Below are 72,089 nucleotides of genomic sequence, written 5' to 3' on the forward strand. Positions count from 1 at the left end.
TTCATTTTGGTTAGTAAGTGTCATTTTCTGTCTATGTGTGTGATTAAGCCTTAAATTTTTTTTTTAAATTTTTTTTTAAAGATTTTATTTATTTATTTGACAGAGAGAGATCACAAGTAGACAGAGAGGCAGGCAGAGAGAGAGGAGGAAGCAGGCTTGCCGCCGAGCAGAGAGTCCGATGCGGGACTCGATCCCAGGACTCCGAGATCATGACCTGAGCCGAAGGCAGCAGCCCAATCCACTGAGCCACGCAGGCGCCCCTAAGCCTTAATTTTTTAAGTGCTAAGGAGGAGGGAGTGAACATAAATAAATGAAATCTGTGTTGCTTTTATGTTCATTCACCAGTGTCTGTCCAAGTTCTTACAGACATTTTTTGGTTTGTTGTTGAAACTGCAAAACAATTTCAGCCCTGTGGATAGAGTAGTCTTTTCCAACAAAGTTATGCAAAAATGATTTTCCTAGTGAAACCTTTTCCTGTTGTGTATCTGCTTTATATATCTTCTTAAACTAAGTTCTTATGTCCCACATAGCTTTTTCTACTGTTTTGTAAATTTTTAGATAAAGTAAAACTTCAGTAACAGTTGCCAATTGGAAACTAAGAAGAAAAAGGACATTTGTATTTTTGCATGTTTATATATTTATAAATGAGTTAACTAGTAGAAGTTACTTATTGAGGCTATGACTGTACCTGGCCTAAAACCTGAACCAAGAAAAAGTTTGTTAGTTTCTTTTTCAGGTAGTTTTTTATTTGTACTTCCTTTCTTTTGTACTGCTAACTTGGCAAAGAGCTTGGTCATGTTATAGCTAATACACAGATTTCTCAAAAGAATCTGAAGAAGTTACATTTGCCATGCACATAAAAATAGCTGTTATTCTAAGGTCACAAAAAGTTCTTAGAATTTTTCTTGAATTCCTGCCAAACAGTCAACTAACGTAATCTGTTAGAAACTGTATATTTTTTTTTCTTAATCTCAAATTTGTATAGGAATGGATGAATCTTCATAGCTTCAGCAAAAAAAGCTCAAATAGTTCAGGAAGGGCCCTAAACTTGTTGAATCTTCTTTCAACACTTGAATAGTCTGATCTATTATCTCTGAGTATTACTCCATTCCCTTTTCTTCAGTATAGTTCTCCAAGTCTCTTGGTGCCTGCCCCAACCAAGCCTCTCCTCATCACTGAAAAATCTGTCATGAGGCCCAAGACATCTGCCAGGTTCTCTTCTTGGTCTTGGTCCCTAATGAATCACAGTTTTCTAATTTCCCAGGTTTTGCATCTTAAGAGAATATGCCATGTTCCAAAACATTTCAAAGAAATGGGCCTAGAAGAGAAGCTGCCCAAATTACTGAGTCACACAAAGTAGTAGCAAAAGAATTATAATAAATAGCAGAAGTTAAACTTTTCATCATGTTCGATGACAAGGGAGAAAGCACTAATAAAAGGATAAATGGTGTTTTTTATGTATTTTCTACAGAAGGATGGTTATTAACTTATAGTGATTGATCTATAAATGTTTTTTCCTTTTGACTGGCTGTAAAGATCTGTAAAGATTCTAGAAAAACAAACCCTGGTTAGTATATCTTTGCTTATGAGGTCTTAGATTATCATTTGAAAAAACCAGCCTTGACTATAGTTTGATTCACATCCCCTTTGAATGAAACCCTTGGAACTGCTGATACAACAAACATATTAGTAATGTGCTACTAGAGGAAAGCAATATGGCGTAAGAAAGATACAAATATCCCAACAGCTAATAATATTGTACTTGGTGGGAAAAAAAATAGCATCATCTAATTTAATTTTATTAAGATAGGGAAAGAGGTCAGACTGGACAATATTTTGAATCTGAGGTAAGAATATCAACTTAAAACAGTTTTAACAAGGAAAAAAATCTAAAAACCTAAAAAAATCTAAAGCTATATAAACTTAGAGAAGTATTTTTTGTTCAGTGAAACTTTTATCTAAGTATAATTATGAACATTTACTTAAACAATTTTTTTAAAGATTTTGTTTATTTGGCAGACAGAGATCACAATTAGGCAGAGAGACAGGCAGAGAGAGAGGAAGGGACGCAGGCTCCGTGCTGTGCAGAGAGCCCCATGTGGGGCTCAATCCCAGGACCCTGGGATCATGACCTGAGCTGAAGGCAGAGGCTTTAACCCACTGAGCCACCCAGGGGCCCCTACTTAAACAATTTTTAAACAGCATGGACTTTCTCAAATATACAGTCTATTTAAAATCATTATATGAAGAGGATATGATGCCATATTACATACTGTTCTGGCTTTCCATTATGACGCTAACTTACTTTTAAAATAAAACTAATTTATAAGCAATTGGTATTACTCAGTGTAAACTGTTGAATGAAGAAACATTCCACTAGGTACTACTTTGTAATATTTGCTTACACTGTACAAAGTATTGCCATGGACAGCTTGTGTATTTTATGTATATTTTCAAGGAAATTACATTAACAGGTATTATGATGTAAGGTATTAATATTTATCTTAGCTAATACATGCATACTGACTCCACATTCTTTCTGTGTAGTCATTTCAGGTAAACACTGATACAGAAAGAAAAATGTTCTTTGTCTAATCAAATACTGGAAGAAAATAAAACAATTGTGATAATTTATTGTTGTCTGTTAGATAGAGTGAGAGGGTAAGAGAGGTCTGCTTCATACAGCTTAATGTGACTTTGTTAAATGAACACTTTTAGACAAATGGAATCACTACTTGTCTTACTGCATCTACTTATCACTCTACTCAGGAACTCCCCAACACACTAGAGAAGAGGTTATGCCTTACACTGAAAAATAATGATCATTGTAGGTGTTTTTCCATCTCCATTATTTCTTTACAGAAGTGTTCCAAATACTGTCATTGTGTTCTTTGAATCATAACTCTAACAAAATATTATTTAAGGACCATAAGTCAGTGAGAGTATTTACCCCTGCATCCAAAAGTCATTTTCATTTAGTCTTAATACGATTACATTTAAGCATAACCTTACTTTCTACTATTTGCTATAAAATGGATACGTATTAGCCACTGATATACACATTTATATATAGATACATGCATATGTCCATAGTTTCACCCCAATTTTTGCTAGACATGAAAAACATTATTTTTTTTACTTCCTTCTACCTGAAATAACTAGTATTCTATTGCCTTTTTCCAGTTTAGTATGACCTGACACTTAAAAATTCTAAATATTTCTAGAAGTATAGCCTCTTCCTTTTATCCTTTCCCAAATTTTCTCTCCTAAGAGACTACATTTTTTAAAAAAAAGAAAAGTATACTTTTATTTTTAAATGAGGAAGGAAGGAAGAAAATAAAAATAAGCTTTTATGAGCACTGCATTTCACTGCCCTAAGTAAGGTCAGCAAATATCAATGAGAGCAGAGTGTTAACTACAAAAGCAATCAAGAGGCAGACCATAAAAACATTATACTTTAAAATAAAAATTAAAAATACATGTTTTAGGTAATCAAAATATTTTATGCATATATGCAGTTGTATTATATATTCAAAACTGTGACTTGAAAAGGTTGTCCTGATGAAACTCCCTGCCTCTTTCCTAAATATATTTGAAGTGAATGGAAATTTACCAATAATACAAAATTGGCACTTTTATTTTTTTTAGCCACATAAATAAAATCAACATAGCTGTCAAGATAAATATAATTATTTCAAATATTTAAATAGGAACTGTGGCTCTATCTGCCTTTCAGTAAACAATGACTAATTGTGCTGGCTCAAACTATACCTTCAAGATTGGAAGGCACAGATCCTGGAAAGATACTGAAGTTGGTTCCCACTCCCGTGGCCTTCACTGTACATTAATCAGAAGTGTTTGCTATGCAAATCTTGTCATAGGAAACAATTGTGGTTGTTCCTAAACTGACCTCATGTTTATTTATTACTTCAGCTTTTTACTCCCAAACTTGTCTGATCTTTTCAAACACACACAATTTTTATATTGCTTTTAAAAGATACACAATACAGTTATTTTTCATTATTTGCACCTAATATAAAACGGAGAAGCAATGTAACTCTTTCAATCTGCAATTAGTGAGTCTGAATAATATTCCAGTGACTGGAATATCTCTTTTCAAACTCTTTTCACCCCAGGGTCTCTGTTAGGATGAAGAGGCCCCTCTAATAGCTTAAGGCCGTGACACCTCGTTTGGTCCTACTCTGCAACATCAGCTGATAACTAATGGAGATTGTCACTACAGTACACTAAGCAGAGAAAAAAAAAAAGTATTTCTATAGCAGAGTTGTTGAAAGTAAAAGATACCAAAAAATTCAATGCTAACCATTTATTTACATATTTTTTTTCAACCTTACCTGCCCTCAGCAAGTACAACTCCCGTAGAGGGATTGTGTTCATCAAGAAAAACAGTCTGAAGGCATAAATCCACAGTCGATAATAGCAATAATGCTCTTTAACTGGCTGATATTACATTGCCATAGGAAGTCCCATTCTGTGACTTGTGGTTGAGCAAGAGTGGCATCCAGTGGCCAGATAATTGTTTCCATGATTAAAGTGTTATGGGCAGTTCAGGCAAACAATACTAAAGGCTTCAGATACATTTAGCTTAAACAAAGGAATTTACTAGGCAAAAACAAAGCAAATGCCTGTTTCCAGAGCAACCCTGGATCAAGTCTAGGTCATAAGACTTGGCTCTGATGACTAGTGAATACTGGCAATCTCTCCACCCCTTAATAATCTCAATTTAGGATACCTGTTAACTGTCTACTATATTGAATCCATTAACAATAACCTTGATATACTAGGAAATTTCCCCATGATGAACAAGACATCAATTCTACGAAAAATAGCCCACAAAATCAAAAGGTGTAAAACAAAGCTGGTAACATGTTCAACGTTCCTTTTGAACAAAAGTGTTCTTACTATCCCCTGTGTCAAATATGACCCCTCCTTGTGGCATACGACTGACATTTGGGATCGGGTTGATGTTGTGGTAGCATGACTATATCCTGGATTTTTGCCCCAGAACTTTCACTTACTGACAAACCCAAGGAATCCTCAGAAACCAATGACACCTACTTCCTGGGGTTTGTGAGGCTTCAAAGTGATCAATAAAAAGCTTCCAACCCAATCTTTGGCCCAGAGTAGATACCAAATAATGAAGAAGCAAGGACAACTTCTGTACCTAGCTTTCTGTGTTCAAATCCTGCCTCTGACCCTTACAAGGTGTGTGACCTGAGGTAAGTTGTTTCCAAAGCCTGGGCTTCAGTTTCCCCATCTATAAATGGGAAATAATAATACTGTCTGCCTCCTAGGATCATAATGACTTTTTTTTTTTAAGATTTTTTATTTATTTATTTGACAGAGATCACAAGTAGGCAGAGAGGCAGGCAGAGAGAGAGGAGGAAGCAGGCTTCCTGCTGAGCAGAGAGCCCAATGTGGGGCTCGATCCCAGGACCCTAGGATCATGACTGAGCTGAAGGCAGAGGCTTTAACCCACTGAGCCACCCAGGTGCCCCGATCATAATGACTTTTAAATGAAATAGCACATTCAAATGTTTAGAAGGGTGCCTGGCATACAGAAAACACTCATCACATATTACCCTTTATTCAAAGTCGTAGCCTTCACATGCAAAAGAAAGTTTACTATCATAACAGTAATAAATGCTCTGTATCCCCCCCATTCTGATTATACTTAGTTCTGAATGATTTCCCATCTGATATCTGTATAATTAATGACATACATTTTTTCAGTGGGCAAACCATGAGAAGTAATACAACCTGATCAAAGCAAATCAGTACCATCTAAGCCAAACCTTAAGAAGCAGGAGGATTCTGCCCGATTCAGGGAAGAGTAGGTGAGGCAAAAGCAACGGCAACAGCCTGAAAGGAGAGGTGGAAATATACAAAATGTATCTTAGTGAAAGAGAGAGAGATTCATAAATTGAAGAGGTAATTGGACCAATACTTATTTTATCAAAATGTTTTTCATACACAGCCTTGTTAAGTAAGACACACCTGACTACCACCTTCATTTTCCACTTTTGTTTTACCTTATTTGATATAGGATCACAGCTATTTAGAACTTCTAGGAACTTATGACATCATCGACACCACTCCTGTTTCTTTACTGCTACCTGGAGACACTTTTTTTTTTTGGAGGAGGTGTGGGGGAGAATAATAAAATGTCCTATGTTGAAGATATCACATGTAGATACACTGGGGAAGTTTCTTTGGAGTTTTAGCTTCTTACTTCCACCTGCATGAGGCCACAGGTGGTCTTAACTATTCTTGGCCATCTTCCTCCTTCCCTCTCTTCCAGCCTTACGACACCTTAACTCTCACTTCTCTCCATGACACTTCAATGAAAAAAGTATTGAGAAAAAAATAACTTTTAGAATAATTATTAAAAATTTTCCCATAGCATGCCAGGTTGTCATATAGTCAAGGTTATTATTTGATTCTAATCTACATAATTATTTTTCAGTAAAAATAACTCATTTTTTTTGAAAGACCAAAGTATACTATCAAAATCCAAACAAGACTGAGCAAGAGACATGTTTGGCTGTAATACAAGATGCTAACTGAGGAGATCATAGAGCTGGGAGAACACTCATTCGTAGAATAAAGTATAAGTTCTGACCATGTAGAGAATGGTCCAAGAGCAGCTGGAAATAGACCAGTGGACCAAGGCACAAGGTCAAAAATGCTGAGTCAATTCCAATAAGAATCCTTGGTACCATTGGATTCAGTCCAGAAAGCAGAAAGCAGCAATTAATCATCTAAGCTATTCCGTTTAGAAATCAAACAAGGAAGCAATCTTAGTTATTATGTTCAGTAGGAACAGACAGTAAGGTTTGGTAGAACCTAAATCAAGGAAGAAGGGCTTCCCATCAGGACCAAGAAGCCCTTTTCGCCCCTCAAGATATACCAGTCTGGAACAGTCCATGACTGGAAATGCCATTATTACATTCTTTGTGTTATTCACTTCTTTATTTCTTATCTATTCAGATGTGAATAGCCTATAGAAATGAAAACATAAAATCAGTAATTCCTTAGTATGAAGTTATTTCATCATATTTTTCAGTGTATCAATGAAGGGGAAGGACCAGTGACACATAAAAGTAGGTGAGAGTTGATGAACGTAGAAGAAAAGGGAATTAGAGAACACTTTAGGCAAACATAATTTTTTAATTCAAAAATTAGTCTTCAGAGCTATCAAACCAAGCACATAATCAGGCGATTGCATGAGAACATGCTACGCTGTTGGCCAACATTTTTTCCCCTAAAGACTAGACTCCATTTTTCTTACCGAAGTTCTCTTACAAGTACAGAAATATGCAAACACTTCTTCAGTGCTGACTATACACTGCTCATGCCATTACCAGAGAGCAGGAGAAAGCTCAATGATCAAACGGTATCATAGAGTTTGCAACCAAAGAATTGTTTATTTTGTCCATGTCACCTGTAGAGCACACAGTCACCAAGAGTGGCTACCTTTTACCTAAAACAGAACAGCATTATAGAAACCTTCTAAAATTAATGCCATCTTCCTACTATTTCTTGCAACTTCACTTTCAGGAAGTAATATAAGCTTAAAGCATATTCCGACAGACCAAAAGCAAGGAACTCAAGTTAGAAATTTACTCTATGGCTACTTGGTTTTCAAAAACACTGTACAAGTCATTCGGGATGAGGGTGCTGCTTCTCTGCTTTTCGTGTACAATGAAACCCTATGCCAGGAAACAAAGAAGTAAGTGATCTACTAAATAAACAGGCACTTCCCTTGTAGTCTCTCTTGAAGGGAAAGTGGTTGTTATTAAGTATGCACTATATTGAATAGGGCAATTCAATTGGAGAGAGCTTTATGGTAAAGAATTTTTTTTTTAAAAAAAGTGTTTCTTGACTATTTAGAGATAGAACGTATTTTCAAGAGTGTCTTGAAAACAGGTTGTGTGGGAGCTGTCAGCTTGCTTTGGTCTATTAAAGCAACTGTGATGCAGCATTCTTTGAAGAAAAACTGGGATGTAAAATTCCTCAATAAATATTTTCAAAACATAAGAAATACAGGAAGGAATTCTGCTGTCTTTTTTGTGAAAGAGCTGGGGGGAGAGAGACGAAGCTTAAAATTATGAGTCTGGATGTTCCTTTTCTGTTCCCTTCCAAATAGCACAGCAAAAGGCCTTGATGTATGATTTGTTCCCCTGCACTCTGCAGTTGCTGGAGAGGATCTACAATGGATACAGTGTTGACACCAGATTTATTTTCAGGATTTAAGAGATGATGTCAGAACAAGTGCCAGAACCACATGAAGCAACAAGTGGGTTGTGAAGTCAGCTTGTTCTCATAGCACCTATTGTCACTTTGTTTACAAAACAATGGTTTGCTTATTTCAGGAACAAGAGTGTGTGCTTATTGTGTATGTGTGCTTATGTGTTTGTTATTTTATTAGTGTAGAAAAGATTTCCAACATAGTAGGGGAGTTTCTTAGCTAAGAATGAATATATATATTACGCGCGTGTGTGTGTGTGTGTGTGTGTGTGTGTGTGTGTGTGTTGTGCTATCTTTTGCTTAAATATTGTTATATGGGACTCTTTTATACTGCCAAATTATCAATAACTTAAAAAAATAACAAATATTGGGGGGTGGCCCTTATATGAAGGTAGATATCTTAAAAGATTGGCCTCGTAAAGTGATTGTCTTTGACAGTATCTCTTTGGAGAGGCTACTTTTAAGGACAACTGTGAAAGCTAACACTATTAAGAGAAGAAAGGAAATGCTGATTTAATGAGAGTGGTGTGGTCTTTGCCACTGAAGAAGTTATCATCAGCCCAAGGACGGTGAATTATATCCTGAAGATAGTACATCCTAATTAAAGGGGTCTAGGATTTAAGAGAGTGTCCGAATATCATTGGAAACCATGCCATCAAGGAATTATCTATTTTCTGAACTTGACTTTCAATATCAGACAAAACGTATTACCTTGTGTGTCACAGACACACAGAATATGGGCAGTTTGGGCAAAGGTTGATCCCAAGAATTATAAGGCTTGTAAACTTACCTGAACATAAAGTGGACACTTCATAATCACTCTCAAGATTATTATCTCTTTCTTCAATGAAGAAACCAAAATCAGTTGTGCTTCAGCAACTTGTCAGAGATGGTAGAGCTAGCAAGGGCTGGCTTGAACCCAAGTCTTTCAATAGTAAGACCTGTGATCCTTCTACTATTTCACAGAGGCCTGTGTTCTTCTGCCCTCGGCTTAATCTCACGGATCTTTACAGACATTTTCCACTCTCAGACTTAGAGGAGTCCCCAAGTAGTGAAGCCAGAATTCAGGTGAAGGAGAAATTGATTTTTACCTGCCAAATTCAACTATAAAAGATTTACATCTTTTATAGTTTTATGTATATATATATATATATATAATATATATAGTTTATATATTTATATATAGTTTATATATATTATATATAGTTTTATATCTATATATAAAAGATTTTATATCTATACAGACACACAACATTGGCATCAAGAGGCAGAGCTGGGATTGTTTATGCAATCCTAAATACATCCTTTAAGAAAAAGTGAGTTGCTTGATATAAAAACTTGTAGTATATATAGAACTAGTACAGTTATGCCTTAACTAACAAGTGTGTGTGTGAGTAGAAAATATTGTCAAAATATAGTTTGCCCTGGTCCATACCCCAGTCTGGGTGGACTTGATACGAATTTTTCAGATTTAACAGTGCAAGGCCCAAACAAGTACTTTGGATATTAAGACATCACTTATACCAAGAGAATCTCTCCATGCATTTTATTTAATAAATATCACAGGATTTTAATGAAACCATACCACCATAATTTTGTGACAGTAGTACTTGTAATTCATTGTCACTGCTGATAGATGATCTAGGCATCTGCTATGCTAGGTGTTTTATTAAACTGCCCCCTAGGACACACATAATAGGGTTAACATCTGGAGCATGGCACAATTACGTATCACTATGATTTCCAATGGATGACTACTTATGACATGTAAATGTTCTATAATGCCTGATTAACTCAGTTGGTTACTGTAAGGTTTTCAAAAAATCGAGACAATGATTCTGCCAAATAAAAATTATGGAAGGCTTTTATACAACAAGTACCACAATTATGAAGATCAGTCCATTATTTTCTCATAAAGGACACCTTTGCTCATAACCAAACATCCCCCCCACCCTCAAAAAAAGAGGCTGGCACTAAGGACACAAGAGCTGAATCACTAAATGTTACCTCCATCCTGACGTGTAATCAGGGACAAAGAAGAGATTTTGGGAAAAAACTTGGGCGTACACTCCATGAAAATTACTTTCTTTTAGAACGTGTGCATATGTTCATTGCTTAATTTCTTGGTTGACAACATGGTAGGATAAATTTGTAATGTTGGCATTGTTTCTGTATTTAAATCACTTAAGACAGCAATGACTTGTGCATAAGTAAACACTTTAACAGCTCTTCTCAGTTGCCTATCAGAAAAGGAAACAGCCAGATGAACTTTCTTATGTTCTAGGTGCTGTTGGCTTTCTACACAGTAGCTATCCAGATACGGCCAAAAGGCTCCCAAAACTGGTATGTAATGAATTTAGTGAAGTGGGATAGGAAGGAAGATTGTACATTCAGCAAGCATACACCCAGAAAAATGGTTGCTTGACCTTAATCTTTGAACAATGTGAATTATAAATTCTGTCTTCATTTGGAATATTTCACAGCTACAAGCCTTCTAAGAGTGCCCAAAGAAAAGTCTTTGAAATCTTCAAGCAACCACCCACTTCAGTAAGAAACGTATCAGTTATTCATGATACAGAAATCTTCTCAGTTGTCTTACTCTATGCTTTTATATCTTAGGTTACAAATCATAAGGGTTTATTATCATTAGGGCTATCATATCTTCAGCTCATTACTATCACAGGAAGAGTTCAAGTCTTGCCTGAAATTATATAAAGCTGGAACAAAGATCTTCCCTGTTCTACTAAAAGTGATCTTGACAACCTGCTTCCCATACCTCTGCTCCAGAACTATCCCAATCCATAGTAAATGCCCTCAAACCAACCAACCAACCAACCAACCAACCAACCAACCAACCAACCAAGCAGTTCACCTAATATCCTACACATAAAACAAAGCCATCTCAATCCACATTTTACAGCCCCCAACCGACCAACCAACCAACCCACCCACCCACTCAAAGCTATATACCCACACCAAAGCTCCCATGGTACACATCAAATGCCAACCAACTGACCGACCGACCAACTAACCAATCAACAGACCCAATATACTACCCCACCCTCACCCCCACCAGACAATTAAAATACTATCTGGAATGAACAAAAAAAGAACTAGATGACTCCCCAGGAATAAAAGTGAGTCAAGACAGCAGCATGACCAATAGATGAGTTATTTTAAATTTAACATTAGAAAACCAACTGGAAAAAAAAATGGCCATAAAATCTAAATAGAACCTTTTAGCACCCATTATTTTCTTGATTTAGTTTGATTCTATCATACCACACTGTTAATATGACATTTACCTTAATTTCACATTAACTGGCTGGAAAGAAATCTGAAATCTTCATTATATCAGATTTCTTATTCTCATGAGACACTATGAAGCTTTAAGATTTCCTATACTTCAGTTTCCATGATCTATAAAATCCAGATAGGTTCAGAATGAATAAATTAACATTTATAATTTTTGTGTACTGCCTCAACAAAAGAAATACAATATAAAATGTAGATATTATGAAGGAAAAACATACATAAGAAACATTTGTATGTACTACGGATAAGCTTAATTTCTAAAATACCCCCCATATTATTCTCAACAAATGTCTGAAGTAGACTGAAAGCAGAAAATGGCAATAATAGAAACTATCTGAATCTATAGTCCTTCCCACTTAATCACCATATAAAAATCTGACGGGGGGTGCCTGGGTGGCTCAGTGGTTTAAGCCGCTGCCTTCGGCTCAGGTCATGATCTCAGAGTCCTGGGATCGAGTCCCACGTCAGGCTCTCAACTCTGAAGGGAGCCTGCTTCCCTCTCACTCTCTCTGCCTGCCTCTCTGCCTACTTGTGATCTCTCTCTGTCAAATAAATAAATAAAAAATCTTTAAAAAAAAAAAATCTGACGGTTCCTCAACTAACTCACTAAGTAGATCATCATGTAGCAATCCCAAATCTAACAAATTTGTGATTCCGAGCACAAGCCATATTCATTATTTCTAGTGGGTCATTTGTTAATGGTTACCCTAGTTAAAATATGAAAAACAAGTGAAATAATAAAGGAAACATTTCCAAACTGAAGAACATATAAAAAAAAATCCATGCCACCATTTCATGTGTCCCCATATTACACAAGGTCAGTACTGCCAGAAACTTGTACTGTATCTGTTTAAAATACAACATTTAGGGGCACCTGGGTGGCTCAGTGGATTAAGCCGCTGCCTTCGGCTCAGGTCATGATCTCAGGGTTCTGGGATCGAGTCCCGCATCGGGCTCTCTGCTCTGCGGGGAGCCTGCTTCCTCCTCTCTCTCTGCCTGCCTCTCTGCCTACTTGTGATCTCTCTCTGTCAAATAAATAAATAAAATCTTTAAAAAAAATAAAATAAAATACAACATTTATGAGAAAACCTCTGGGGATGGTCACTGAAATGCTTCTGATTTTCCAGACAAAAGCCAGGATGTATTTTTTAAAAATTCAACAAGGGATGTTTACTTTGCTACCCAACAAATTGTTACCTTTTACGACTTAGGCCTTTTACCTTTTCTACCTTCCTTCTTTTATTTAAAAAGCAATCTACCTGTCATGCAAATGAATATTTAAACCTTCGTGTACTCCCATGATGCTTCCGAACAGAATATGGAGGTATGGTAACAGAATCACCAACAACAGTAACAGGACTCTGGTCATTTTCTTTTTCCTTTGAAACTGTTACCTTGGATGTTGAATCCCTCCATAATTTCTGATAGTTTTAGCGATGGGAATGGTGGCATATCAAGGAGAAATTGCATTTCATCATTTTGGCGTTAACACGTACCCTATAAAAGTGACAGCTTGGTGCACTGTAGCTGACAGTTCCCATTAACTGGAAGCTAATGTTGCAGAGTCAGTCCAAACACCGAGTCACGGCCTCTGGCTATAGGAAGGTCCCCTTCATACTAGGATTCTCACACCCGCCGTGGGCAAGAAAAGCTATAAATATTTTCCACTAGTTTCTTCCTCAAAGCGATATAATGAATATTTACACACTGGGACCCTTTCCTACCCTGAATCTTCTTGGAAAAACACCTCCACTGATACAATGCATTGGTCTGAGCAGGTGACTCCAGCTGGCCCTCCCCCTTTCATAGTAAACAGTAAGCAGATAGCAGGGTTTGAGGTTCTGTTTTTTGGAATCACTGATGAAACAACAGAAAAAAAGGGTAGGACACTCATTTTGAGCATTTTTGTAGGGTTTTGTTTATTTGTTTGTTCTTTATGAATTGGTGGAAAAAAATGAAGCAAGTATCAGGAAAAATCAGCTAAAATATCAAAAAGCAAGATGTTAGAAAGGAGAGGTGGCTTAAGGAATATTTTGAAGGAGATTTCAAAAGTAAAATAAATGCTAAATTGATTTGCCGAAAATATAAGTGTGGGAGACTAATGAAAGAAAAAAATGAATCCAATTTTTTTGAATGGGCTTATGTTCATTTAGTAAGTTAGGTGCTGTGAGTTTGTATGCATATGTGGTGGGAGGGGAGAAAGAGGTCGAAAGCACAAAGAAGCTGTCACTGTTTACAAAGTGCTCACATTCTAGTTAAGGAAACTTGAAAATCACACATTTTCCAGGAGATGCCACAGAGGACACACATTAAGAGCAGACACAGAAGAGCCAGACTGCCTAGAGCCAAGGTTAGGGCCGGACTGGCACAGCCACCCACCAGTTACACACCTTTGAGTAAGTTTATTTAAATTTTCTGTATTTATTTCCTCTCCTGCAAAATGGGATAATAATGGTACCCAGTTTAGTTTTAGAACTAAATGAGCTAATAATATTTGTAAAATGCTCAGAGTACTGTAAATAGTGATATAATAGAATATTTAACAATATTATTAAGGAACTATTGGGGGATACAATGATAAATAAAAGATAGCCCCTTCCCTTGTGGAGCTCATTGCCTACTCAGGCAGAGAGAGAGAAGTAATTTACAAGTTTCCAAAAATGTGGGTAATTACAAAGTTCAAGGCACAAAGGCACAAGGTACCCTGGGAATATGAAAGAGAGATGTACATACTTAAAATAAGCTGATGGGGCTTAGAAGCACCCAAAAAGGGTGCCCAGGGAAGGTAAAGCTTACTAGGAGACTTGAAGGATGAATATGAGTTCTCAGACAACAATAGCCCTAGGGGACTGGTTTGAGCATTTAAAGCAGAGGGACCAACATGTGTCATAGTCATATGTGAATAGCCGGCATATTTGAGTCTTAGAAGGCATTTTGGCATACACAGACTGCCGGGTGCACTGGACAACAAGAAGATGGAAAGGCAGGTCAGCACCAGGTTATGAAGGGCCTCGTGCAAAGTTCAGACGTGGTCATGTAGGATGGAGGTGAACTTAGCAGTTTATAAGCAGGGGTGCTCTGGTAATATTTACATTTCAGAAAGATCACATGAGCAACAGAGTTGAGAATGAATGAGAGGAGAGTGACATTAGTGACCTAGGTATCAGTTGGTTGCTATGATCATCAAGGGGAATGCACACTCAAAGGAAGGACCCAAAGAGGCTGAAGAGCATCCATAGAACCTACTCCTTGGTTAGAGCACGGTCAAGTTAAGGGAGAGGAAGAACTGAAGCTCCAGGTCTGGCTTGGGGGACTGGGCTGATGAAATATGTTTCTCTAAAAGAATACAAGGGAAAGCAACAATTCTACAGAATTATAATGAGTTAGACTTCCATTTGACATTGATGTCCAGAATAGATGCTTGAAATCAGTAAACAAACTAGTCTTGGATTGGTGTCCATGATTCGGTCCAGGCATCATCACCTCCAGGAATCTTACCTGAAACCCCACATTGACTTAAACGTTGGTTTTATTGTGCGGATCCGTTGGCACCCATGACGGCATAATTTATTGCACTGTATTCTCATTTTATGTTTATATCTACAGCTCTTTACTCATTCTCTTGCTTATTCACTTATCAATCAATAAATATTTTTAAAATATATCCCATGCTATACATGAGATAGATGCTTAGAATTGCCAGTCAACAGCACTGTTCTGATCCTTGCCATTCTGGAACATTCAGTCTGAGAGGAAAACCAGATCCTCCGCAAATGCCTGTTAAATTGGATGAGACAGATTGGTGATCATGAATAAAAGTGGTGTTGAAATCTTGAACATGGATAAAATCTTTCTACAAGTGAAAGACAGAAAGAGATTTATGCTGAGAGAGGATGGGAAACCCCAATATTTAAAAGGTGAATGAACTCAGGAAGGGAAGAGTATAAAGGAGTGTTAAAAAAAAAAAAAAAGGAAAGCTGCATCCCTCAGAAGAAACAACATAAAATTATTTTTTAATCTAACAAAGCAGAGGTTCAGTGAAGGAATAATTCAGTGTCAGATGTTTCAGAGAGGCCAGTGAGGATGAGACCTGAAGAGTACCAATGAGACCTGGCAGCAGACAGAATTTGGTCTCCATGACCTTCAACCTCAAGTGCTATTCTTGTAAATGTGTTAGATTATGTAAGAGATATAAGTAAGACTACCAAATGGTCTTATAAAAGAGATATTATCCTGGATTATCCGTGCAGGCCTAATCACATTACCTCTGAAAAGCAGAGGTCTTTCTCCAGCTGGCAGTGGAAAGGATGGCACTGATTCAAAGGAAAGGATTCCATGTGCTGTTGTTGGATTGATGATGAAAGGGACATGCATCAAAAAATTGGGAACCTCAGTCCTACAACAACAAGGAACTGAGTTGTTCCAATAATCTAAATAAACTTGGTAATGGAATCTTCCCTCACACTTCCAGATAAGGGCTCAGTGCTGACTCCTTGATTTCAGCAGAAAACCCTGCTAAGCTATGCTGTGCCCAGACTTCTGAACCACAGAACTGCGAGATAATCAATTTGTATTGTTTTCAGTCACATTGCTGTAATTTGTTAGGACAACTGTTGGGGAAGCAGCTGTCAGAGGACCTGCTGTCCCTCTCCAGAATTGTGCAATCAGCATTCTAGGCCTGGAACATTCCCCTATATGGAAAGTGGGTGTTGGAGCTTTGTACTGCTTGGCCCCAGATTTTTCTTCCTTATTAGGAGAAATATCTACTTGTTCTAGCTACATGGTGAACTTCCTTGTATTGCTTGTATGTGTATGTATTGCTTTTATGTGTATGTATTCTATGGCACGGGCCAGCCCCACTAGTACAGTATTTCTGCCCTCCCTCACCTGGTGCCGGCCTTGTCTGCGGGAGGCTGATGCACACTACTGATGCTGATCGTGCCGCATCTTTTCTTTTTGTGAGAAAAGCACTGTCCCGGCCTTTGTGTGTTGAGGCCCCCTTGATGACTCCAAACCCATAAAAGAGGCAGTAGGCTGAGGTCTGTGAGCTGATCCTTGTGGTTCTCTATCCTCCCTGGGGACTGTTGGCTGGACCTTCCTGCTCTGCAACAGAAATAGAAAACCTAGTATACTTAGTGTGATGGCTAATTTTATGTGCTAACTTGAGTGGGCTAACAGATGCCCAAATGGCTGGTAAAACATTATTTCTGGGTATGTCTATGAGGGTACCTCTGGAAGAGATTATTATTTGAGTCAATAAATTGAATAAAGATTTCCTTCACCAATGTGGCCATCATCCAAACTCTGAAGTCCAGAAGAGAAACAAAAAATGAAGAAAAGGCGAATCCATTCTATGTGCTTGAGCTGAGACATCCGTCTTCTCCTGCTATTGGACATCAGTGTTCCTGGTTCTTGGGCCTTCAGAACTGGGCTGAATTGCTTTCTAATTTTCTAATCTTCTTTCTACCTTTCTAGTTTGCAGTCTGTAGATTATGGGACTTCTCTGCCTCCATACTCATGTGAGACCATTCCTATAATAAATCTCCTTATCCTCATCCAATTAGTTGTTTCTCTGGAGAACACTGACAATACACCTGGCAGCTGTTAAGTCAATAGAGGGTTGATACTGAGAACACCTTTAGTGGTATTCTGGGGCCAAGAAGCCACCTGGAGTTGGGAAAGGATGGGAGATGTGGACGTAGAGGAGAGTTTCCTCATTTATACTAGTTCCTACTGTGCTCCACGTAACCATGGATTTTTGTGAGATGATTTATGAAAGCAATTTGTTGAATTTTATTCCTATCTCCACCAAATAAAACTTAATTCAATGAATTTAAAACTGTTCATATATTTGATAAATGTTTCCCTAATCTTTGTCTGGATAACTAACAAAGAAATGAGTCAAATAGAACAGGTCCAAAACCAACTTTCAAGTATCAAGATAAATTTAAAAATCTGCATTTAGGTGATATTTGCTAAATTTCAAAAGATTTCAAAGGAGACCTAAGTCCCTTCCCAAAATTCAATATAGAAAAACACAAGATGGAAATGACTCTATCGATACTGCACTATGAAGCAGATCTCTTTTTACTTGAATTCCCACTCTTTTTCCCAAAATTATATTTAAAGAAATAAAAACTATAGTGGCAATATTTATGGAAAACACATAAAATGCATAATTAATTTCAATCTATGTTTCAAACCAAAAGTTAACTCCAAAAGTAGGAAGAATGAGACTTCTTCTCAAACATGCTTTCACATGTTTACCAAATACACATATATACGTGCATATATACGAGTGCATGTGTATATTTAGTTATAGATATGCAAATATAATTCTTTAATAAAAATATGAACACCATGTTGAGAAAATGTTTTCAATCTGTCCTTAGAGGATCTGATATAATACCCTCTTAATAGACATTTATTTAGCTCCTACTATGTATGAAGTTCTCTCTACTAGATAAATTGGGGTGACATAAAAATAAATAAAAGATAATTCTTGCTCTCCAATTTCCATAGTTTAGATGTTTAGATGGAAATCCAAACACGTTTTGTTAGTATACATATGGGAACACCAAATGGAATTAGTATGGTTAATCAGGTTCAACCTATGTTGTTATGATGGTCCCAGAAAGAGTGAAACTGGTTTTCTATCTCTTTCCAGGTGGACATGTGTCATGCATTTTGGTCTCACACAGTCCAACAGCTACTACAATAGTTGCTGCAGGGTGCAAGGGGGGCACAGTGAATGAAGCGTCCCACTCTTGGTTTCGGCTCAGACTGTGAGATTGAGCCCCACGGTGGGCTCCATGCTCAGTATGGAGTCTGTTTGAGATTCTCTCTTCCTCTACCCTTTCCACTTGTGCTCTCTCTCTCTCAAATAAATAATTAAATATTTTAAATATATATATATATGTATGTATATTATATAAAATAATAATTTTTTAAATTTTACCCATAGTTGCTGCTATGGCTTTTCAACGGAATCCAACAAACATACTGTCAGTTAGGTGTTGCATCAAGCCTAAAGTTTAAAAGTCTCGTCATAAGACAAGAGCTTGCCCTAAAGGAGCTGAGTCTCAGATATATACTTCATTACCCACCACCTGCCAGGCTTACAAGCCAAGAAATATTTAGGCACTTGCCAGTAATTCTTTTTACATGTCTTCTTTTGTGTTTTGTCTTTCTCACATAATTTTATTCTAACTGATAACATACCCACATGGCATACAACTGATGATTTTTGTCATCATTTTATCAATTTGGTGTATAAGAAGGTATCTAAAATGTGTTGTAATTTTTTCATAAAGGTGAATTCGTGCTAGTTTATGTTTATATTATCCATACTTCTAAACTTCAAAAATATAAATGATAATTGGTAAGATGTCTTCGGACATGTGATATTATGATCTTAAAGTCTGGAACCTGACACATTATTTACACCCACTCCATGTAATTTATGAAATATTTTTCTCATATGTGTGTTATGCAATTTAATCCAATTTAAAACAACTTATAAGTAATTTACAGAAACAGGTGGCATGTAGAAGCTATTAGATATTTTCATCTATACATATAGCTTTAGAGAAATCATGTTTTATTCCAAAAGATTTATTTGTTATACCTTACCATTGTGTTTTATAAGCATACTATTCCTTAAGTATAAAAAACAATACCAGATTTTTTTTTAAAAATTCCTTGCAATCTTAAAAAAAAAGCAACTGAGGTTATTGCCTTATGCCATATACTTCATATATTTGGTAATTTAAGTTATGGCAAATCTTTAAAACAAAGCTACAATATTCTTCATTTTTAAATAGTACACAAAAGCTTCAACTTCATTTAAGACAGAAGGAAGGTAAAATCTGTTTGGATTTTACTCTGACCTGGTAGACTGGTGAAAATGACTTTGTAAAGAAATTACTTTGGTTTAACAATAACTCTCCCCCTCCCCCTTCTTCTTTTTCTTTTTCTTCAACAACAGGATCATTGTAAGAGTCTGTGGAAATTGTATCTTTAATTTTCAGCATATTGATATTTTTTTGTCATTGAAGGAAAATAGCAAAAATAATATGACTTTTAAAACAAACACATGGGTTTCTTAAACCAAAAATAATCTTGAGAAACACATTTGCCTTTACTCTTGGCTTTATATCCATTCAACTGGCTTCTTCCTTGTTTGTGTGCCTCGTCATTAAAAATCTAATTCGAAATGAAACATGTTTTGTAACATCAATAAGAATCCCTGCTGCCACTATTTGTAAAACATGTAAATTTCTAGGCTTTCTTTTTTTTTCTACTTCATCCATGACATAAACAAATTAGTATTCCTCCACACAGAAAAGCATTATCTTCAACACTGAGCTTACTAATGGCCAGCTTCTGTTTTTAGAGCATATTTCTAAAGCCAGAAGGAGTCCATTTTAACTAAGAAGTCCATCATAATCACATACTAGGTCCCTCATATTTCTACCAAGAATAAAAATACAACCTAGCCAACTCATTTGCATTGTAATCTAATTTTGAAATTACTTTATCAGTGCAATAACACATTCAATAGAGCCTTTGTCTTATTGATGAAAAGGGAATCCATTTGGTTAGGGAGTACATAACATTTTTTAATTAAATTTGTGTTGTTATTGTCTTTACATTCAAAGGGCCAGGTGATGGCAATGTTCCACGGAGGAAAATAATACTGCTATAATAACAACAATAGGCATGAAAATTTAATAACATTTTCACTGAGACATGATGACATAATAATAAATATGTAATCATTATTTAGGCACTTTGTAGTGTTAAAATAATCAATAAGAATATTTGCTAAATAAAGGCATTTCAAAAAATTGATGATAAGGAGATGGGATAAATATGGCCCCTGTAACCTAGTTTAAGAGGTAGATTTTATTCTACACACCAAGATAAATAACAGTGTGGCCAGTTATTAGACGTCTGTAATACAGGTTACTGGGTAACTCTTTGAAGAGGCCTTAGAAATGAAAGGGAATGGGACAGAGATTCTAGGCAGGAAAGGACACAGCTAGAGAAATACATGTAACATGTTGAAACAATGGCAAGTTTGAATTTAAATAATAAATAAATAAGCAAAACAAAGACAAGTGGACCAAGAAATGATGTGGAGAATTTAAACTGGAAGCCAATGGGAGCTGAACCTGGAAAGGTGACCTTAGCCAGACTGTGGACTATTTTGAATGTCCAACCAAGGAGGAAGGAGCACATTGTCTAGGAATTTAGATAGGACTAAATAACAATTTCAGTGGGAATTTGAAAGGACTGAAGGAGGCTCAGGTCATTATTTAGGAAGAATTTGTAGGATTTAGTGACTGAAGGAGAGAATAATTGAATAGAGTTAAGGATGACACAAAGATTTAAATATGGGTGACTAGAAAAATGAAGACATCAATTATCTGTAAATAATACTTAAGAATATTTTCTCCAAGGTACAGCAAGGAGAAGTTTCAATAGGAAAGTCTGAACGTACGGTGGGAAAAAAAAAAAAATCACTCAAGCTATACAAGTGTTTATGTGAAAATCAAAACTGTTAATTTATAAATATTGACAATGACAGGCCTCAAGATCACAGTGACAGTGCATATGAATTATGTCCCTGAGCCTGCATTTACTTAGCCTTCTTATAATTAAGTCTAGAATTTCTACATGTAATGTTAAACATGTGCACTTATACTGAAATTTATACAATGAATAAAAATATTTATAAGAATTCTATGCATAGAGTTTACCCAATCATATAGTTTTAACTACTTTCGAGTATTTAATCATGTTTGAAAGTTAAAAAAGAAACAAAAACCGCTGAACCATAATTAGAAATTTTGAGAAACCTATAAGGAATGCTTATTGAACATTAAAAGAGTCATAAAATAACTCCGGGACCAAGAAGAACAGAGATTATTGAAGAAAGGAAAGAAAGAAGCTGAGATTTAAAGAACGGGATGCCCTAAGATCAATCAAACAGCAATAGCAGATGTGAACAATCAGCAAGCTGTAACAAAGGTGAAAGGGCAAAGCTCATGAAATAAGTGTTAAACCCATGAGCATTGCAAGATAAGATATTAGAAACAAGAATTAAACATATTGAATAAATGCAACCCAATTTAAATAATAACAATCAATAAGATGTTACAGAATAATATTTTATGCCAAAAGTTACTGGTTACATTGTAGCAGGCTCTCCAACCCTGACTTTAAAAAAGTGATTTTGCTTTTAGCATAATTTAAAAGATTGCACAAGAGAAAATAACATGAGAAAAAGAAGAATTTCATTTAAAATATGATCAAATAATTTGGTATGCCTCATTTTTTGCAAAGAATAAGTCTATTACAATTAAAAGCTCTTTGTATTGGATTTTGTCAGGACCCAAGTTTATTTTGGATTTAGGTACAACATCCATGAAATATTCTCCACATACTGCTTTAATACAGAAGTTGAGCTCCCTGTGCTGTTCTGAAGATTCCCAAAGTGAATAATAAACCCACATAATACCATGAAATAATTTAGGCACTTGTTGTTAGTAGGAGTAAAATGCACACAAAATGAGTAAACATCCCTTATCTAGGAGATAAATGACTGGCAGCTCAGACAAACTCAAAAGCAGGTAAGTCTGGCATTTTTTAGCTTTATTTGACTCAGTATTTTTGGCTTCTGATCACAAAGTACTTACCCAAATATTTGGTATGAAGAAGGTATCTGATAGATGTTTAGTAAGTAAATTAATGTATATGTGAATCAGAGATGTGCCCAAGAAGTGCGGATAGTCATAATCTTAAAAGCTTAAAAAAAAAAAAGTTTCAGAAATACTTTTGCATTCGTAGAGAGCACATTTTCCTGAAGGGGCTGTAGTGGTCATATGGAATAACAAACTCTGTCACCCTTTCTGTTTTCTGACATATCTGAACTCATAAAGCTATTATAAGTTAGCTTCATAATTCTATTTTAATTCACACATCCTCAGGACAGCTGATTTTTCTTAGGCCAACTGTTCCTGAGTTCTTGTTTTAAGTCTCCATGACTAAAGGCTATCTTCTATATTATTATTTTTTTATTTTTTATTTTTTTCCTTAAGCCTCCCCTTCCTGGAGAGCCAGCAACTCTTAACACAGGGCATTGAAAACCCAATCTCAATCATCTTCTTTTTGTTCCTGAGCTTTATAAATAGGATGGACAAAATTATCTTTTTTTTTTTTTTTTAAGATTTTTTATTTATCCATCTGACAGAGAGAGAGAGAGATCACAAGTAAGCAGAGAGGCAGGCAGAGAGAGAGAAGGAAGCAGGCTCCCTGCAGAGCAGGGAGGCCAACTCCCAGCTGGATCCAAGGACCCTGGGATTATGACCTGAGCCGAAGGCAGAGGCTTTAACCCACTGAGCCACCTAGGCGCCCCCAAATTATCTTCTATATACTTCATTTTACTGCACATTCAATTGCCCTTCAGGTTTTAACTGCAGAGAAGAAAAGGGAATGCTGGATGTTCCTTTAGAGTCCCAGAAATCGGAAGTATTTCCAGAAGCATGTATGTGTGTGTAATGGCAAGGGCAGACATTGTCCTGTTTCACAATATACAACGTGCATCATAGACATATTTGTGAAACTAGGAAACTTGCCATCAAGGAATATTATACATTCCATAGAATGTCAGTGTCACATAATTAAATACATTGTATTGATCAAATCAACTGCAGGTCATTTTAAATTACACATTTTGATCTCTCTTGGGCTATGATCGGAAAGTCCACATGGAATGAGAAACAGAGCCAAAGTGGTAAGTAGAAGGGCAGGAACAACCACTCTGTTATCAGCATATGGTACCTATTCCTGGTCTGTAATCTTTTAAGGACTTATATAAGTCAGTCCTATTTGCAGTTTGTTCTAAGCAGCATTAACACATAAAGATTTATGCCAGTATTTTTACTGGAAGTTTCCATATGGAAACACTACAGTGCTGAGCCTATACAGTAACTACAGCTTTCTTCGAGGTCAGTTCTTCAAGTGACCATCATGGTAAAAGACAAGTTTATATTTTATCTAAGGGAAGAAAACGAGAGAGTACATTGATTAATGTGGTGACTGACATTCCTAAAACATACAATCAAGAAGCTGTTCTACTCTAAATCTTTGTGCCCCCAAATTCTAAAACCAGGTGTAAAATAATTGTGTGTATCTTTCCTTTGCCAATGCTCAAGTAGTAGTAAGATATAGCAATAATACAGGCAAAGGAAGTTTAACATAGCTAAATTAATGTCAAATACTATGAAAAGATTTGTATCAGATACTACTTGAAATATTTTTGACACTTTATATGTTAATCCGATCATCTAAAATACAAATATATCTAGTAGAACACATCAGGAAGATAAAATAAAAGTATTCACAGAATTTACCAAATGGTGTCTTTTTTAGATGCATGTAGATTAAAGCTAATTAAGACCACTGCAAGAAAAGTCAAGTATTGTTTATCAATTGTTCACAAAGCAGATTTGTAATTTTTTCTTGTTTATACTTTATAGATTTTCTACAGTATCATTTAAAATTAATGAAGATAGTTTGTATATTGATATTCGCATTTTTAAAAATTACTGTTCTTTGAAATAAGAATGAAAAATTACATTAACAATTAGGTCTTCTGTAAAAATTCATTTTATATAGTAGATGATACAGTAGCTCGTAGGTCTTTCTGACTAAAAGGTATGTTTTCAAATATCTTTGATGACATAGATTAAAAACAATACCAATTTTAAATTAAATTTGCAGTGTAACACAGTCAAGTGTAACTCATTGATCAGGTATTCTTAATTTGTATTTTTGTGTAGCCTTTCAATTAAGAGTGATTAAAAGCAAACAGTTAAAAAATCTCTCTGTAAAACTGGCCTTTGCCATAATATGCAATCCCATCTTATTTTAAAAGTCTCTATTTTTTTCTCTTTCATTGCCAAAGTAGAGAAAGCTGTTCCTTCTTCCTCCCCAACCCCCAACTTTTAACAAGGAAAATCTGGGCTTGCCAAAGCTCTTTTCTAACAAAGGGCAGTACTGCCCCCTAGTGGCCATATGCCGTAGCAAAATAGATGCTCAAAAGGGAGAAATACGAAGTTTTAAATAAAAAAATTCAATAGCACGAGTTTTAATGTATCAATATGTCAGTTTTAGAATTGTGCCTGGATGCTGTCCATTTTTCAAACAGTAATGGTCTGCACATGTTATTGGTAGTCAACCACGATTTGTTAAAGCAAAAGAAATCAAAAGATCAAAGAAGTTGATTCAAGTTCGGTACAAATATAAAATATATGCTACCGTTGCCATTGCTGTGAGCAAGAGAAACATCATTCACTTAGAGTCCCGTGGCCCAGTGCTTTGTGATAATCACTTAAATGTAAACAGAAGGGACGCCTGGGTGGCTCAGTGGGTTAAGCATCAGCCTTCAGCTTGGGTCATGAGCCCAGAGTCCTAAGGTGGAGCCCCATGCTGGGCTCCCGGCTCTTCCGGGAGCCTGCTTCTCCCTCTCCCCTCTGCTTGTGCTCTCTCTGTCTCTCAAATAAATAAATAAATAAATAAATAAATAAAATCTTTAAAAAAGTAAATGTAAACTCAAATATCCAATGCCACACCCCCCACTTAGATCATGTAACTTTCTTCCATGTTTCTATAACGTTGTTCTTTTCCTTGGTAACACTTTTCACAGGTTGTCATTATATTAGAGAGATCAATTGCTTAATGTCTATTTTATCAACTATATGTATGAGGGCTGGAACTACCTCTTAATATTCACCACTGTATCCTCAGTACTTAACACTGTGCCTAGCACGAGAGAGGAACATTGGATATTCTGATGAATTAATAAGTAAGCCAGAGAAATCATTTATTAGGGATACAGATGGAGTAGAGGTATGCTCCCATAGTTTCATACTAATTTCCCATTTAATAAGGTGCTCCTTATTAAAAATGACACACTCTCAGGTCTCTTAATCTACTCCTCCAGGTTTCAATTCTCACAATATACTTCTTTCTTAGTATCCTTGTCCTTCAAAAGGGCATTATCATTTAGCTTTCGCTTTCCCCTCATTATTAGGCCTTGAAGTATTACTGCTTTTGGTATGGCCTCTTGACACAGGTGACTGGATTTTATAAGTTATAGTCTATCTCCTTTAGAGGGGACACATACCAAGTTCCTTGACATGACTCCCCAGTATGCATGGTTATTTAAAATTCTGGAATGACTTCATGATATTTCCTCCACAAATACTTCTTGGAGTATGCATAAGATAATGCCAAAAATTCAGTTGTCCTCTTCCATGAAATATATTCAGCCCATAATGACTGACTCACAGTCATGAGTCATTGACAATGATGGTAAATTAATATTTTGGGACTTTGAAGTAACCTTGACTTTATTTGGTACTCCAAGCTTTGCAATAAGCTTACGCACTGCAACACAACTTGCTTTTGAAGATATAATTAGAGGATTAGTTCAAATGTAATCGTCAAAAAGGGAAGATTTTGGTACAGCACAGAAAGTCCCTTGATTGCTTTCTCAGCACATTCATGGTTTGGTCTACCAAGTGACAATGGCCAAACATAAAACCGACAACATGCCTGAATACAGAAAGTAGTGGTGGCATAGTCTACGCACGCCCTTTGAGCCATCGCGCTTGGTTCAGGTGGGCCCCATGCCATGTGACTATTGGAAATGCTTATTATACGATTTCTCTTGTGCACATTTTGCTTTGACTTTGTAACTTTTAACTTTGTAACTCAGTAATTTCACCCATTCCTTACACCTGCTTCCATCCTGGTACATCTCTCCTCATCCTGATTTTTTTTTAAGATGTTTTAATTTATTTGACAGAAAGAGAGACAGTGAGAGAGGGAACACAAGCAGGGGGAGTGGGAGCGGGGAGCCTGATGCTGAGTTCAATCCCAGTATTCTGGAATCATGACCTGAGCCAAAGGCAGACACTTAATGGCTGAGCCACCCAGTTGCCCCGCCCCAGCCTGGTTTTTTAAAGCAAAGTCCTATATTTAAAGTAGTATATATTTATTAGAGATTCTGTATGTCATTTTAACTAGTACTTTTTAAAGGATTTTTAGTGTTCTGGTCATTAAACTACATAGGTTTTTAATTGCCTCTTTCATGCCTTTACTTTTCCTACATGCCCTATCATTTTTAGTGTGTTACTTAACAGAACATGAGGCTTTTCAGGAATGTACATATCCTATGTAATAGGCTCCAGTAAGCAGAATATTGACTTCCCAAAGATAATCATGTCCTAATCCCTGGAATGTGTAAAAAATATTACTTACATGGCAAAGGAAAATTAAGATTACTAAGCAACTAATCCTGAGATGGAGAAATTATTCTGAATGATCTAAGTGGGTTCAATGTAATTACTGAGTTCCTAAAAGCAGAAAAAGAAAAGAAAGTTCGGGGGAAAAAAAAAAAAAAAGACTAGAGCCACTATTGCTGGCTTTCCAGATGGAGAAAGGGGCAATGAGTCAAGAAATATACTCAGCATCTAGAAGGCGGAAAAGGCAAAAAATTGGATTTTCCCCTAGAACTTCTAGAAAGCAGTGAAGCCTACAAAGTTTGATGTTAGCCTGGAAAGACCCATGTCAGACTTTTGACCTACAGAACTGTAAGATAATGGATTTGTATTATTTAAGTCACCCCTCTTATGGCAATTTACTATAGCAGCAGAAGAAAACAAAAACAAACACACACCTTTAAATTGTCACTCTTATTTCTACTATTAATGTACCATATCTAATATTGCACAATTGCATCGGAAAAAATTTAAGTGAGAAATGCTTTTATCAGTTTAATAGGAGACAGGATATTTTAAAATCTTCTTTCTAGGTTTATTTACATTCAGGATTGCCAATAATAATTAGATCTAGATTGTCTTTAATTCAATACCAATACTCCTTTCGAGAAAGCAGAACAAGTCTTGGTGAAATGATTGTATATACGTATTTATTTATACACACACACACACGTACTTTGGAGATAAATCACGACCCCTCCGCTACAAGGAAAGAAGCAGCACCTAATTTTTTACTTAAAGTTCCCTTCAGGTGTCACCTGATGTAGAAGTCTATCCCTGTCTCCTTAAAACTGTCCTGTCATCTATTCTGTTTTCTCCAATGGCTGAGGAGGAATTAATTGCTGTTAATGAATCAATGCAAATTGATATATCTACCTTAAATTAAACAACTTAATTTTAACTAGATCCTTTAGGGGATATTCATTTAACCTTTGACTTTAATTCATATGACTTTCAGGAGATAATATTGAGCAGGTAGGATTTTTCATCCTTCAAATCATGTGCTCAACCTTAATTGTCAGGTTGGGTCCCATGCATCTAACAAACTCACTCTTTAACCCCAGCTAATTAGCAGTATTATTTTTTTCTGTCTCCAAAACATTATTAATGGGATGGCTAATGAAAATTCATTGCTATTAAAATGATACAAATCTCAGTTTTTTTCTTGAATGATTTCACTGAAAGTCTTATATAAATATATGTGTATATATAAATATGTGTGTGTATATATATATATATTACGATTTTATTTATTTATTTAACAGAGAGAGAGCACAAGTATGCAGAGAGGCAGGCAGAGAGAGAGAGAGGGAGAAGCAGGCTCCCCACTGAGCAGAGAGCCCGATGCGGGGCTCTATTCCAGGACTCTGAGATCATGACCTGAGCTGAAGGCAGAGGCTTAACCCACTGAGCCATCCAGGCACCCCATTAAAAATATATTTATAATCTTCTCAGTTGTAGCTGTTTCACGATAGAAGACTAAAAGGATGGGTGATATATCTATTTGATGGACTGTCCTATAAAAAAGACATTAGATTTACTTGTTTTATCACCCAAAGGCAGAGCATCAAAAGAGAAATTAGAAACAAATTTGTGTTCAATATAATCGAAATCTGGAAACATACTGATGCTGAAAATGGCACTGGTTTCCTTCTGAGGTACAATGTTCCTGTAATTTGAAGTGTTTAATCAGATATTAATTAGATGGCAGTTAAGCAGGAATAAATACTGTGACATTTACTCTGTTTTCAGTGGACTTTATGGATAGAGCTTATAGAAATCTATCCTGGGGCTCAAACTTCATCCAGACTTGGTCTCTTTCCAGCTTTTGGCTTTGCTTTCCAACGTGTTGGTTTTATTCAGGCAAATGTTCTCATTCTCGAGTTGGCAGGACAGATCCCAACAGTCTGGAGTGGATGTCTAACACTCTTCAGCCCTTCCAGTGAGACAGAACTTTGCTTCCCAGACTGCAGTTCTGAAACTGCTGAGAATTACTGTGATTGATCAGTCCTCAGTCATATATCAAAGCAGGGGACTGGAAGTACGATCAGTCTCACTCAGTTACAAGGACTGAGCATGGAGAGCAGGGGATTCTCTAAGAAAACCAGAGCATCATTAGCAGAGAGGAGAGTGGATATCGGGCAACCCAAAACTACAGATATTGTTTGTAGTGGGACTTTGAGTTCTAAAATTTCTTTCAGCTCAAAGAGTCCATGGTTTGTAAATTTCTTTCCTTCTCAAATGCAATTGACATAAAAACTTTTCTCTGAAGACTTCCAATTATTTTCAATTTTGAAAGAAAATTAATGCCCTTTTCCCAATAATACATTTTAATTAATAGGGGAAGATTTTTTTTTAAGGTTTATTTATTTTGAGAGAGAGAAGCACGTGAGCAGGGGTGGGAGCAGAGGGAGAAGGAGACAACCACAATCAGCAGATTGCGCTGAGCTCAGAGCCCCACGCAGAGCTCAATCTCATGACCCTGAGATCACAACCTGAGCCAAAACCAAGAGTCAAAAGGTCAACTGACTGAGCCATCCAGGTGCCCAATAAGGGAAGATTTCCTAAATAAAATACTCAGTATTAGTCAGGATGAGAATTTAGATGCATCATCTTAAAAAAGGAGGTGTTCTAGAAACATTATTTGTTACAGAATACTGTGTAATTATTGTGTAATAGACACAATATTGAATTATGTCTATTTTGCATCTGGTAGAAGTTATGCATGATATTTCTCTAAATTTCTGTTTGTGTTTCATAGAAACCCATAAGTACTACAAAAAAGAAAGCGATTATCTTTGGGGATTCCATTTGTCAAAATAAGATCCCCTTCCAGCATGTACGCGGAAGAACTTGGAAATCTTATCGTGGAGTTCAGTTGGGATGATGGGACACGGGTTATTTAACTACATTCAGAAGTGGCTTTCAGAGGCTGTGTGGGTCACTCAGTTGGTGAAACAACCAACTCTTAGTTTCAGCTTAGGTCATGATCTCAGGGTCCTGGGATCAAGCCCCACTTGGGGCTCTGTGCCCAGTGGAGAGTCTGCTCTAAATTTTCTCTCCCTCACCCTCTGTCCCCTGCCCCCCACAACTGTGCACTCTCTCTCATAAATAAATCTTTAAAAAAATAAATAAAGGAAGTGGCATCCAGGAGTTCTAGAAGTCACCGAACTTTTTAGGCTAACATCCCATAGCAGCAGCATAGCATAGGGATTAAAAGTACAGAACTGGGTGCCCTGCTGTCTGGGTTCATATCCTAGCTCTAACACCTACCCGCTGGCTGACCTCCAGCTGAGGATAATAAAGGCTGCTACCTAAAAGGACTATTAAGATTAAATGAGCTAATATTCATAAAGCATTTACAATAGTGCATACCACAGTAAGTGCACAATGAAAGTAGTTAATTTTCTCTTTCCAACTCTGTTTTTATAGTTTGTAAAGATACAGACAGCACTAACCTGGCCAGTGATGAACTCAATCTTGTCATCTTTGTTGCCTCTTTAACAAGTGAGCACTTAACGTAAGAACTGGTATGTTCGTAATAGTCTGCCTCTCTCTGGGGATTAATTGATATAATATGATATAACATGATATAATTTATAAGGAAAATAATACAGAACTCTAGAGAGAGAGATCTTTTATTGCTTTTACTTTACTGCTTCCTCAAATAAATCTGTTTTGAAGATTAGATTATTCACTGAGTACATTGTCCTCAATGCTCTGAAGTATGAAAGTGAAACAATTGGGCATATTCATCTTGCCTCTTTTTTGGTTTGGACTGGTTTTATAAATAAGTATTCTGTCACCTAAGAAAGGAAAACTCAACAAATTTAATACACAGCAAGAAAATGTATGTCTTTAAAATTAGATGCCATTTTTAGATGAAGTCATTGCCAGTTTAACCTACTTTTAAAAAATATTAGCTGAAGAAAATCTGGAAGTAAAAGAAAAAAATATTTATATTTGAAATGCAGTATTTTGGGGTGCTTGGGTGGCTCAGTCAATTAAACGTCTGCCTCTGGCGCGGGTCGGATCCTAGGATCAGGCTCCCGGCTTAGCGGGGAGTCTGCTTCTCCTTCTCCTCTGTCTGCTGCTCCCCTACTTGTGATCTCTCTCTGTCAAATAAATAAAATCTTAAAAAAAAAAATTCCGAAATGCAATAGTTTTATATAGTCTTGTAGAGATAAAATCAAGTGAGGAGTTATCAGTAGATATTTTTACAATTCTCTTGATTCTCATCAGCCTAATTGCATTGCAATCATTGGTCTAGTCTACATGGGCAATTTGGGAGTAAAGGTTGGCACAAAACTCTGTGAGGAGGGGCAGAACAGATGCCAGTACGGATTCATGAGATGAGCTGTAAAGTTAATTGCATTCACATTGTTTTATCAATGTTTATACCCAGAATTATTATACAGCATCCTGGCTATTTGTTATTCATGGAGGGTGTTACCTCATGCCAACCTTAAAACAGAAGCCTTGCCCATTTAATTTTAGCAAATAAGCTAATAGACCAGCAAATGGGTTTTTTTGTTTGTTTTATTGCTTGCTTGATATTGGTTAGTAAGGATTCTCTCTTGGATTTGATTGGTCTTGTTTAAAACATAGGGATGGCTGACCCAATCCTACTTTGGCTCCTGGGGGACCACGGAATATATCATGATAGAAAAGATAATATATAATCTGCAATTATGTATAATTAATAATTATGTATTAAATTGTAATTAAAGCTAAGAAATACTTTAAACCTATATTTTACAAAATTTTTCTTCTTTTAAAATATTCTTATATTTAGGGGCGCCTGGGTGGCTCAGTGGGTTAAAGCCTCTGCCTTTCGCTCAGGTCATGATCCCAGGGTCCTGGGATCGAGCCCCGCATCGGGCTCTCTGCTTGGCAGGGAGCCTGCTTCCTCCTCTCTCTCTCTCTTCCTGCCTCTCTGCCTACTTGTGATCTCTCTCTGTCAAATAAATAAATAAAATCTTTAAAAAAAAAATAAAAAAAAATAAAATATTCTTATATTTAGTATAGACATTGGCCTAAAAATTGCTTTTTTTAAAAAAATTTTTTAAAAAGATTTTATTTATTTATTTGACAGAGAGAGATCACAAGTAAGCTGAGAGGCAGGCAGAGAAGTCGGGGGAGCAGGCTCCCTGCTGAGCAGAGAGCCCGATGTGGGGCTTGATCCAAGGACCCTGGGATCATGACCTGAGCCGAAGACAGAAGCTTTAACCCACTGAGCCACCCAGGCTAAATATTTTAGCAGTATTTAGCCTGCTAAAATACCTAGGCAAAAATGGTTGATTAGTTTCAAAACTGACCTAAAATATACTTTGTTTTCTCCCATGTAAATAAATGACATGGCAAAAAGAGTCTGACGAAATGATACCAACACACACACACACACACACACACTCTTACATAAAGAGTGCATACATGTTACAAACCCATTTGGTCACATAAAATGTTACTTCCCTATACTCATTTACAATGAACTGTGTACGTTATATGTTAGGGTTTGATACTTAAGTATTTGCAAATAAAAAATCAATGTTTTGTGCTTTTAAAATTTATTTAATAATGTAATCAGAATGGTATAATAAAAAAAGCCTGATTTTAAAAAAGGTAGGTGAACATATTTATACATAAACAAGTAACAAGGAAATAAGAAACACGTAACTATAAGTCACATCTGAGTATGTCCTAACGATATGGTTTTACTATTTTACAAAATGTAAGTGACATTTATGGAAATTTCTAATAATGTTTTTATTTTGGCCAAGACTTTATACACTGAGTTTCAGTCTAGGAGAAACATTTTATAACTGAATTATAATCCCCAAAAGATAGGAATTTAACTTGAAAACTGTAAAAAAAAAACTCCTTAGTTATAGCATCACAAATAGGACCCTATAAAAACTTGATGGCTGTATATGAATTAGAGTCGAGTGTACTATGTAATTATCTCAAACAGCCCTGCTGTTTCTTAGCTTCTCTTAAGAGTAGGGCAACTGCAGAAAAGCTGCTCAGCACTCCATTTCCTGCCTTGTGATCCAACCAATTTAGTATGTGTATTTTGGGCTATAATTTCTTCTTTTGAAAAATGAACTGTTTTTCTAAAATTATTTAACATCTTCAAACACAGTGTAAAATGAGCTAAAATCAGAAAGAAAGATGACAAGAACTTATCTCAGCTGGCCACCAATATTCAGGAAACAAGGTCTTTAGGAGAAAAAAAATTCAATTGACATTTTCATATTGCTGTTAGATGAAAGAAAAATGACTTAGGATGGAGTAAGACACAGTTTAGGAAAGAAAGCCTACAGGATCACTTGCCTGCTTCGAAATCCTTATTTCTTGTGTTATTTACATTTAAGTTCTCTCCAACTGCATTGCACGATGACATCTTCGTAAAACAAACCACTTAGGTACACTTTCATTTATACAATCAACCAACTACTGGTGATAACGGCCTTGGTGATACGGCTACTCACTGTCAATTTTTTCATCTGTTAATTGAGATACATTCTATTAGTATTTTGGGGCCTTCATAATATTTTTGGGACAATTTTCATCTTTCTCTTAAATGCTTTTCCGAGATGTCTATAGAGGGTTCTCTTTATACCTACATACATATATATATCTGAAGGAATATGCATATGAATTAAAAGATCTACATCTTCAAACATAGATCTAATAGTAAAGAGAAAATATTGATTTGTTCTCAACTTTGCACTTAAAGACCCAAATATAACCTCCTCCACTTTTCCTCACCAACGTTTCATATTTCAGGCTTACTGAGAAATCAGGAGCAGTGGCAATAAGAGACTAAGAAAATGAATTTAGTATTCTAAATGCAGATTTTTTTTTTTTTAGATTAATGGAACATACTATTATATTTTTTATGGGCTGAAATTTCATTTCTAGAAAAATCTGTCAGACAGTATCAATTTAACTTTATAAGTACATCTCTTTTATAATTCACAAAAGATCTCTTTCTTGTAACTTGAAACTAAATTACATCTTTCTATACATTAATCTTCATATTGAGAGGACCAAGATATTTTCTGAAGTTTGTACAGAAAATATGTTATATAGTAAATAGTGAAGTGACGCTCATCCAGGTCATTGTCCCAGAAAGTTATGCATGGAGAACATAAAGAAGTCTTCGGTAATGTTTACTCTGATCTATAAGCAACAATCTGCCAAGAGTCTATATGATGTGTGCCTAGAAATACTGTCCATTAGTAAATCATTGGTGGCATAACAATCTTTTTTATATGGGTTCAACAATCTTTGCCACTTCTCAGTGACTGAGATTAGCATTTAAAGGAGAAAAGGCAATTGAAACAGAATTCCTGTTTAGAGATCAACTATTGTAACCTTATCCATCCTTATCTGCAACATAAAAAGAATGGAGGTAATCTCTAAAATCCTTTGCTGATTTTTAAAAACCTGTAATTCTTGTCACTGAGCAATTTATATGCTCTCTACTCCTCGATATCCCAGAGAATCTACTATTATTGAGTATTTATGATGCCTCAGGCTTACAAATGGAAATCTAGTTGGAATGCATAACACCTATGAAACAATTAGTGGGCAAAACAGTACATTATTTAGTCCTGAGAGGAAAATATATAGCGGTACAAGCCTTTCTCAAGAAACAAGAAAGGTCTCAAGTACACAACCTAACCCTACACGTAAAGGAGCTGGAGAAAGAACAAGAAAGAAACCCTAAACCCAGCAGGAGAAGAGAAATCATAAAGATCAGAGCAGAAATCAATGAAATAAAACCAAAAAAACAATAGAAAAAATCAATGAAACTAGGAGCTGGTTCTTTGAAAGAATCAATAAGATTGATAAACCCCTGGCCAGACTCATCAAAAAGAAAAGAGAAAGGACCCAAATAAATAAAATCATGAATGAAAGAGGAGAGATCACAACTAACACCAAAGAAATACAGACAATTATAAGAACATACTATGAGCAACTCTACGCCAACAAATTTGACAATCTGGAAGAAATGGATGCATTCCTAGAGACATATAAACTACAACAACTGAACCAGGAAGAAATAGAAAACCTGAACAGGCCCATAACCAGTAAGGAGATTGAAACAGTCATCAAAAATCTCCAAACAAACAAGAGCCCAGGGCCAGATGGCTTCCCAGGGGAATTCTACCAAACATTTAAAGAACTCATTCCTATTCTCCTGAAACTGTTCCAAAAAATAGAAATGGAAGGAAAACTTCCAAACTCATTCTATGAGGCCAGCATCACCTTGATCCCAAAACCAGACAAGGATCCCACCAAAAAAGAGAACTACAGACCAATATCCTTGATGAACACAGATGCAAAAATTCTCGCCAAAATACTACCAATAGGATTCAACAGTACATTAAAAGGATTATTCACCACGATCAAGTGGGATTTATTCCAGGGCTGCAGGGTTGGTTCAACATCCGCAAATCAATCAATGTGATACAACACATTAATAAAAGAAAGAACAAGAACCATATGATACTCTCAATAGATGCTGAAAAAGCATTTGACAAAGTACAGCATCCCTTCCTGATCAAAACTCTTCAAAGTGTAGGGATAGAGGGCACATACCTCAATATTATCAAAGCCATCTATGAAAAACCCACCGCAAATATCATTCTCAATGGAGAAAAACTGAAAGCTTTTCCACTAAGGTCAGGAACACGGCAGGGATGTCCATTATCACCACTGCTATTCAACATAGTACTAGAAGTCCTAGCCTCAGCAATCAGACAACAAAAAGCAATTAAAGACATCCAAATAGGTAAAGAAGAAGTCAAACTATCACTCTTCGCAGATGATATGATACTATATGTGGAAAACCCACAAGACTCCACTCCAAAACTGCTAGAACTTGTACAGGAATTCAGTAAAGTGTCAGGATATAAAATCAATGCACAGAAATCAGTTGCATTTCTGTACACCAACAACAAGACAGAAGAAAGAGAAATTAAGGAGTCAATCCCATTTACAATTGTACCCAAAACTATAAGATACCTAGGAATAAACCTAACCAAAGAGGCTAAGAATCTATACACAGAAAATTATAAAGTACTCATGAAAGAAATTGAGGAAGACACAAAGAAATGGAAAAATGTTCCATGCTCCTGGATTGGAAGAATAAATATTGTGAAAATGTCCATGCTACCTAAAGCAATCTACACATTTAATGCAATCCCTATCAAAATACCATCCATTTTTTTTCAAAGAAATGGAACAAATAATCCTAAAATTTATATGGAACCAGAAAAGACCTCGAATAGCCAAAGGAATATTGAAAAAGAAAGCCAAAGTTGGTGGCATCACAATTCCGGACTTCAAGCTCTATTACAAAGCTGTCATCATCAAGACAGCATGGTACTGGCACAAAAACAGACACATAGATCAGTGGAACAGAATAGAGAGCCCAGAAATTGACCCTCAACTCTATGGTCAACTAAACTTCGACAAAGCAGGAAAGAATGTCCAATGGAAAAAAGACAGCCTCTTCAATAAATGGTGCTGGGAAAATTGGACGGCCACATGCAGAAAAATGAAATTGGACCACTTCCTTACACCACACACGAAAATAGACTCCAAATGGATGAAGAACCTCAATGTGAGAAAGGAATCCATCAAAATCCTTGAGGAGAATGCAGGCAGCAACCTCCTCGACCTCAGCCGTAGCAACATCTTCCTAGGAACAACGGCAAAGGCAAGGGAAGCAAGGGCAAAAATGAACTATTGGGATTTCATCAAGATCAAAAGCTTTTGCACAGCAAAGGAAACAGTTAACAAAACCAAAAGACAACTGACAGAATGGGAGAAGATATTTGCAAACGACATATCAGATAAAGGGCTAGTATCCAAAATCTATAAGGAACTTAGCAAACTCAACACCCAAAGAACAAACAATCCAATCAAGAAATGGGCAGAGGACATGAACAGACATTTCTGCAAAGAAGACATCCAGATGGCCAACAGACACATGAAAAAGTGCTCCACATCACTCGGCATCAGGGAAATACAAATCAAAACCACAATGAGATATCACCTCACACCAGTCAGAATGGCTAAAATTAACAAGTCAGGAAATGACAGATGCTGGCGAGGATGCGGAGAAAGGGGAACCCTCCTCCACTGTTGGTGGGAATGCAAGCTGGTGCAACCACTCTGGAAAACAGCATGGAGGTTCCTCAAAATGTTGAAAATAGAACTACCCTATGACCCAGCAATCGCACTACTGGGTATTTACCCTAAAGATACAAACGTAGTGATCCGAAGGGGCACGTGTACCCGAATGTTTATAGCAGCAATGTCTACAATAGCCAAACTATGGAAAGAACCTAGATGTCCATCAACAGATGAATGGATAAAGAAGATGTGGTATATATACACAATGGAATACTATGCAGCCATCAAAAGAAATGAAATCTTGCCATTTGCGACGACGTGGATGGAACTAGAGCGTATCATGCTTAGTGAAATAAGTCAATCGGAGAAAGACAACTATCATATGATCTCCCTGATATGAGGACATGGAGAAGCAACATGGGGGGTTAGGGGGATAGGAGAAGAATAAATAAAACAAGATGGGATTGGGAGGGAGACAAACCATAAATGACTCTTAATCTCACAAAACAAACTGGGGGTTGCTGAGGGGAGGTGGGATTGGGAGAGGGGGAGGGGGCTATGGACATTGGGGAGGGGAGGCGAACCATAAGAGACTATGGACTCTGAAAAACAACCTGAGGGTTTTGAAGGGTCAGGGGTGGGAGGTTGGGGGAACAGGTGGTGGGTAATAGGGAGGGCACGTTTTGCATGGAGCACTGGGTGTTGTGCAAAAACAATGAATACTGTTATGCTGAAAAAAATAAATAAAATGGGAAAAAAAAGTACATTATTTAACCTATAAAAATCTCCACATTTATGATATAATTATCCAAATTCTTAAATGGGATTGCTATTCACCAGGAATTCCCAAAGCTATATGTGCATAAGTTTGGGTTTGGAAACATACCGTCAAATGTGAAAAAATAGATTTGGAAATTGGTGGTGATTATGATCATGAGAGACAATGAGATGGCCAGTAAACATGCCCCTGCCCCCAGCAACCCTTTAACAGAAGCCTTTAAAAATCTAGGAAGTGAGGTGAAGGAATATTTTTCTAAAGTTGAGCCATTACAACTTTTTGTTTCATTTTTAATTTTAAGAGAACAGTAAGTATCATAACAGAAGCTGCTAATACCTGGACACAGACTCTGTACCCATGTACCTTCTTGTCTTATTTTCATTTGCTAATGAAGATGATGCTGAACAATGAGACTTTCACATTCTTAATGTGTCAATCACATACCAAATAAGCTACAAAAAAGATAAAAAAGGTTACACAGCTGTTCAATCCATTACAGAGGAGAAAAAAACAGGATCATTTCAATGGAAAGGAGGGTAGCAAGTGGAGGCGGGACTTTTCTTTAGAGTCCAAAACAAAAATCTGCCAACCCCAAAATTCTTTTTTAGGCAAACCCGCTGTGCTCATACCAGTAGGAGCAAACTATCAGTGTGTGGTATACTGAGAATTTATGTGCAGTAGCTTGGTAAACCAGGATCAGTCAAGCACTCTCTGGGTAGTAGAACAATCTTCAAGAAAACCATAGTAAAGGAGATTTAAAAAGTTAAATGTCCTCGGGCAATCCATTTTAATCCATCATTTTCTTAATTATTAAGATAATACCATAATATTTAACATCTCTTCTTGATTTTTTTTTCAAAGATTTTACTTATTCATTTGACAGAGAGAGAGAGAGATCACAAGTAGGTAGAGAGGCAGGCAGAGAGAGGGGGAAGCAGGCTCCCCGCTGAGCAGAGAGCCCGATGTGGGGCTCAATCCCAGGACACTAGGATCATGACCTGAGCCGAAGGCAGAGGCTTAACCCACTGAGCCACCCAGGCGCCCCTCTTCTTGATTTTTTTAAAAGGCTTTTAGTAAAGTAGGAATAGAAGGAAATCGTCTTAATGTAATTAAAAATCATTCTTTATATAAGAATAAGCATAGTACTATTGTTTATTAGTATAATGACATTTAGTATTAGTATTAGTATAATGGCACTAAATGCATCCCATTAAAGGAATGAGAAAGATAGCAGGTTTTACCACAACATGTAGCGTTATTTTGGAGATTCTAAACCATGTGGTAAGAAAAGAAAATGAATCAGGAAAGGTAAGTGTTATAAAAAATGAAACTATTGTTGTTTGTGCATGTCAATTTTTTAATTCAGAAATTCCAAAAATCAACTGAAGAGCTTTATGAAGCAATAAGAAAGTTTAGTTATGGTAACAATCAACATGCATACACACATGCACAGATGTGTGTGGGTATATATTTCCTAAAAGCAGTAATAACCAGTTAAAAATATATAAATAAAAAGTCCCTATTCACAGTAGCATTGAATAAGCAATAAATGAAGCCTGGGATTAAATAAGCAATGTGAAATAAAGAATAAAGAAACTTCTTAAGCATTGCTGAAAGATGCAAAGAAGATATAAATAAATTATAATGGTGAGCATTAAGAGATTTGCTCTAACATACTATATTATATTAAATATAAATATATTAAAACAAAATAGAACTAGTACAGGAATAGAAAAATGTATCAGTGAAGTACAGCAGTGAGTCAAGAATAGACCCTTTATGTATAATAAAGGCACCATTTCAAATCACTGGGAAAGTACAAATCATTGACTCTAGATGTTAGGATACTGAATATTCACATGGAAAAAGGATTTAGTTAAAGTCCTAGCTTTCAAAATACATAAAAATAAATTCCAGAAGGATTAAAAGGTAAAAATCTTAAAAATAATGGACTAAGACACAGAATTGCATCTTGAGAAGGAAAAAAACAATCTCTTCTAATCATGAGATTAAAGCCAGAAACCATAGAGGAAGGCCAGATGTGGTGGAAAAAAAAAAAAATCCCTTTAAGACTTCTGTATAGGAAAAGACCCTATCTGCAAAATAAAAAAGATAGTGTCAAACTGGAAAAAGTAGTGTTATCTGTATACTTTTAAAATTTTCAAATATAAATTCCTCTTACAAATAAATAAGACTGATTTGGCTAAGTAGGATGCTTGGGCACTTTCCTTTACTACTTTATATACTTTAAAATATTTTAATTTTTTAAAATGAGTAAATGCTCAAAGGTCCAGAGATTTTGCAAGGGGTCAGAAGGTGAATGAGCGAAAATTCATAACAGGGAAGAAAACTGAGGACCGGGCTTTGTGATTTTGTAGTATTGATCTTATTATTCCTTCCCTAACTGCCCTTCACCACTTGACCTTGACATCCTTCTCATTCCCATGCCTATGTCATGGCCATTAGATGAAATATTGAGATACACATTTTTTTTAGTCACAATTTTTATTGAAACATGTACATTTCCTACGTTAGAATAAAAAGTAGTTTATTGATTTGGGGGTGCCTGGGAGGCTCAGTTAAGCATCTGCCTTTGGCTTAGGTCATGACCCGAGATCAAATACCACATCTGCTTCTCCCTCTCACTCTGCCTACTGCTCCCCCTGCTTCTGCTCTCAACCCCTGTGTGTGTCAAATAAATAAATTATTTTTAAGTCGTTTATTCATTTGTATACTCTCTGCCATGTCAAAGTAACAGTACATTCTAAAATCAAAGTGTTTTAATAAAAACCTTTAATAAAAAGGTTTATTTCTTACTCAAGTAAGGTGCAGGTGATGCTCTTAAACAGCCCCCTTCTAAGCAGGAACACTGTTGTATCTTATACCTGCCACCCCATACATGTTACTTCCAAGTTTGCTGTCATATGACAAGATAGCAATGGAGGGAGGAGAGGGATGTGGGGAACATTTGTCAGCGAGAGGGATCCTAGAAACCCCTCAAAGAGAGCTGCTCCCTCTCAAAGCACCAGCATGCTAGCTGTGCATGCAGTCCTTATTCAGAAGCTTACGTGTGCAAACGGAAGATCCTGTGATTAATTTTAAGGCACTAAATGCTACAGACAGTAAATGCATTAAAATAAAAAAGCCTTTGGTATTCTTTCCAAGATGCCAAGTCTATTTTTAACATGCAGCTACTAACTTTTATCATGACATTTTATATTGTTTAAATGGTTATTGTGGTATTGACTATTTGCCAAACAATACACTAAGTGCTAGCAAACCCCATGTGTTTCAAATTATATTTGTTTCATGAAGGTCCTTCCTAGAAATACAAGTTCTTCAGAAACTTTCTCAATTTATCTCCCAAATATATTTATTCAATTATCACATTTGACCGTGGCAATGCCGTCAATAGCCCATCATCTAGGTGTACTCACTGAACTATGTTTTAGAGCTCAAAGAAAGTAGGACAGTGACAAGAATAACTTAAATTTTATTGTGAAGTTCACAATCTGTAACACCAAACTGCAAAGGGAATGAGAGGTACTAATATTATTAGTTCAGATATCCTGGAGTTTGCTAAACATGGGACACAGAATGAGATTAAATGTTCAACAATCATTATTGCAAACCAAGTTTGCCAGGAGCCCAAAGACATAAGTATTTGATAAATATTTTTAAAGCACCTTCTATGAGAATAATCTGGTGTTCATGGTGTTACAAAGGGAACACTGTAAAATATGTCTTCTGCTCCCAAACAAGATTATAATCCAGGTAAAACAGCAGGTAACTAACTAAAAATAGATCATGGCAAATATAATACAGGAGATACTAAGTTGCCACTAAGGGATTAAAGGAGGAAGTGAGAGCAATGCTCAAGACAAAGAGTGCAGGATTCATCAACAGCATAACCTTGGATGACATTAGGTCCAGACTCAAGTCTGATCATCTAATCTTACACAAGGCCTGGAAATCTGTGTTTTTATGTGCAATATTTCTTCTACAATGTTGCAGATTTAAAAAATAAATAAACATGAAGATAATTTACAAGGTGAACTTGACCATCAGTGTGCCAATGTGAGGACACAGCAGAGGCATCATATTTGGAAATACTAGTAGAAGCAGCACAAGCTGCTTTGGGATCAGAATGTGGAAAGCCTTGAAGTAAGTACTTAGGGTTTTATCCTCAATGGAAGAGGAAATGGGGATATTTGAGAGGTTGTTAACAGAGGCATGAAATGAAAGGACTAAAACAGTGCTTAAGAAAGCTGAGTTTAGCAGCAGTATGTACACTAATTTGGAAGGCTGAACTGCAAGGAGAGAAATCAATTACAGTTCTATTCTGATACACCAATGAGAATGTGAACGAGGGTGACAAAAGTGGTAATGGAAACAAGGAACAGAGATGGTGGTTAAAATATGGAACCACAGGGCGCCTGGGTGGCTCAGTGGGTTAAGCCTCTGCCTTAAGCTCAGGTCATGATCTCAGGGTCCTGGGATTGAGCCCTCCATGGGGGTTCTCTGCTCAGCAGGGAGCCTGCTTCCCCCTCTCTCTCTCTGCCTGCCTCTCTGTCTCTCTGTCAGTCAAATAAATAAATAAAAATCTTTTTAAAAAATGCTTTAAAAAAAGTAGAAACACATACAAAGTTCATAACACACTGCTCATGCTCTTTCTTCCAAATATAATACAAGTTCATGTGAAAATTAATTTTCTGAAACACAGACTAGCCATATATACATATGTATATATGGCTAAATGAAAATACTAATAAGATTCCCTGGCAAAAAATAGGCATTACAATACGTGTTCAACTATTTAAACCAACAGTAACCATCGAGGTAGATAATCATTCTTTAAAAATATGTATGACATCTCCTCACTGACTTCCCTTACCAATCCTATTCACCTCCCTCTTTAAAATTGCTCCATCAAAAAGTAAGATTTCAGGAGATATAGGAGACCCTGTTTCAACTGGTCCCCGAAAGTGAGCTAAATATCTATCAGAACACTCTGAACATCCATGAAATCAGCCTGATTATACACTTGTGGATTTCTACGGGGTCAGAAGATGCCAGTGGGGAACCATCAGACTGATATTGGAGAATAAACAGAAGGGGGAGGGAGACACCAGAAGTGACCCATTGGAAAGTAATACCCCAAGATGAAAGTGCTCTGTTATTGGGGACCAGCATTAACTTGGAGTCTGGTTAAAAGCACTCAAAAAGAGCAAAAGATCTTAAGGGGCAACTTATGGAATGGGGCAGTCATGGGCATAGGCCAAGCTTAGCCAGCGACCACCAAGGTCGCCAGCGACCACCTATGCCAGAGAGAGTGTGGAGGAGCCTCCAATTCCTGGTCCCAGAGGCCCCGGGGTTGCGCAGCTTGTACCACCGCTGGGCTAGGAGCACTCCCACCCCCACATGAAGGGAGTCTGATGCAGCGCCAGCCACTGCTTTCTAGAGCTATAGTCTTTTGCCCTCTGTGTGACCAGGGTCTGAACTGCACTTCCTGCCTGTGCCTGCGAGAGCTCCCTGTGGGTGCCAGCCAATGGTCTCTAGGACTGGCTAAGGGTCTGGATGCTCCCAGCCTGGGCCTGAAGGATCTCTGGTCAGGACCACAACTGCCCCCCCCCCACCAGCAACCTTCACAACGGTGAGGTCTGGACCCCAGATAGCCAGAGAGCAGTCCTGGCAAAGGCAGCCACCAGAAGCAGGCTCCCTGGACCAATACCACTCGGGGTTTTAGTAGCACAGGGGTGCAGAGACAAGTGGGTGCTTTGGGCGACCCCTGAGATGGTGGCTGGTCACATGCACTGTCTGTGGGAGTTTGCACGGCTCAGTGGAGTTTGCAGAGAGGGAGTCTGTGTGCTCTGGACCACCCAGAGGGGAGCAGACTGAGTCTTCTCTCTGAGACGGAGGTCTGGGTGCAGTTTGCGTTCCACTAAACCTCCAAAAAGCTGCAAAAAGCCACCAAAGAAAGAAAACCTGAAAAACTGGTTTTCACAGAGCCCAGACCCTTGATAGGGGGCAGGAGGACTCAACCCAAGCAAGACTGACTGAAAGACAATGTGGCAGGCTCCTCCGCCAGAAAGCCAGCCAAAAGAATGAGAGGACAACCACCACAGGGTCCCCACGAAACCGTAAAACCCCAACATGAGGGGAAAACAATATATTAAGCTCCCAGTATTGCCCTAAAACCTGTATATTTCATAGATACAACTTTTATTTTTAATTCATTCTCACTATCTTGTTCTTTTTAATTTCTTTAACCTACTTACCATTACAACTAGAGGTTCAATACAACATATTCCATAATAACCTTTTAACTTGAGCTTTTTCCATAAATATACCTGTTTTTCTTTTTCTTTTCTATTTTTTTTAATATACATATAGAGATAAGCTTCAAGGTAATCCTCTTTCATTAATCAATACTACCCCTATATATAAACTAGTTTTAACCTCCCTTTATCTCTGGAAAGTTGAGTCCTTTAACAAAGATATCAAGATACACCCAGGAAGAATCTAAATAACCATCCTCACCCACATTGAGGATTTATAACCACCCTCCCATCTTTTACTTCTGTCAGTGTTTCTGTGTATATCTTTTTGTTCTAGTATTATATATATCTTATTCTTGGGGTTCATTTTGGCTGTTTTTTTTTTTTTCTTGTCATGTACTTTTGTTGGTCTCTTTGTATGTTTTTGTTTGTATTCCTTATAAATCTTACTTTTGGGGCTCATTCTGGCTGAGTCTACTCTTTTTTTTTTTTTTTTTTTTTAAAGATTTATTTATTTGACAGATAGAGATTACAAGTAGGCAGAGAGGCAGGCAGAGAGAGAGGAGGAAGCAGGCTCCCAGCTAAGCAGAGAGCCCGATGCGGGGCTCGATCCCAGCACCCTGGGATCATGACCTGAGCTGAAGGCAGAGGCTTTAACCCGCTGAGCCACCCAGGCGCCCCTGGCTGAGTCTACTCTTTTTTTTCCCCCTCTCTTTCTCTCTTTTTTTTCTTTTTTATTTCCTTTTGGGGGAGACCTCCAATTGCTCCAAAGCCTTCCAGGGTGCACCTTGCCTGGATTGTGGTTGATATATATCCCCTCAACCACCTCACACCAAAATGACTAGCAGGAGGAACACCCAACAGAGGAAAAATTCAGAGATTGTGCCCTCTGCCACAGAACTATTGCATATGGACATAAACAGTATGTCAGAAAGGGAATTCAGGGTAATAATTATCCAGGCAATGGCTAGGTTGAAGAAAACCACTAGTGACAACATAGAATCTCTAAAGGCAGAAGTGAAAGCTGCCCCAGGAAGAAGTTAAATATGCTATCAATGAGATCCAATCTAATCTAAGTACTCTAACAGCTAGGGTAAGGAGGCAGAAGAAATATTTAGTGATCTATAGGACAATCTGTTATAGAAAAAGGATGAAGAAAAGGCATGGAAAAAACAGCTTAGAAGCCATGAAAACAGAATTAGGGAAATAAATGATGCCATGAAACGTCCCAACGCCAGAATTTTTGGGATCCCTGAGGGGGTGGAGAAAGAGAGAAGACTAGAAGATATAGTTGAACAAGTTCTGGATGAAATTTTTCCCAATCTGGGGAATGAAACAAGTGTTCACGTCCTAGAGGCAGAGAGGACACCCCCCAAGATCAACGAGTCTAGAAAGACCTCCAGTTACATGGAAATTGTGAAATTCATGAGTCATAAATTCAGAGAGGATGTTTTAAGGGCAGCTAGAGGGAAGAGATTCCTTATGTACAGAGGAAGGTCCATCAGAATAATGTCAGACCTGTCCACAGAAACCTAGCAAGCAAGAAAAGGCTGGCAATACATACTCAGGGCACTAAATGAGAGGAAGATACAGCCAAGAATACTTTATCCAGCAAGGCTGACATTCAAAATGGATGGAGAGATAAAGAGCTTCTGGGACCGGCAAGGTTTAAAAAAGAATATGTGACGACCAAGCTGGCACTACAAGAAATATTAAGGGGTGTTCCATAAAAGAAGAAAGAACCCAAGAGTGACATAGAACAGAAACTTATGGAGACAATCAACAGAAACAAGGACTTCACAGGCAACAAGATGTCAATAAAAAAAGTACCTTTCAATAATCACTCTAAATGTAAATGGCCTAAGCGCTCCCCTAAAATGGCAGAGGGTTGCAGATTGGATAAAAACGATTGGATAAAAATGACAGATATGCTGTCTATAAGACACCTACTTGGAACCCAAAGATACATCCAAACTGAAAGTGAAGGGATGGAGAAACATCTTTCATGCCAATGGGCCTCAAAAGAAAGCTGGGGTAGTGATTCTAATATCAGATAAATTAGATTTTAAACTAAAGACTTTAGTCAGAGATAAAGAAGGACACTACATCATTCTTAAAGGGTCTATCCACCAAGAAGATCTAACAATTGTAAATATTTATGTCCCCAATATGGAAGCAGCCAACTACATAAGCCAACTATTAATCAAGATAAAGAGTCATATTGATATGAATACATTAATAATAGGGGATCTTAACATGCCACTCTTAGTAATAGACAGATCATCCAAGCAGAAAATTAATAAAGAAGCAAGGGCATTGAATGACACATTGGACCAGATGGACCTCATAGATACATACAGAACATTCCACCCTTAAACAACAGAATACTCATTCTTCTCAAGCACACATGGAACTTTCTCCAGAATAGACCATATACTGGGCCACAAATCAGGGCTCAACAGATACCAGAAGATTGAGATTATCCCCTGCACATTCTCAGACCACAATGCTTTGAAACTGGAACTCAACCACAAGAAAAAGTTTGGAAGGAATTCAAATATTTGGAAGCTAAAGACCACCCTGCTTAAGAATGTTTGGGTCAACCAGGAAATTAAAGAAGAACTTAAACAATTCATGAAAACCAAAGAGAATGAAGACACATCTGTCCAAAACCTATGGGATATAGCAAAGGTGGTCCTAAGGGTGAAATACATAGCCATCCAAGCCTCCCCCGCCAAAAATTGAAAAATCCAAAATACACCAGCTCTCTTTACACCTTAAAGAACTGGAAAATCAACAAGAAATTAAGCCAACCCGACGCACAAGAAGGGAAATAATTAAGATTAGAGCAGAGATCAATGAGATAGAAACTAGAGATACAGTAGAACACATCAACAAAACTAGAAGCTGGTTTTTTGAAAGAAATGAGATAAACCACTGGTCAAATTAATCCAAAATAAAAGAAAGAGGACCCAAATTAATAAAATTGTGAATGAAGAGGGAGAGATCATGACCAACACCAAGGAAATAGAAACAATCATCAGAAATTATTATCTACAGTTATATGCCAATAAGTTAAGCAACCTAGACAAAGTGGATACATTCCTGGAAACCTATAAATGTCCAAAACTGAATCAGGAAGAAACTGACAACCTGAATAGACCAATATCTAGTAACGAGATTGAAGCAGTGATCAAAAACCTCCCAAAAAACAGGAGTCCAGGACCTGATGGATTCCCTGGAGAATTCTACCAAACATTCAAAGAAGAAATAATACCTATTCTCCTAAAGCTGTTTCAAAAAAATTGAAACAGAGGGAAAACTCCCAGACTCTTTTTATGAAGCCAGCATTACCCTGATCCCCAAACCAGGCAAAGACCCCACCAAATCGGAGAATTTCAGACCAATATCCCTGATGAATATGGATGCTGAGATTCTCAACAAGATCCTAGCTAATAGGATCCAACAGTACATTAAAAAGATTATCCACCATGACCAGGTGGGATTTATCCATGGGATGCAAGGGTGGTTCAACAGTCACAAATCAATCAATGTGATGTAACATATTAATAAGAGAAGAGAGAACAACAACACGGTCCTCTCAATTGATTCAGAAAAAGCATTTGACAAGATACAGCATCCGTTCCTGATTAAAATGCTTCAAAGTATAGGGATAGAGGGAACATTCCTCAACTTCATAAAATCTATCTATGAAAAATCCACAGCAAATATCATTCTCAGTGGGGAAAAGCTGACAGCCTGAGATCAGGAACATGACAAGGATGTCCACTCTTGCCACTGTTGTTCAACATAGTACTAGAAGTCCTAGCAACAGCAATCAGACAATGGAAAAAAATAAAAGGCATTCAAATTGGCAAAGAAGCAGTCAAACTCTCTCTCTTTGCAGATGACATGATACTTTATATGGAAAACCCAAAAAAGACTCCACCCTCAAACTACTAGAACCCATACAGCAATTCAGTAATATGGAAGGATACAAAATCAATGTACAGAAATCAGTTGCTTTCTTATATACTAACAATGAAAATATAGAAAGGGAAATTAATTAGAGAATCCATTCTATTTACTATAGTACCAAGAACCATAAGATACCTGGGAATAAACCTAACCAAAGAGGTAAAGGATCTGTACTCGAGGAACTACAGAACATTCATGAAAGAAACTGAAGAAGACAAAAAAAAAAAAAAAAAAAAGGAAGAGCATTCCATGCTCATGGATCAGAAGAATAAACATTGTTAAAATATCTAGACTGCCTAAAGCAATCTATGCTTTCAATGCCATCCCGCTAAGAATTCCATCTGCATTTTTCAAAGAGCTGGAACAAACAATCCTAAAATTTGTATGGAACCAGAAAAGAGCCCAAATTGCTAAGGAAACGTTGAAAACGAAAAACAGAACTAGGAGCATCACATTGCCTGATTTCAAGCTTTATTACAAAGCTGTGATCACCAAGACAGCATGGTACTGGCACTTAAACAGACATAGAGACCAGTGGAACAGAGTAGAGAGCCCAGATATGGACCCTCAACTCTATGGTCAAATAATCTTTGACAAAGCAGGAAAAATATACAGTGGAAAAAAGACAGTCTCTTCAATAAATGGTGCTGGGAATACTGGACAGCTTTATGTAGAAGAATGAAACTCAACCATTCTCTTATACCATATACAAAGAGAAACTTGAAATGGATAAAAGACCTCAACATTAGGCAGGAATCTATCAAAATCTTCATACATAGGCATACATAGGCAGTAACCTCTTTGACATCGGCCACAGGAACTTCTTTCAAGACATGTCTCCAAAGGCAAAGGAAACATAAGCGAAAATGAACTTTTGGGACTTCTTCAAGATCAAAAAGCTTCTGCACAGTAAAGGAAACAGTCAACAAAACAAAGAGGCAACCAAGGAATGGGAGAAGATATTTGCAAATGACACTACAGGTGAAGGACTGATATCCAATATCTATAAAGAACTCCTCAAACTCAACACACACAAAACAGATAATCATGTCAAAAAATGGTCAGAAGACATGGACACTTCTTCAAAGAAGATATACAAATGGCGAACCGACACATGAAAAAATGTTCCTCATCATTAACCATCAGGGAGATTCAAATCAAAACCACACTGAGATACCACTTTACTCCACTTACAATGGCCAAAATCAACAAGGCAGTAAACAACAAGTGTTGGAGAGGATGTGGAGAAAGGGGAACCCTCTTACACTGCTGGTGGGAATGCAAGTTGGTGCAGCCGCTTTGGAAAACAGTGTGGAGATTCCTTACGAAATTAAAAATAGAGCTACCTTATGACCCCACAATTGCACTATTGGGTATTTACCCCAAAGATACAGATGTAGTGAAATGATGGGCCATCTGTACCCCAATGTTCATAGCAGCAATGGCCACAGTCGCCAAACTGTGAAAAGAACCAAGATGCCCTTCAGCAGACGAATGGATAAGGAAGATGTGGTCCATAAACACTACGGAGTATTATGCCTCCATCAGAAAGGATGAATACCCAATTTTTGTATCAACATGGATGGTACTGGAAGAGATTATGCTGAGTGAAATTAGTGAAGCAGAGAGAGTCAATTATCATATGGTTTCACTTACTTGTGGAGCATGAGAAATAACATGGAGGACACTGGGAGATGGAGAGGAGAAGTGAGTTGGGGGAAATCGGAGGGGGAGATGAACCACAAGAGACTTTGTACTATGAGAAGCAAACTGAGGGTTTTGGAGGGGAGGGAGGTGGGGGGGTTGGGTGAGCCTGGTGGTGGGTATTAAGGAGGGCACGTATTACATGGAGCACTGGGTGTGGTACATAAACAATGAATCTTGGAACACTGAAAAAATAAAATAAAATAAAAATAAAATAAGATTTCAAATTACATAGTGACAAGTGTTTATACTATATTAAAGATATAATTTAGAGAGAACTTCAGTCAACTCCTTAGTGAAACAATCCCTTAGTAAGAACTACTTTCTCCTCTTTGTCCTTGGAACTGTTTGTTTATAGCTAAATTTTAGCCCTGACAAAAGTAAAAAGAAATGTAGACACATTTTCTATTAAATATGTATATGTTATGTATATATATAGATGTATATATGCATATGCATACATTTTTATGTATATACACACATACTACAAATATACAATAGGAAAAATATGGCTGCTGCTTTAAAATCTAAGCTTTTTTTTTTTCATTTTATTGATTGCATGGTACCAAGTAAAGTGTTTCCATAATTATCACTTAAAAAACGTTTGTTATACAAAAGTAAATTTCTGATGTTTTAAGTAGCCCCCACCTTGCCAAGATACTTGGGTATTGATCTTATTAAAAAATATGGGGGAGGATGTGACAGAAAGTCTGTATTAGTTCCCCTAGTTCATTTTATTGCCCCTTAAATCTGAAGCACCTAACTCCTCCCCACTTTCAGATACTCTGAACCCAAGACAAAGCCTTCACAGTTATTTACTATGTATCCATTGTCCCTGTGGGATCTACAACTCAAAATGCTGGATTTGGAATAGGGAAATCCTACCTCCTTTATTCCGTTTACTTTAGTCTGCGTCTATTGTGTGTCTACTACGTCCAAGAGAGCTAGGCAACCTAGGCAGACAGAGGGGTAAATCAAACACTCAAATTTTGTATCGTAAGGAACACAATTCTAGAAAATTTTAAGGACAGACGTTAAGTGTTAGAATTAGCCAATTTTAGCCATAAAGAATTACAGTTCCAGTAGGTCATTTCGACTGAGTCAAAAGGATAAAATGTCTGCAAAAGGTAGCTAAAAGTTGGTGAAATAATGAACTTGTTAGCCTCTCCACCCAGAGATTTAACTTATGAAAGTTAAGACACCAGCCAAAACCCTACAACTTTCGCTATGACATAGTTGCAAAAGAGTTGCTCATACACAAACCAGCAAACAAACCCACCAACGGGTTCAGTTGCTTACTCAGGCACTCCTGATTCAAAGAAAATGGACTTGCATTTTATGAAACCTGACTCACCTCTACATAGATACCCAGCGGGCATCTTATCTCTCAACATGCCATGTGAACTTTTCAGATTCTGTATTTATGCTGAATCGGGCATTTTTTTTTTCTTCTTATCCTCACTAGTTGTATTTACTATCTTTCCTTCAGAAATTTACTAAGGTTATAACTGCAACACTTTTGGATCTCTAAATTGTTTTCTACTATAGATGTTTAAAAGCTGCTCCTTACTTAAAAGAGGTGATTTCATAGTTTAAAAGTCCAGTAACTTTAATGAGGAAAAAAATAGTTATGCAATCAAAATTATTTGCTATAATTAAAATGGAAATATTTTTCTTCCAGACCACTCATTGCTATTAGATTAGAATTGTATAATGTGAATTTCAAATCTCTACTTCAGTAGATTTTTCTCTGCTTCTTGATGTTGTAGGTGTCCAGGTACGCAGAGTATGAAACACTGAGTAGTATTGATTGGTACAATAAAGACTATAATATGAACAAGGAAAATGAAAGGAAATAAGAAAAAACAACAGGAGCAGATACCAAGACAACTGCTTGTTTTTTGTTGTTTCAAGATGGATATCGTGGGAAGGAATGGTAATGCAGGAATGGGGGCAGTGGTGTGGACTTATAAAAGATGTACCAAAGAAAGTACAAACCTCTCCACTTAAAAGGTAGATAAGTGTTCACTCTACTACAAATTCTGTTTCTTCTGGGAAACAACAACCTATTTCTCAATGAACACTGATACATTGGTTTAAATTTAAGAATGATAAATCTGGGAAGACTGGGGGGCTCACTCGGCTAAGTGTCTGCCTTCAGCTCCAGTCATGATCCCGGGGGTCCCGGGTTTGAGCCCCAAGTCAGGCTCCCTCCTCAGCAGGGAACCTGCCTCTCCCCCAGCCTTTGCCTCTGCACCCTCCCTCCTCCACCCCTTGTGCTCCCGCTCTCCCTCTCTCTTGCTCTGTCTCTCTGTCAAATAAATAAATAAAATAATTAAAAAAAAAAGAATGATAAATCTAAGTTACTTTCTGTGGCTATTCTGTTTCAGCAAATTAAATGGCAAAATAATTTCCTGAGGAATGAGAACTGTACTTTCTTTGTAAGTTTATATGTGTTATCATTAGGTACCACATTTCCAAAGTAATTCCAAGCAAAGGTAACAACATAACGTGGAAACAATTCTGCATTTTGAGACACAATTTAAGCCCTACTAGCTGAATCTCTGGCTATTAGTGCGTGATCCTGGCTTCTTAGACTCTTCAGCTTCAATTTCGTCTGCCAGACCCAATGGAAAAACCCTCAAAGCTGGGGAGCCAAGTGCTACTCATCTTTGTACCCCAGCACCTAGCAGAACACCAGTTACAAAAATATTTTAACAAGTGTATATAAAAAATTTGTAAAATGGAGATCATTTACAATGTGATTATAAAGATCAAAAGAGTCATCAAATGTAATAATTGCTCAATATGTAAAATATACATAAATATAAAATATTTCATTATTATCTCATGCTAAAAAAATGTATTATATATTGTATAAAGTTTTGTAAGGAGCCTTAATTCTTTTTCTTGAATATGCTCTCAGTACATGTATATATAAAATATACTTAAATGTACATATACACATAAAATTCAATTAATTTAAGCCTGCATATCCTCATCTATAAATTAAAGAATTATGTTAATTATATTCAGTAATTTCTTCCAGTTGTATCTTTTATGGACAATAAATTTATGATTTAATGTTTTATATACATATCAATCTACCTGTATAAATATACAGATAAAGAGAAATTCTTATAATTTGTTTAACATCTTATCCAACTGATCAAGGTCATATGGCTCTTTTTTTACCACATGGAATACTGTTTGTTGCAATGCAGAAACCAATATTATATTAAGCCTATCAAAATATATCAAAATAAACTATCAAAAATTATAGAAAATCAAAATTTCAACAAACCTATCAAAAATTATATTAATTATTAAATGACATGCTCAAACAATTTGAAAAGGGTATTTAGAAGAAGTATAGGAATTTCCTGAACTCAAGGAATTTACAATCTAATTAATGCAACCAAATTATCCTATAAATAGAATCAATAGCAATTAATTCAAGACAGACTGTAACTAAACATCAAGGAGTTATAAACAGTGTAAACGCTACAGAAATTCAGATAAGAAATAGTTTAGAAAGACAAGAGAAAGAGAAGACATGCCAAGAAAATAAAACTTGAGAGAAAGTAAAATTTGACAAAAGACAGTGGAAAGTACCTTCCAGGCAAAGGGAATATAGATCAAGTTGTGGAAGTAAAAATGACCTGATTTTCTTTTTGAAAGTGAAGAAATCAAGTCTGACAAAACTGGGCATATGTTTTGAGAAATAAAAGGAAAAAAGATTGGTAGGAAAGAGGGAGAGATACAATATAGGAATCCCTTAAAGAACTGTAAATAGAAGAACAGTATATTCGTATGTGGTGAGTCCAGAACTAAGGAAAACAGCGAGGAAGGAATTGCAGTCATTAATGTGATACCCATGAAAATCAAGAACAGACCAATCTCTGCAGATTAACTAGTAAATGATCCTTCATTCATCTTCAGTCAACCTAAAGTCATGTCTATTTTCATATTCCTTCAGATCCAGTGACATAATTTTGCAGGCACTAGATGTCACTGTTCCACTTAAGCAAAATAAAATCCGGTCATTTTGAAGACAATTGCATCTCCATAATTATATCTACCTGTATGTAGATCTGAGTCTGCTCTACTTGATTCAGACAATTTCAGAATAAAATACCAGTAGTGATTTGTACCTACTGCAGTCTGTTGAAAAATCAGCTCTGAAGTTCTCTTTAATATTTTCCCAAAGAGTCTTTTACAAAGAATAAAATCAAAATTAAAAAAAATTTAATTCAAGAGAAAAATGGGAGGGAAATCAACCACTTATATTCTTAAGAAATTAGGAAAATTTATACCATATAAGGTTTTGTTCATTTTTACACACACACATACAAAAACCAAACACAATTTCTTCACAATGAGTACATATTTAATTTGTCTTATGACTCTAACTATAAGGAACCACATAGAATTTTCTCTTATCGGTCTGGTCTCTCAGAGTTGGATCTTTGACCTCCTCTTTTGGAACTCTTCTTTGGGCCTAATCTTGAAGGTATAACCAGTCTCACACACAAAAACCCAAAGGGACTAATCTGTTCTCTTTCTGCTGACTTAGGGTTTGATCAACTGGACACTCTTGGGGACTCTGAGTCTTGAGTGAATGGTGCAGGTATACGGGAACTGCTGGAGGTATTCCTTTAGGAGCTGTGCTGATGTAAACTAGACTGAGTGTCTCTTTTGAAAGGCTGTTATTACACTTCTTGTGGCTGATTTCTCTAGAGCTCCTGTAATCCCTAGGTATTCCCAAGGAAGCTTGGCCCTCCAGCTCATGAGTCCATGAGCCTGCTACACCATACCACCCCAACCACAACACAGACACACAGACACATAGAAACGCGCGTGCGCACGCACACACAGACACACACACAGACACACACACACACACACACAGCTTTACAATAAATTTCCTTTTCCTTTCCTTTCCCTTTTCCTTATAGTAGCCATGGTCAGTTCCTGTTGCTTGCAGTCACACAAAACAAAAACCTAAATTCACAGTTTGAAGAGCAATACAATTACTGAGCTGGTATTAAACTACTGTCTTTGCTTTGTCAGATTGATGCTTGCTCAACTTCTAGGGTTGAGAAACACGAAGGAAAAGATTCTCAAGGAAGAAATCTCTTATGTACCTCTCCACAAAATACCCCCATTCTGAACTTGAGCAGTCTTTTATCCTAAAAGTATCCAAGTACTTAATCATCCTCAACCTCAAAGTTTCTATCCTTTTGGATGTTAGTCTTCATATTTCGTTGAGAGACAGAAAGGAGTTGAAGGACAAAGCAACAGTATTTTGAAAACTACTGAAAATAGAGTCATCTCTCAAAGCATTCTGAGAAACTGCAGGAATGCAGGCTGTCATTTTAGAACAGACACAAGGACCAGCAGCAAGAAGAGAAAATTGGCTTGGAAGCAGTTTCCTGTCCCCATCCTAGATGTTACGATTTCTTTTTGAGAGGGAGCCTGGGATGGTAGAAAGGGCAGGGACTTCAGCTACAAGTATACCAGGGCTCCATTTTCCAATTCCACTATTTGTTAGTCATACTAACATTAATAATTTAATAATATCCTGATTCTTGGTTTTCTTCTTTTCAAACAGGAAAATAATGCTGCTTCTCAGGGTGGTTGTGAAGTAGAAGTAAAATTCCTTGCCAGGAGTACAGTAAAAATGCTATTTCATTTTCTTTTTTCTGTCCCTCTCCCAAACTCCCATCCACCCCAAGGAGCCAGGTCTGGATGCCTTAGATGTGGATGGAGAAGTAGGTGACTAATCGCATGAAATAGAATCACACATTAAACTTGGGACAATCACAGAATTACTAACTTCTAGAGCTTGGAGGAATCTTATTGATCTTACACATATGAGGATGTAATTCGTGCACGGAATTTTAGGATCTTTCCCAAGGTCACAGATAATAACTAAAAGCATTTACATGCCTTATTTCACACCAATTTCCAATTCAATATTTTTACATTATGAAAAAGCATGATCTGAAAATCTGACCCATTAAAAGGTATTTGTGAGGGCGCCTGGGTGGCTCAGTGGGTTAAGCCGCTGCCTTCGGCTCAGGTCATGATCTCGGGGTCCTGGGATCGAGTTCCGCATCGGGCTCTCTGCTCAGCAGGGAGCCTGCTTCCCCCTCTCTCTCTCTGCCTGCCTCTCTATCTACTTGTGATCTCTCTTTGTCAAATAAATAAATTAAAAAAAAATCTTAAAAAAAAAAAGGTATTTGTGACATAATGACCTTTGCCCAAAGCACTTGCATTTTAAAATACTGACAGAGAGAGAAATATATATGACGTGGATGGCTTTTTTGTATGTGTGTGTGTAGGGGGTACATTCCTATCTGTCCTCAAATAACACAGTGCTGATGTCCACCTGTCTGGATGGGTATACAAGCTGAGTCTCTAGAAACTATGAAGACAAATGTCTGGAGGCTCATTTCTTTTTTTATATATATTGTTTTTGTTCAAAAACCAGAAAGGAAAAATATAAAGAAGAAAATAAAAGTTTTTGCTACAGTAATTTGACCACCTAGGAATAACAACTGTTAAATCATTGTCTTCTCTTGGCTTCACATTCTCTATCCTGCTCTTTCTTTCTCCATAATACATGAATATTGCAGAAAAATGTGATTATACAATGCATATGTTTCGCAATATTTCCCACTTAGTCCAGATTTAGGGCAGGCTTCATTTGACGTGAATAATAGTCAGCAAACCAACAGTATTTCATAGTTTAAAAATACTTTCTGGTACATTATTGTCTTTACACTTTGTGACCATAGGTATTCGAGGGAAAACAGACAATGGATTATATTTAGAAAAGCAAAGGGGGATAGAGTTACGTAAACAAGCACAAATCTTACTTTCTCCCTAAAAGGATCATTATGCGGAAGAAAATACTAGCACAATGCAGAGTGATTGCCCTTTATATTGAAAAATAAGATACTCCTCCCCAACAGATTGATTTCAGAAAAGACCCCCCAATCCATGTTCAGGTAAAGGACTGCAAGAATCAAAACAGAGTCAGGAATGTCAGGCAGGCCTGATGTCTCCCTGTGCTCTACAGATGTGATACTCAATCTACAGCAGGGGCACCTGGCAGGCTCAGTTAGTAGAGCATACGATTCTTGATTTCAGGGTCCTGAATTGAAGCCCCACACTGGGTGTGGAGCCTGATTAAAAAAAAATATATTGTAAATCTCTGCAGTAAAGTCATAACAACAATTTCAGAAAAAGTAATTTTAAGTATTAGGTGTATGTTAATTTAGAAATATTATGATTAAAAGAGAGAAAGTCAAAGATACTAATAAACTTTTTTATTAAGTTTTTTCTTAAATTCTGATTAGTTAAAACATAGTGTAATATTAGTTTCAGGTGTACCTGGACGGCTCAGTTGGTAAGCATTCGACTCTTGATCTTGAGATCATGAGTTCAAGCCCCAATTTGGGCATAGAGATTACTTAAAAATAATAAGATACAGTGAACTTTAAGCTTTAAAATAATGTGTCTGGTTGATTACGATAGTTGGTTACTTCAGTGTTACTTTATTTTAAATCATTTTTTAATGTGTATGTATTTCACACCCAGGATCCATGTCCATCTTGTACACTGGTATATCTCTAGCACCTAGCACAGACCCACAGTAAAGAAGCTGCTTAATGAATAGCTGTTTAATAAACATATTCAACTCAATATCTTTATCAATTAAGAAGTAAATAGCCGACGTTCCAAACTTATCTTTATGACTCTGAAATTAATTTCAATTTATTTATATTATGCATCAATTAGTGAACATACAATATTGAGATGCTACTTTCTGCAATACATTATGGTGCAGGCAAAGGAAAAACACACACTATTCCTGCTTTCAAAGAGCATATTCTCTAGTTAAGAAATGTGTCCGATATATTGAGCAACACATTTGAAAGTAAATTAGCCATTTAGAGAAGACAGAGCTTATGATGTTTGGCAGGCAAATTTCTCATCTTGCTCCCCACAGATCTTAACTTCCTTCTGGGATTGCATGGCGTTGCTTTTAGCTTACTTAATGCAACACCGCTTTAAATTTTGTTAAAGAGATACAGCCAGGACTTCAAGGGAAGTCAGGTGGAATTATGTATGCCAAATGGGACTCTAAGTCTCTGATAAGGAAAAAGGTGGACAAAATGCTGGGTTTCCTGGCACGGAGACACCCAAGAGAAGCAGGAAGCACAAAAAGAGAAGATGAGAGGTTATAAGACACATACTAACTTATCTGATAATTTAGCTATAAATTTCTCTGCTGGTCGATGTGGGTTGGCTGAAAATGAAACACGACGAAGTACCCAAGGTTCTTAACTCTTACACAGGACCTGACAGGAAAAATCTTAAAAGTATTTGTTGAATTTCCTCTTACATGTGTTACATCATAAACTGTGTTGAAACAGTTTTTAAAGTCTAGGGCCAGGAATCATTTTGAAATGGTTTTTAATCTACACTGTTTCTCTCATCACATAAAATAAAATTTCTTCCTTTTTTCCTCTTTTCATGTGCTCTCCCATCACCTGTTCTGCCATATTGAAGAACAAACAGAATATCTAGTTTTTTTTTGATTAATGACATAGGGACTAATGGCTGATAAACAAAATCATTTATTAATTGCTATAGATAGCAAGCTGAGTATGGATTTTCAGGTAGAGTAGCTTATACTAACGCTGCCCACAAGGAAGAGAAACCCTTAGAGGGAATTTGATGGAACATTAACAGAAAAAAAAGATCAATGTTAACAGTGTTATGGTGTTCCTCAGCACATGGGTGGTACAAAGGTCATATAGATTCTCAGCGAAAGCAGAAAATTATAAAAATTTCCTAAAAGGGCAAGGCCACTGTTTATTTTTAAAATTAAATATAAGAATTTTTTTAAATGTTCTGCCAGTGGATGTATTTGTGTTTCTGTAAAGACAAATATAGCCAACTAATTGGTTCTGTTTTCTTGTGTATTTAAGCTATTTTGTTTCAAAATATTTTTGGTTGGAAACACAGAATCTCTAAAAATCCAATTACTTGTTCGTGCACCTGAAAACCCTGGATATTTGCCTCCGATCAATTTATTCAAAATATAGAAATGTATCACTGCTTTCATGATGAAACATAAATCATTAGAAAAAGACTAAGTTAAAAGAGATCCAAAAATTCCATCAATTGGGAAATGAAGTTTAGCCTTAGAATGCATTCTATGGGAAATAAAGAGTATGATTTTGACTTTTTTTCTCAGGGCCAACCTATATTTAGAATGAATTAACATTTACAAATTTCTAACAAAAGACTCAAAAAACAGTAATCAATCATCAGAATTAATTATGGTATGGGAAAGGAATAAAAATGTGTATATTTGAGGAGGCTTTTCATATACGGCTTTTATGATATTGAGGTATATTCCCTCTATCCCTACACTGTGAAGAGTTTTAATCAAGAAAGAATGCTGTACTTTGTCAAATGCCTTTTCTTTTTTTTTTTTCCATTTTATTTATTTTTTCAGCGTAACAGTATTCATTCTTTTTGCACAACACCCAGTGCTCCATGCAAAACGTGCCCTCCCCATTACCCACCACCTGTTCCCCCAACCTCCCACCCCTGACCCTTCAAAACCCTCAGGTTGCCCCAACCTCCCACCCCTGACCCTTCAAAACCCTCAGGTTGTTTTTCAGAGTCCATAGTCTCTTATGGTTCGCCTCCCCTCCCCAATGTCCATAGCCCGCTCCCCCTCTCCCAATCCCACCTCCCCCCAGCCTTTTCTATATTTATTGACAGAATCATATGGTTCTTATCCTTTCTTTTATTTATGTAGTGTATCACATTGATTGATTTGTGGATGTTGAACCACCCTTGCAGCCCAGGAATAAACCCCACTTGGTTGTGGTGAATAATCCTCTTAATGTACTGTTGGATCCTATTGGCTAATATCTTGACAAGAATGTTTGCATCCAAGTTCATCAGAGATATTGGTCCCTAATTCCTTTTGGTAGAGTCTTTGATTTGGGGATCAAAGTAATGCTGGCCTCATTGGAAAATTTTGGAAGTTTTCCTTCCATTTCTATGTTTTGAAACAGCTTCAGAAGAAAAGGTATTAATTATCTTTTAAATGTTTGGTAGAATACCTCTGGGAAACCATCCAACTCTGGACTATTGTTTGTTGAGATTTTTGATTACTGCTTCAATTTGCTTGCTGGTTATGGTCTGTTCAGTTTTTCTATTTCTTCCTGTTTCAGCTTTGGTAGTTCATGTACTTCTAGGAATGGATTCTTTCTTCCACATTTTCTAATTGTGGGCATATAGTTGTTCATAATATGTTCTTATGTTTGCATTTCTTCAGTGTTGGTTGTGATCTCTCCTCTTTCATTCATGATTTTATTAATCTGGCTCCTTTTTCTCATCTTCTTGGTAAGTCTGGCTAGGGGTTTATCCATCTTATTAATTCTTTCAGAGAACCAGCTCCTAGATTTGTTTATCTGTTCTACTGTTCTTTTGGTTTCTGTTTTATTGATTTCTGCTCTAATCTTTATTAATTCTCTTCTTCTGCTAGGTTTAGGCTTTATTTGCTGTTCTTACTCTAGCTCCTTTTATGAGGTCAGGTTTTTTTCAAGACTTTACTTCTTTCTTGAGAAAGGCTTGTATTGCTATGTACTTCTCTCTTAGGACCACCCTTGCAGCATCCCAAAGGAGTTGAACAATCGTGTTTTCATTTTCATTTGTTTACATGGTTTTTTTAAATTCTTCTTTAATCTCCTGATTGACCCATTCATTCTTTAGTAGGATGCTCTTTACCCTCATGTATTTGAGTTCTTTCCAAATTTCCTCTTATGATAGAGTTCAAGTTTCAAAGCACTGTGGTCTGAAAATATGCATGGAATGATCCCAATCTTTTGCTACCAGGTGAGACCTAACTTGTGATCTATACTGGAGAATATACCAGTATGTGCTCTATAGTGAAGAATATACCATATGCGCTTGAGAAGACTATGCATTCTGTTGCTTTAGAATGGAGTGTTCTGAATATATCTGTGAAGTCCATCTTGTCCAGTTTGTCATTTAAAACCCTGGTTTCCTTGTTGATTTTCTGCTTAGATGATCCATCCATTGCAGTGAGTGGGGGGTTAAAATCCCCTGCTATCGTTGTACTATTATCAAAGTGTTTCTTTAATTTTGTTATTAATTGGTTTATATAATTGGCTCCTCCCATATTAGCATAAATATTTACAATTGTTAGATCTTCTTGTTGGACAGACCCTTTAGTTATGATATAGTGTCATTCCTCATCACTTATTACAGTCTGTGGTTTAAAATCTAATTTGTCTGGGGGCACCTGGATGACTCAGTGGGTTAAGCATCTGCCTTCAGCTCAGGTCATGATCTCAGGGTCCTGGGATTGAGCCCCACGTCAGGCTCTCTGCTCAGCAGGGAGCCTGCTTTCCCTTCTCTCTTTCTGCCTGCCTCTCTGCCTGCCTCTACTTGTGATCTCTCTGTCAAATAAATAAATAAAATCTTAAAAAAATAAAATCTAATTTGTCTGATGTAAGGATTGCTACCCCAGCTTTCTTTTGATGTTCATTAACATAATAAATCGTTTTCCACCCCCTTACTTTCAATCTGGAGATGTCTTTGGGTCTAAAACGACTCTCTTGCAAACCCTTATCAATGGGTCTTGCTTTTTTATCCAATCTGATACCCTGTGTCTTTTGATTGGGGCATCTAGCCCATTTACATTCAGAGTAACTACTGAAAGATATGAATTTAGTGCCATTGTACTACCTGTAAAGTCACTGCTTCTGTATACTGTCTTTGTTCCTTTCTGGTCTATGTTAGTTTTGGGCTCCCTCTTCGCTTAAAGGATCCCCTTTAATATTTCTTGCAGGTCTGGTTTAGTGATCACAAATTCTTTTAGTTTCTCTTTGTCCTGGAAGCTTTTTATTTCTCCTTCTATTTTGAATGACAGCCTTGCTGAATGAAGTATTCTTGGTTGCATATTTTTTCTCATTTAGGACCCTAAATATATCATGTTTGTCCTTTCTGGCCCAGGTTTCGGTAGATAGGTCTTTGCCAGTCTCATTTTTTCTACCCTTGTAGGTTATAGACCTCTTGTCCTGAGCCACTTTCAAGGTTTTCTCTCTGTTTCTGAGATTTGCAAGTTTCACTATTACATATGGAGGTGTTGACCTATTTTTATTGATTTTGAGGGGAGTTCTCTGTGCCTCCTGGGTTTTGATGCCTGTTTCCTTCCCCAAATTAGGGAAGTTCTCTTGTTACAATTTGCTTTAATATACCTTCTGCCCACCCCACCCCCCAGATTCTTCTGGGATCCCAATTATTCTAATGTTTCACTTTATGGCATCACTTTGGGTCCTCCCCTCATTATTCAGTAGTTGTTTATCTATCTTTTTTTCTTTATTCTCCATCATTTTGTCTTTTATATTACTAATTCTCTCTTCTGCCTTCTTTATCCTAGTAGTTAGAGACTCCATTTGTTTATTACATCTTATTAATAGCCTTGATTTGGACTTGATTAGATTTTAGTTCTTTTATTTCTCCAGAAAGGAATTTTCTAGTGTCTCCTATGTTTTTTCCAAGCCCATCTAGTATCTTTATAATCATTATTCTGTGACATCTTACTTATATCCATACTTATTAGGTCCCTGGCAGTCAGTACTACCTCTAATTCTCTTTCTTGAGGTGAGTTTTCTGTCATGTCATTCTGTCCAGAGAAGAATAGATGAGTAAGAGAGAACAAAATACTGAAATGGCAACAATGACCCCCGAGAAATAAACACTAAACAAATCAGGAGACCTGAAACAAAAAACAAGAAACAAACAAGAAGAAGAAGAAGAAGACGATGATGACAAAGAAGGAAGAGGAGGAGGAGAGGAAGAAGAAGAAGAAAAAGAAGAGCATACCATCAGGTAAACTGAACAGAGCAATACATTGGGTCCTGTGTACATTTTGTTCTGTTTGTTATAAAACTAGATAACAAAATTTTAACAAAAGAAAAACTTATATATGTACAAAAATAAAATTAAATACAATGATATTCTCAATGATATTTACTCTAAGGTCAGGAACATGGCAGGGATATCCACTATCACCACTGTTGTTCAACATAGTATTTGAATTCCTAGCCTCAGCAATCAGACAAGAAAAAAGATATAAAAAACATCTAGATCAACAAAGAAGAAGTCAAACTTTCACTTTTCACAGATGACATGATTCATTGTGGGGAGAACCCAAAAGACTCCACCCCCAAATTGTTAGAACTCATATAGGAATTCAGCAAAGTGTCAGGTAAAAAAAAATCAATGTACAGAAATTAGTCACATTTTTACACACTAACAATGAGACAGAAGAAACAGAAATTAAGGAGTCGACCCCATTTATAACTACACCAAAAACCATAAATAATATATCGAGGAATAAACCTAACCAAAGATGCAAAGGATCTATACCCAACAAATTATAGAACAGTCATGAAAGAAATTGAGGAAGACACAAAGAAATGGAAAAATGTTCCATGCTAATGGATTAGAAGAACAAATATTATTAAAATTTCTATGCTACCTACAGCAATCTACACATTCAATGCAATCCTATCAAAATACCATCAACTTTTTTCACAGAGCTGAAAGAGATAATCCTAAAGTTTGTATGGAACCAGAAAAGACCCCACACAGCCAAAGGGATGTTGAAAAAGAAAAACAAAACTGGTGGCATCACAAGTCCAGACTTTAAGCTCTGTTACAAAGCTGTAATCATCAAAACAGTATGATACTGGCACAAAAACAGGCACAGATCAATGGTACCTAATAGAGAACCCAGAAATGGACTCTCAACTTTATGGTCAATTAATCTTCGACAAAGCAGATAGGAATATCCAATGGAAAAAAAGACCATTTGTTCAACAAATGGTGTTGGGAAGATTGGATTGCCACATGCAGAAGAATGAAACTGGACCATATCCTTACACCACACACAAAAATAGACTCAAAATAGATGAAAGACCGAAATGTGAGATAGGAATCCATCAAAATCCTAGAAAAGAACACAAGCAGCAACCTCTGTGACCTCAGCTGCAGCAACTTCTTTCTAGACACATGTCCAAGGCAAGGGAAACAAAGCCAAAAATGAACTACTGGACTTCATCAAGGTAAAAAAAAATTTTTTTTTGCACATCAAAGGAAATAGTCAACAAAACCAAAAGACAACTGACACAATGGAAGAAGATATTTAAAATTATCTTGTCAGATAAAGGACTACTCCCCAAAATTTATAAAGAACTTACCAAACTCAACACCCAAAGAACAAAAATAATCTGATTAAGAAATGGGCAGAACACATGAACAGACATTTCTCCAAAGAATGCTCAACATCACTGGGCCTCAGGGAAAAACAAATCAAAACTACAATGAGATACCACATCACACCAGTCAGAATGGCTAAAATTAACTAGTCAGCAAATGACAGATGTTGGTGAGGATGCAGAGAAAGTAGAACCATCCTACACTGTTGGTGGGAATACAAGCCAGTGCAGCTACTCTGGAAAACAGTGTGGAGGTTCCCCAAAAAGTTGAAAATAGAGCTACCCTATGATGCAGCAAATGCACTACTAGGGATTTACCCCAAAGATATAAATGTAGTGATCCAAAGGGGCACCTGTATCCCAATGTTTATAGCAGCAATGTCCACATACCCAAACTATGGAAAGAGCCCAGATGTCTATCAACAGATGAATGGATAAAGAAGATGTGGTATATAGATGCAATAGAACACTACTCAGCCATCAAAAAAAAATCAAATCTTGCCTTTTGCAATGACATGGATGGAACTAGAGGGTATTATGCTAAGTGAAATAAGTCACTCAGAGAAAGACAATTATCAAAGGATCTCAGTTAAATGTATAATTTAAGAAACAAACAAAATCATAGGGGAAGGGTGGAAAAAAATAAAACAAGAAAAAATTAGAAAGGGAGAAAAACCAGAAGAGACTCTTAATCATAGAAAACAAACTGAGTGTTGCTGGAGGGGAGGGGTATGGGGCAATGAGGTAACTGGGTGATGGACATTAAGGAAGGCATGTGATGTAATGAGCCATGGATATTATATAAGACTGATGAATCACTGAACTCTACCTCTGAAACTAATAATACATTATTTTAATTAACTGAATTTAAATAAAAAATAAACAATAAATTTTAAAAATGATCTATTTTATTTTGGCATTATGCCATATATATTTTCTTCTATAGGGTTGTAGAGTTCCTCAATCATTCATCCACCTCCACTTTTCAATCAATGCTGTTGAACCCAGCAACACTGATCTCTGATGGGTACTTTTTTACTGGACTTCTCACTCAGCCAAAATATTGTTCACCGCTGGAATTACACATATTCTGCTATGTGTCAAGACACTTGGGCAAAAGCAAATCTTACCTTCAAGCCCAGAAAAGAATGGTTGGGAGTACATTACAGGAGGAGATAGTGGCAAAAGCCCAGGGTCCTTGAAAATGTACCTACTGTATCTCTCTAGAGGACAGTCTTCTTCCCACTATAAGAGAAATTCTTAGGTTATAACTATGTATAAATTCATCCACTTCTGAAAATCCCTGAAAAATCAGGTAGAATCATCTGGCAGTATAGCCCATGAAGAATATAATGAGACAGACTTGTATTTATTTCTGTCAGAACAAAAAATGGAAGTGCAGCTTCAACGTTTTAAAATTAATCGTGAACTCATCTTTAACAATCGTTCTCAGAAAAATGAAGTAAGAAGCAGAACTAATTGGCATTTTTTGTCTATAATCTTTTGGTTTAATTTACACAGGTTCTAAAGTTCTAACCTATGGTATAAATGTGACCTACAAAATCATCCAGTATGTGCACCCACAATATGCACATGACTGTTTTCATTTTCATAAACAAACTGAACACACTGAATATTCAAACCCAGTAAAACTTGGAGTTTGAATAGCATATTGGGATTTTTTTTCTGACCTAAACAAGTGTTGCTTATGAACATCTAATGAATGGGTTAGTACAAAGAAAAGTATGGCAGAGGAAATACGTAGGAGAAATGAGCATTGTTGTTATCCTTTTTCCAGAACCTTCTAAGGAGCTCATCCAACCTTGTGAACATATCAAACATTTAATTTGTAAAGAAATGACTCATCTATTCTTTATCAGAGATGGAAAAATAACCAAAAAGTTTCCTCAGCATTCTGAGTAGTCCTTGTTAATTATAAAAATACGTCCTCTTTAGTGAACACCTATGTCATAGACATTGCTAGTCACTTTACATATGTTCATCTTGTTAATTCTGCCACAAACTTTTGGTAAAATGCTTAATTTAGTTTTCTATTTTCAGAAGACCACATATTAAGGGACAAATAAAAAATAATAGCTGATAATATCACTATATAAATGTCGAATTAAATAGTGCGATTTCAGCTATGCCCTTATGAATACTCAACTACAGCAGAATAATAAAACTGAGCCATTGCAAACCACAAAGTGCCCTGGAGTAGGTCAATCCTAAAGTAGTAAGGATCTTAGAGATCGTCTAATCTAATGCTTTCATTTTACAGGTGAGGAAACTAAAGCCTAAAGAGTTCATTTGATTTGTCCAAATGGTGAGTCAATGTTATGAATAAGATTGAGCATTATAGTTTATTAATTAATTCTGAAACAGACTATTTTCAATTTGGAATTTTCCCCTTATGACTAAGATTTCTTCTATTTCTTTCAAATAATAATTCAGACCTTCAGAAATTGTTTTTTGGTTTGATTAATTTTTGTTATGTATATTTCATGTTACCAAAGATTAAAAGTGTCACTTAAAGATCAAAAGAGTCACACATCATAAAATATTTTCTTTTCAGTTTTACTGATATTTTGAACAGTTAAAATCTATTGAAATTCTCTTGGAAATCTATATGCATCAGTCTACATATCAAAGACAAATGATGTGCTCTTTTTTGCCTACACAATACTGACTTCATCAGCCATAAAGGAATATCAAGTGAGGTATGGTTTATTGCCTTTACAGCCAAATGGATAATTTTAAGGCTCATTAAAATTATAATTTCATTCTGAATGGCTGAATGAGGATGTTGGTAGTTTCCCCAGCTGGTTTCTTTTAGTCTCATATTTGTTACCACAAAAGCTTTATTAATTATCCGCAGGCTTCCATCATGACAATGATAATCAAGTAAAGCAATTCTATTTTTCAAGAAATACATGAAAGCTATTAATTTGGCTGAAAGATTAAAACAAAACAGCAAGGAAGTAATGTTTATTTCTATATAAATTATTATATGGAACTTAGATGGGAACTTTGATATAACTGATGAGTTTAAAAACCTTATTTTTATACTCTCGCCAATGAGAAAGTTAAAATAAAAACATCAGATTCCCAGTGTAAGTATTTCTTTAGATTTAATCTGATGGGAGAATATAGAGTTTGACACTTTTTTCCAAAATAATTAAATAATATTATACGTAATAGGATGGTAAGCTCTAGAGTTGAGTTACCTTAAATAGTACCCTGGCACCACCAGTAACTCACTGTGTGACCTTGGATAAGTTACCTGAGTTTCCCATGCATCAATTTCAGGATAATATTAGCAACTATATCACTGGTTTAGAATGTGGGTTAAATGTAAAGCGGTTAGAATAGTGACTAGCACATAGTAAGCACTCAGTAAATGATGGCTGTAATTATTATTATTATTAGAATTTATTCACTGTCACCTACATTAACATATGCAAGGCTTGTATAGTTTTATATAGATTAAAATAACAAGTGATCCACAAGCCTAATGATGTTTACTTTTACTATAAGTAACCCTCAATTATGAAATAAAAACTTAACTAAAAAAATCAATAATTTTGACTCATTTGTCAGTCTAATTTTTGCTAATGGTAGTTAGGAGTATTTTTCTTTTGAACTAGACAAAAGTTCCCAAACTCTAGGATCCTAATTGCAAGATTGTGTGTATTTCCCCTATCGTAGTCCCATCATACCACTAGAACAAATGGAGCCAGATTATTGTCTTCTTTTCCTAGATTAGCTGGCCAGTGGCCACCCATTTCTCTCTGAGTGAAATGATGCCTCTGCAGATCTGGTTACTGATTTAGGTGCTGAGGGAAACAGGTTTTGTTTTGTTTTGTTTTTCCATCTATTTTAATAAATCGTAATAATTAATTGTCACTAAAAGCTGGTATAGTTAAAAGAAAAAAAAGAATTGGTTGTGTATCTTCAAAAAGCCACCAATAGTTTGAAAAAAAAAAAAGAAAAGCTAAACAACAGATGGGGTTGAAGATATTTGTAACAAATCTGAGAAAATACGGAATCTATATTAATTAATAAGAAAACACTAGAACACCAGTATAAATAACACACAAATGACAAAAAAAATCATTTTTAAAAGTTTAACCTAATCGAGAAAATTGGAGTTAAAAATGAGTATTCTTTCACCTACACATTAATATTTTTAAGAATAATACTACTGGATGCATAGATGTGACAATATTGGGATGATAAGAGTGGTACACTTAATACTACTAGAAGCAATAAATGGTCTCATCTTTTCAAGAAGGAAGTTTGGATATATAATCAGTAACATTTAATGAGGTATCTCCTTTTGACTTAATTTTACTTTCAGGGATCAACTTTAAGAGAGTAATAAAACATGCAGACAATTTACACTCAAAGACTCATCATTGTAATACATGCAATAACAAAAACTAGAGAAAATCTGAAAATTCAACAAGGCGAATTCCTAAAATAAATATAATAAATTAAGATATGTCAATGTGGGGGCGCCTGGGCAGCTCAGAGGATTAAGCTTCTGCGTTCGGCTCCGGTCATGATCTTAAGGTCCTAGGATCGAGCCCTGCATTGGGCTCTCTGCTCAGCGGGGAGCCTGCTTCCCCCTCTCTCTCTGCCTGCTTGTGCTCTCTCTCTGTGTCAAATAAATAAAAAAAATTTTTTTAAAAGATAATCAATGTGATAGAAAGATAAACAATCATGAATAGATCCTTTTCTTCATTTCTCTATATTTAATATTCCCATTATCAACAAAACAATACTGAATATTTCTGCATCCATATCTCCGTGAAAGGTGTTCCGTCATCAGAGATTTGAAATCCTGCACCAGACCCCTACTTCCTGCCCCAAAGTATATTTAATGATTTTAGAGAAGTAGGATTCATAACTTAGAAAACAATATGGTATAACATACAGTAGGTTTCAACTGAGTGGCACACTGTAACCCACACTTCATCCCTAAATAATGTGCTTCAATATGATGTAGTTAACTTTTTAAATTAGCCTTAGAATGCATGTTTTTACTTAACCTTATAAAAAACTTCTAGAGAACAAAATCTCTAATATCAAGAATACCAACCCGGAAACTGCTGAATTAATTAAATGTTCCTCTCTCTCTCTCTCTCTCTCTCTCTTTTTGCATATTTTGGAAAATTTAGAGCCACTTGTGTGACCAACTTTGGTAGGTGTGTGGGTTTTTTTGCTTCATCTTTCATTCTACTCTTTTGTGCCATTTTTGTTTTCAATGATTCACCTCAGTTTTAATTCAGGATCCTTTATTGATTTTATGTGTCTTTGTAAATCACCTTAAATTCTTGCTAAAAATATATACATCAGATAATAGAGAAATAAATGGAAGGAATGCAAGGGATTAGACGAATGTATCAGAGAGTTGAGGCTAAATCATGCTGTTAAAATAAACCACTTCCATTTTTCAATGGTTTGCAAACAAAAAAGGTCAGTACTTGCTCAAACCACGGGTTCATCAGAATGAGCTTCAGCTAGGTTCCATATTGTTTTTATTCTGGGATCCAAGGTGAAAAAGTAGCCCTGATTTAGTACACTGCAGGTCTCACAGAAGGAGGAAAAAAGTGTGGCTCTTAAAGCTTTTGCTCAGAATTGGTACTACCGCTTTCACTCATATTTCATTAGCCAGGCAACTGGCACACGTGATGTCAGCAGGGCAAAGATGTATACTCCTCCCTCAAGGAGGGACCACAAACACGTGCAGATACTCTAATGGATCCGCAAGAAGGAAGAGTGTACTCAGGTTTGTAAGGAAGTCAACAACTAGAGGACAGGCTATAGGTTTCATTTTTTATCTCCTATCATTTCTAGCCAATGTAAGCACTTAAAAATATTTATTCAGTTAGGATGCCTGAGTGGCTCAGTTGGTTAAGCAACTGGCTTTGTCTCAGGTCATGATCCCAGGGTCCTGGGATCCAGTCCCTCATCAGGCTCCCTGCTCAGAGGGAAGCCTACTTCGTCCTCTGCCTGTTCTTCCTGCTCTGCTTGCTCTGCTTGCTGTTCCCCCTGCTTGTGCTCTCTCTCCCTGACAAATAAATAAATAAAATTTTTAAAACCAAAAAAAATTTTAAAATATATTTGTTCAATTGAATAAAGGAAAATAAAGGTCAAACAAGGAAACTGTATTAATACAGTCTACATACACTGATTCACTGTGAACATCAAAATTCTTAGCTAACCAATTTAAATAATTTTCTGTATATTAAAACTATTAGCATTAATGAAATTTTTCATTCAAAGGAGTAAAGATGATTTATACACTGAAAGCCTACAGAAAATGACTCTACAGTATTTCGTCTGGCCATCAGACCACACAGCTGATATAGTCAATGGCAATGCTTAATATTGGAAGGAAGACCAGACACATACACAGAACTGAGAGTCAAAGAGCATAAGACAAGGAATCAAACAATAGATTTCCTCTGAGTAAATGTAAAAGGGAGAACAGTGTAATGGATATCTGGACATTTGTAGGAAAACACTGGTGAAACTACCTGAAGGGAAAAATCATGTCTAAACTGAACTTATTTTTCAATTTAAAAGTCCACTAGAAATTCTTAATGAGAGGTTGATATTAAGTACCAAAACAGTCACTAAGAACACCCTTTTCTATGTAAAGGTGGATAGGATTACATTTTAGGGACAACTGAAAAAGTAAAAACTTCAGAAATCTTAGCAAAGGAAAAAAACATTGTATTTTCCCACATATTAGCATTTTAAAAACACCTTCAACAACTTCCCGGCCTTATGGATGAAAAGTCATAGTAAACTTAAAACCAACTTGAACGCTTGGCATTTCTAGAGAATGAGGGACACTATCCTAATAAACACTTATGTGATTAGTTGCTAGCAGGTCAGTATAATCAGCCATTCATTTTCAGTATTCAGGTACTCAGAAGGAGAAATGTGATTAAAATCATCAAGAATATTGCTAATCTAAGACAATTCTTTCCTATTTTCTGGTAAAAAAAAAAAAAAGGCAGTATGAATTAAAAGACCCACATTGGTCATGTACTTTGTAATCATGGTTTTCAACACAAATCTAGGAAACTGAGTTTCTAAAAACAGAATGATAATAGAATTATGCCTTTGGTTCAGACAGATAATAGTGGATGCAATGACTTTCTATTTCTATTTTGATGGAAATTATTGAATTTCACACAAACTAAATAACTGAACAAAGAAAACCCTTCATTTGCCACAATGTAAGGTGATTTTTTGTGATTAACAATACAAGGAGACGGGGTACAAAGAAAAAAGAAGAAAATTGTTGAGAATGTAAACTATTACTACGGACACTTTTAAAAGATAGAAAATTTAATGTAAATATTGAAATTACATGGATTTAATATAATGCACTAGATATAATTTAGATATAGGAAAGACAATACTATATCCAGAGGTGAAAGTTACCATTCTTTCTCTTAATCTGTACAAACCAGAGTTACCCCGTTTTACTCTTTGAAGTAAAAGGACTGGAGGAGTTGGACACATAGTAGTCAGCAAATAATTTATTCAGTATTCACAGGAAACAAAATACACAAAAGATTTTGGAGAATTAAGATTTTTTTTTTTTTTTTTATGAAAGAAGATAGTTTACCTGCTCTGGATTCTTGAAAATATCAACACACTATCTAGAAAATGAATTTTGGTAAAATTTGATAAAAATGCTTATGGGCACTTTTAGCATAAAAAAGACCTTTTACAAGATACTCAAGCTCTCTGAACCTCACTTTTCCTATCTGTAAAAGTGGGGAATGGCTAATTGCTAGAATCTATGAAAAGTACATGAAAGAATATAGGAGAATTCTCCAGAATATCTTCCAGTTAACATTTTCTTTGTGGAACTTGTTTTGGTTTACAG

The sequence above is a fragment of the Meles meles genome, chromosome 9 (assembly GCF_922984935.1).
Source record: "Meles meles chromosome 9, mMelMel3.1 paternal haplotype, whole genome shotgun sequence".
In the NCBI taxonomy this organism is placed as follows: domain Eukaryota; kingdom Metazoa; phylum Chordata; class Mammalia; order Carnivora; family Mustelidae; genus Meles; species Meles meles.